Below are 72,089 nucleotides of genomic sequence, written 5' to 3'. Positions count from 1 at the left end.
CTTTTCTCAGTGAGGCTTTTTGAACAGCTACACATCCTTTCAGACCCATAGCGCTGAGTCGTCTTCTCACAGTGGAAGGATGGACAGAAACACCTGTGGATGTTTTCAGATCTGAAACAGCTTGATTTTCTCCTCTCTCTCAAAGATGAAAGCTTTAAGTGCTGTTTATCTGATGGGGGCAGTTTTGGTGTCCACCAGGTCTTCCAGGTGGTTGTTAGGAGTGTCATTTTCTCTGTAGCTTTCAATCAGTTTTTATACTCTGGTTTTGGAAACTTCTATCTTTTTCATTTCCTTTGATTTTCTCCTTCCTGAGCTGATCTCTTCAAAAATATCTCCTGAAAAGTGGATAACTGGCTCTGTTTTGGTGGTAAATCTGTTCTCTGATTTGTGCGCAGTGTTCCAGATGATATAATGTGCATAACGTGCTTATCTGAGTTTTAACATCTAAAATACACCCACGCATGTTCCACAAATGCTAATGCTAATCAGTCTGTTGGTTCGGAAGGTTCCTCAGCCGTTTTGGGTTATAAATAACACACCTATCATTAGTGCTCAGACACACACCCCCTACTGATGCGACAGCACTCTCGATCTATACTCTAATCCACACACACGCACACATGAGCTAATTACAGCGCTGAGCCCTGCTACGCAGTGACTCTGTTTGTGGTAATTGCGGTTGTCACCGTCACTTCATTTAAAACCCTGTTTGTAAGTGCATAGTGCTGTTACGCAGGTTAGCCTCCTCCGCTAATACAGACAGAGAGCTTACAAGTGTGTTTGCCACACTTTTAGCAGCATGCTAACCAACAAACACAGAAACCATGCTGCTTAATAATTGTAGGTAGTAAGACAGTAGCAGCTAAAAGCAAGCTGTTAGCGTATACTTGCTAATGTAGATCAACAGCTTGCACCACAGAAATGATTTTTTCCTGTAATGACATTCTCATCATAGTAATTTTACTTATACTTAAGATTCTTCAGTTAATGCAAGTTTAATTAACTTGTCCATTAGCGTTTTATAACACAAACACCAAACAATGGATGCAGCTAACTGTCTAACTAGGCTTCATTTTAATTTCTACATTAGCCATTTATAATTCAACTTAACTGAGCACGAAGCTAACTGATTTATTAGTCTTCATTTTACCTTTTAAGTTAGCTTTTTACAACTTAACTACCTAACTGAGCACAGAGCTCACTGGCTAACTAGTCTTCACTTTAACTTTAAGTTAGCCTTTTACAACTTAACTACCTAACTGAGCACGGAGCTAACTGGCTAACTAGTCTTCACTTTAACGTTTAAGTTAGCTTTTTACAAATTAACTACTTAACTGAGCACGTAGCTAACTGGCTAACTAGTCTTCACTTTAATTTTTAAGTTAGCTTTTTATAACTCAACCACCAAACCAAGGATTCAGCTAACTGGCCAACTGGTCTTTATTTTCACTTCTACATTAGCTTTTTACAACTCAACTACCAAACCCAGGATGCAGCTAACTGGTTAAGTACTCTTCATTTTAATTTCTACAGTAGCCTTTTGCAACTCAACCTAAGTGCGCATGAAGCTAACTAGACTTCATTTTACCTTTTAGTTTAGTTTTTTTACAATTTCCAAACTTAGAATGCAGCTAAGTGGATAACTAGTCTTCATTTTAACTTTTACATTAGCTTTTTACAACTCAACTACCGAACTAAGGATGTAGCTAACTGGTCTTCATAGCCACTGTTGAAATGCTATGCTAGTTTTTGTTTGATGTTGAAAACCCAAGTAAAAATGGAGATTGTATAGTGTAAAACTATGCAAAATGGCATTAGAATGGCATTGCATTTATCTTAATATATCTGTCTTTTCCTCATTTGAAGAAACATAAAAATATGTCTAGATCATTTTTCAAATGCAATTTTATGTGTTTTGTGTGTTTTGGGGTCAAATATGTTGATACAGTATGTCAGAGTGAATACATTTTCAGGTCAGGTATGTTACCAAACTTTGGCATGGTAAACATCTTTAACATGGTGTATATAAAGGATTATATATAAAGGAATATATATAAAGAAATGAAGGATTATTATAGATACATGTTAAAAGGCTACAAACTGTATTAACAGTTAAGGAGAAGGAGAAGTTCTCATTTCTCTTTCCAGCCCAGATGTGAACACTATCCACCTTCAAAGAAGTGCTGCTCAGCTCTGATTGGCTAAAAAGCCAAACCTGGTTCCACCTGGCTCAGGTGAGGTTTTCCACCTGTGTGTATGCTGCAGGTGTGCAGTGTGAGGGAAAACATCTCCCCTGTCTCACAGATCAACACAAACAAACAGAAAACCTCTTCTGAACCTCGACATTACATAAAGAGCATTATATAATAACCGCAGTCGGCTAAAAATACTGTCTCCTACAGAACAGGCGGTATATATCAGCGGGGAACCCTCAAGGCCTTCTAGATCTTCAGAGAAGGATTAAAGATTTCTGGGAATTAAAAATTACATCTGTAATTTTTAGTTCATTTCTTTTTAATGGAATCATACTCTTAATTCATTGGCAAGTTTTGGTTGGAAACAAAAGAGGTAAAATCTTAAAAAGTCCAACAATCAACTGTCCAATCAGGATTGTTCTCTCTGTGGTATCTAGGTAGATTCAGCTGAGCTGCTCTCCCATTGGTTAGGACTTCAGGAGCTGAAGGCCTTACACATTAGATTAACTACCAGCATCATTAGGAAGTTTCAGGTAGTTGTTAGGAATGTAAAGCAGCAACAAAATGACTCCATCATCAAACCATAAAAACTGATAAAGACAAGCTCAGATATACAATAATGTCTATAATACAAGCTTTAAATGTTTGTTTCTAACCTAGAACTGACAAAAAATGCAATCTTTATGTGTACTAGCATCAGCTTAGTGCTAACATACACTCTTTAAAAAGATATTTAGTAAAGGTAATGGTTCTATGTAGAACCATGAACAATCAAAGAGCCACTTAATGCTTAAATGTTTCTTTTTCATGGTGAAATGGTTCTTGATGCAGAATACGGTTCTATATAGAACCAAAAAGGGTTATTCTATTCTATTCTATTCCCATCTAAGCATGCAAAGGGTTTTCTGAATGTTCATGGTTCTATAAGATATAAATTGTATTCAAAGAATGTCCCAAGGTTCTTTAGTAAAGACAGTGGTTCCCAAGTGGTACCTCATATCTCCAAAATGGTAACTTTACAGGAGAAGGAAAAACATACTCAACTTTTAATGTAAGTCAATAGACTCAGATATTTTGTAATTTTAGTTTCTTTTGGTCCATTCATCACTTTACACACAACATAAAAGGTAACAGGTATTTTCATATTATGTCAAAATCTTAAATATGACAAAAATGGAGATACAAGGTTTTGTTCCAACAATATAGATATAGATGAAAAATCTATATCAAAAATCTTTATATCTACTGTATTAATCTGTATTCCTGAAGAAATTTGCACACGGTAATGAGTGAGGGCAGCTGGCATTTTAAAATAAAAAATAGTTATATATATAAATTCTGATGAATTATTCAGCAGGAAGAAAGGCTGACAGAAAAAGAAACATGTTTATGTAACGACAGTGGGCATTCAGTTCAGGACAAACTCCTACTGTGCTCCTGTGCAGCTGTAAGTGTAGTCTCTCTCTCTCTCTCTCTCTCTCTCTCTCTCTCTCTCTCTCTTCTCTCTCTTTCTGTCTCTTTCTCTCTCTCTCCCTTTGCTCTTTCTCTCTCTTTCTTCTTCTTTCCCCACTCATTCTTTCTTTCCATGGTCTCTCTCTCTCTCTCTCTGTCTCTCTCTCCTTTTTCTCCACTCATTCTCTCGCTCTCTCCCCTCTCTATCTCTCTCTCTCTCTCTCTCTCCCTTTGCTCTTTCTCTCTCTTTCTTCTTTTTTCCCCACTCATTCTCTCTCTCTCTCCTTATTTCCCTGCTCATTCTCTCTCTCACTCCTACTTTCCCCACTCATTCTCTCTCTCTCACTCCTTATTTCTCCACTCATTCTCTCTCTCACTCCTTCTTTCCCCACTCATTCTCTCTCTCACTCCTTCTTTCCCCACTCATTCTTTTTCTCTCTTTCTCTCTTTTTTACCCACTCATTCTCTGTCTCTCTTCCCCCTGTTCTTTCCCTCTTTCTCTTTTCATCCCCTCTCGCTCTCTCTACTCATTCTTTTTATCTCTTTAATTCTCTTGTTCTCACTCCCTCTTTTTCTTCCCTACTCTCTCTCTCTCTCTCTCTCTCTCTGTCACCCTCTCTCTCTCTCTCTCTCTCTCTCTCTCTCTGTCTTTCTCTCTCTCACCTCTCTCGCTTTCTCTCTCTCTTTTCCCCACTCATTCTCTCTCTTTCTAATGAAGGCTTTAAAGTGTAAGCAGTGAGTGTCCTCTCTGGTTTGGTGGGCTCTCTGTGTTGGTGGTATTATTCTGGTGATCTCTGTATCTCAAACACACACAGAGCTCAGGAGACCCCACCACACATTCCGTCCTCTGCTGATCACACTGCATATTAACATCAGTGTGTGTAGCTGAGGGCCCTCAGGGGCCACACTGTCCCCCCACTCCAATTAGAGAGAAGCTACAGAGCATCCAGTGGGTTATTAACAGCACAGAGGGTCAGTGTGAGGCCCGGAGGGTGAAAAGCTGCCGCCCAGCCATGCCCAGAGCCAGCGGTGGACACAAACAAAGCAAATGCAATTCCTTACTGGACTCAGGCACTTTTAAAGTGTCTGTATAAAATTAAAGAGCGCATATCACATAAAACTAAACTTTTTTTACAAATATAAATTAAAAAATAATATTTTATAACAGTCATTCTGACACTGTAATACACTACAGGAAGTATAGGGGGTAATATGGCTTATGGATTATTTAAATTCACACATTCATGAAGCATTGCAGCCACATTATTGGCTGTTATAAACAAATTATTATTCATTCAGTAGTCTCCAACTGACTGTGGTCTCTGAGTCTGTCTGACTGTTTTCCATAAACTGTTAGCATGCTAGATGTGTTAGTGATACAAGTGAGTCATTTTATTCTGGAGAATGAAGTTGCTGTAGAGACATGTTAAAGCAAAATATACGGCCTACTTCCTGGTACATGCTGAATGAAACCACACATGCTGGATTTCCTCAATTCTTTTGGGAAATCACCTCATCCAGATTTCAGTGATCAAGTCCTAACAGGCTGGATCTTTCAGACTAATTTCCAAAAAACTGCAGAATTGTGAAATTCTCAGGTAGAGTAAAGGATGGATAACACTGAGATAATGGGTTAACCCGTTATTAAGGCTTAAAACCTGGTTATAAAGCATTTGTACATGTACCAATGTAAAAACAAGTTTATAATTATACACTTTGTAAAAAATAGCCTCGTCCTCTAAAGTGTTATAAAGCCATAGTTAGATGGTGTTGATCTGCTTATAAAGAACTTGTACACTGTTTATAAAGAATTAGTAGATTAGAAACCATTTGTACAGTATTTGTAAAGAATTACAAACTTGTTTACAAACAGGTTTATAAACTTCTTAATAACAGCCGTACATCATAATGTGTTATTGTACAGTGTGCAAACCATTTATTAATGCTGGTTATAAGCTATTTGTGCTGAAAAGTGTTCATAAGCCATTAATAGATTATGTGGTAACCTGGTTACAAACCAGTTCTTCACAAATGGAAACAAATTAGCAATGAATATATTTAGAAATGTGGACTTACAATAACTTCACCTTATAAATGTTTATAAGTCATATTTAAATAACAAAGTAATTTCTCCTTTATTAATGCTTAACACTTGTAAACCAGAGTTAAATAATTAAGTAGAAATATGTTTGTAAATATAGACTTTTTTAATAACCTCACTGTACAGCATGTTCACGAATCCTAATGTAAACCCAATTCCAAAAAAATTGGGACAGTAGATAAAATGTAAATAACAACAAAAGCAGCAATTTATTATTCCAGCTTGATATGTATTTAAACAAAAACAGCATAAAGATTTGTAATGTTTAATCTACAGTCCATTAGACCTCATTCACCAAGCGTTCATAAGCAACCACCTGGAATACCACACCAACTGCCTAGCAACACCCTAGCAACCACCTAGGACACCATAGCAACCACCTAGCAACCACCTGTGATAACATAGCAACTACTTAGCAACACCATGGTAACTGTCAGAAGTACCACAGCAACTGCCTAGCAACAACCTAGCAAACACCTGGAACACCATACCAACCACCTAGCAACACCCTAGCAATCATCTAGGACACCATAGCAACCACCTGGGATACCATGCTAGCAACCACTTGGAATACCATAGCGACCACCTAGCAACACCATAGCAACTGTCAGGAGGACCATACCAACTGCCTGACAACAACCTAGCAAACACCTGGAACACCATAGCACCCACCAAGTAACACCCTAGCAACCACCGTGGACACCATAGCAGTTGCTTAGCCACACCCTAGCAAACGTCTGGGACACCCTAACAACCACAGAGCAACACTTTAGTAACCACCTAGGATACCATAGTAATCACCAAGTAACATCTTTCACTCTGTATCATCACTCAATCACTCAATTTTGATCTTTCACATCAATCACTCTGCATTTTCATCAGGAAATGCACTTCTACTTATAATCATTAATAAATGGTCAACGATTAAATCATGTAATAACAGCTCATAAACACTTTAAAGATTCACTGTTTATAAATCTGTTCACGTGTGAGTTGGCAATTTATCACCAATAGCGTACCAATATTAGTAACTAAGTTGTGTAAGCATTATAGAGCACAATGAATAAATCAGTAATGCTTTATAAACTCTTTATAAAGTTACACTATTAGTGTAGATTTTCTCTGCAGTCCAGAGGGAGAACCTGCACCGCACATCTACATCTACAGCTGTTTTATATTTTCTCTCATAAAACGTTTGAATGTAATCCTAAAAGTAATCACTAACCTTCCCTCTCCAAAGGTGGCTGTAATCCGATTATTTGTTTGTTTTTTCCAGACTATAATGGATTACAGTTAGTTGTTTTTTATTTTTTGTATATTAAGTCCATAATCCTGTTATATGTATAGCACTACTGCTCAGCTTCACTCAGTCAGAACTGTATTCCTAATAAAGGAGCTTTGAAAGGCATAAACAGGTGAGTGAGTGTGTGTGTGTGTGTGTGTGTGTGTGTGTGTGTGTGTGTGTGTATGTGTGCTGAATGAGCTGTTATTAATGTTATTATCTTATAATTCATGTTAAACTTCATTAATAGCAGTTTAGTGTCTGAACTGTGATTATTTAGCTATGATGTTTTTTCTTCTTTCTTTTTTTCTTTCTTTTTCTTTCGTTCTTTCTTTCTTTCCTTTGATTGATCCCATGAGAGAGTTGAAATGTTTTATCATGGGACAACACCCCCCCCCATCAGCTCATACACACATCACTCCCACACACTACTGCTGAGGGTGAATGAGTCAGAGAGTGAGAGAGAGAGAGAGAGAGAGAGAGAGAGAGAGAGAGAGAGAGAGAGAGAGGGAGAGAGAAACAGAGAGATAAAGAGAGAGAGATGAGAGAAAGAGAAAAAGAGAGAGCAAGGGAGAGAAAAACAGAGTTAAAGAGAGAGAGGAGAGACAAAGAAAGAGAGACACAAACAGAGAGAAAGAGATACAGAAAGTTATAGAGAGAGAGAGGGAAAGAAATATAGAGAGTTACTGAGAGAGAGAAGAAAGGCAAAGAGAGAGAGAGGAATAAACAGAGAGATATAGAGAGAGGATAGAGAGCGCAATGGAGAGAGATACAGAGAGAGTTAGAGAGAGAGACAAGAAAGACAAAGAAAGAGAGATAAATATAAAGAGAGAGATAGAGGGGGATAGAGAGAGTGAGGGAGAGAGATACAGAGAGAGAGAGGAGAAAGAGAGGAAGGAGAGAAAGACAGAGAAAGAGATAGAAAGGCAAAGAGAGAGAGTCAAAGAGGGAGGGAGGAGAGAAAGTAATGAAAAGAAAGAGAGAGAAAGAGAAAGACAGAGGGAGGGAGTGAGGGAGGGGAGAGAGCGTGAGAAGGTTTAATTTTAGATCTGGATGTATTTTTGTCTGATACATGTGTGTTTGGGTCTGTAATTACACGCTCATTACACACACACACACACACACACACACACACACCAGATGTGAGCTGTTGTGAGTTTTTAGTCTGTTAGAACTTTCAGTATCAGCTCCAGAGCAAAGTTTGTGTTTAACCACATCACTCACAGCTCATCTCTCCAGGCTCCGCCCCCTAATGTGTTCTCTCAAATTCTTAAAACAGTTCTTTAAGAGTTCTATAGTAAAGAAAATGGAACACTACAGCAACACATCAAATACAATCAAGGCAGTGCATTCAAATAAATCAGTTACTAGCACCCTGTCCCAAACCGCATACAAGCTCACTAAATAGTGTGTAAAAATAGTACACATCCCATTAGAAGTGCACACATTATTGTAGTAGGTGAAGTACAGAAGTGTGTGGTTTGGGATGCGGCATAAGATCAGCCAGTGAGACGCGTTCAACAGCTGCTCTGCTGTGCTGCTCGTTAGCTGCTCATTAAATACCTCCAAGAGAAAGTTGAGGGGTTTGTTGATTAAGGAGCATTTATTGAGGTAAAGTAATACATTCATTGAGGTAAATTAATACATTTATTGAGCTAAATTAATATATTTATTGAGGTAAGTTGATGTTGCTTCATTTTCACCAACTTTCATAATTCATTCTGCGTTTAAGGCGCCTCAGTGTAACGGCAGCTCCATTTAAGGTGGAACAGAAAATTCAAATGAGAAGCTGGTGAAAAAGAAGCTACTTCAGCTTCATATCTAAGTATGAGTTAATTATTTAAGTTTTGGTGGCCACTTTCATTAGTTTTTATAAAATATCACACACTGCACTGACCTGAACTCTGGAGATGGGCAGGTTATACAGATCCACCAATCTAGCTGATCTTCTCCTCGTGGTGTTTTCTGGAGACATATCTAAAGCGTTCACATATCTTTTCATGTTTTTGTGGTCATTCTGGTCTGTTTTGTTAGTGTTTATTCACCTGCAGGGCTGTATCTGCAGTAACGGTAATGAGACCAACATGGAGATGTGGTCTTCTTAATATCTTCCCCAGTTATTAGCTTCCAGTACTATGAATTGTGTTATTCTGACAGGTACTCTTATTGTGAAAGCAGAGTTAGCCAGTTCACTATGTTTATGCCCATACATATACATACCTAGATGCCACGCTGTTCACAATTCTGTATCTGAGGCGATATGTCTACGCGTCTGCCATGTTGGAGCAGTCAAGATCCGCTCGTGAGCAAATTCACTTGTATTGAGAGGTGATGAGTTCTCAGGGTTAAATCGGCCACAACTTCCTTACTCAACCGATTTTCACCAAATTTGTTTTGTTATAATCCTCAGACATAGATTAATCTAGGTTGGACAGACGGCTCTCGGTAGCTTGTATTTCTTTAATAACCGATCGTGCTAATTAGCCACGACGTTAACCTGACATTAAAAACCAAGTTTAGCGCGAGAAACGCAACGACACACACATCAGCAAATCCATCAATGTGTGAATCACTTCTAATCTTAATACACATAAAAATAAAATAAACCCCCCAAAACACAGTAAGAAGGACAAAGCAAAAGTTGGCTTCTTATTCGCCAGCTTCTTGTTCGAGTTTCCCGTTCCACCTTAAATGGTGCAGCAGTCGGATAAGAAACTGGCTGATGCACCAATTAAGGTAGAACGGGAAAAATCTGAACGAGAAACTGGTAAATAAGAAATTAACTTCAGCTTTGTATAAGAAGGTGCTAATCTATTATGAATATCTACACAGATTAAAGAAAGCTATAACTTACCGAGCTACAAAGCTTTAACCATTATTGTAAATAAATAACTGCCACATAAAGTTAAGATCTTCTGAACAGACTATTACATGAAATAAGCTTAATATAAAACCAGAGGAAAAACAATCATATCAAAAGGTTCTTTGTGCATCACCAACTACACGGCCATATCTACACATAAACATGAGCGTGGATCACTGCGTTCCCTCGTTATATAATCCTATCCTGCTTTCTGAGATGCAATATTCTTGAAATAGTATAATTTTGGACAGTATCTTTCTTAAACTGCCGCTCTGTAATGGTACTGAATGCAGTTCAGTAGCGATGTTGACCGGCCCATCATCACCGTTAACATGCCTGGCTGGACCCAAAGTGGCATCTATGTATGTATATCTATAAGAATTAATACAGTATGAGTTGTGCAGTAAGCTGTGTGCCTTTTTAATAGCGGTGAATGCTACAATATTTTGGATCCTGTTTTTGATCTTTTCCTGAAGGTTTCTCAGGAATCTGGTCCCGGGTTAGCTTCACTGACGCTGCAGTGTTCACGTAGAACTTTAGAATTTGGCACACCGTTTCTAACACAGATCAGGCTGGAAGTGAGGGGGGCGGTGGAGGTAGTGGGCGGAGGGGTGGACGGAGGGGGCAGCAGGGGGGTTAGACTCTTTAGAGCGAGAGCAAACAGTCTATAAAGTGCCCACAGCCCTCTGTTCACATGCTAATCACAGACACTTTGTTTATGGGGGTTAAAAAACTCTCAGGGGTCCGAACAGCGTCCATTTAAACCCACAATACAGACAATACTGCCTACAACCTTCTGATCTCTCTCTCTCTCTCTCTCTCTCTCTCCCTCTCTCTCTCTCTCTCTCTCTCTCTCTCACTCTCTCTCTGTATGTGTGTGTATATATATATATATATATATATATGTGTGTGTGTGTGTGTGTGTGTGTACATATATATATATATATATATATATATGTGCATATATATATACATTCTCTATATAAACATATACGTATATATGTATATGTATACATGTGTATGTATGTGTTTAAATATATAAATATATGCTCTCCACATATACACTCCCTTACACTCTCACTCTCTTTCCATATATATATCTTTGTTTCTCTCTTGTGCTTTTTCTCTCTCAATCTTTTTCTGTCTTGTTCACTCTTTCTCTCTCTTTATATCTCTCTCTTTTGTCACTGTTTGATTCTCGTTCTTTCTCTTCCATTTGTTTATGTCTCTCTGTCTTTCTCTGTCTCTCTTGGTCTCTCTCTCGGTCTCTCGGTCTCTCTCTCTCTCTCTCTCTCTCTCTCTCTCTGATAGAGTCTTCTGTGTGTAGATGTCAGGGTGTCAGTGTGTGTTAGGCGACCGAACAGAAAGGGCGGGCAAGTAAGAGAAAGAGAGAGAGAGAAAAGAGCACAATCCCCCCTCTCTCTCTCTCTCTCTGTCTCTATTCATGTCCCACACTCTGAGGGAGCAGCGTGGGTTACGCCTGCTGTTCATGCACAAAACACACACACACACACACACACACACACACACACAACATGTTTGACATTTCCTCAAAACACAATCGTTCAATTCTTCCGCCGTTCAATAACAAAGGCAGCATCAGAGCAGCAGCATTAGCACAGCAGCTGATTCAGACGTTCAGTTTATTTAGTTAATCCTATATGAAGACTCTGCTGATTTAACTGTGCACAGACCCGACTGCACAAAGTTACCCCTCTGTGGTCTGACGTCATTCTCTCGATTTGTTCATATCTCCTTAAACTTTCCTTTAAAGGCTCTTCATATGATATGATTCTCATATGTTTCATATCGAAATGCTCCGTTATCTTCATCACTACTTTCCAAAACTGCTGCAGCAACTTCAGCAGCTGTAAACTCTGCACGCCATTTCACATGTGTCTCTGATGTGGACTGAATGAAGAATGAAGGGTTTTTCTGCGCTGGATTATCAAAAAGAGAGAGAAATACATATATGGAACAGTTGAATTTGTTGCGCGGGCACGTGAATTTCACAGAAATCCAGTTCAAACAGTTCCTGAATCTGTAGAGTCGTCCTTTCTATTCCATCTCATCACAAGATTGTACGTGACTCACATCCAGAGTTATGAGGCTATGAAGAGGGGCTAAGATACACGTCATCTGCCTCTCACCACGTGGAACTGGTGGATTCGTGTCTCCGTCTACATTCTGTGTAAAACTGACAAACAGACACTCAGAAAATCACTAAGGACTGACCATCACAGCGGAAACCCTTCATTCTTCATTCAGTCCACATTGGAGACACATGTGAAATGGTGTGTAGAGAGTTTACAGCTGCTGAAGTTGCTGCAGTGGTTTTGGAAAGTAGTGATGAAGAGAACATTTATCTACTATTTTATTCATACATTCCTCTACTTTTGTGAACACATTTCAAGCACCAAAACAATTCCACACAAGTAAAGCTGTGTTTTCCCAAGGGATACTGATCATTTCTAAAACCAGATTTCATTTTTTCAGCTTACGGCTGAATTATCTCTTTACACAGTGCTCTGTTATTCAGGTCTTTATGGCCCCATTATAAAGAGGGCTGAGATTGTTCTGATCATTTTTATATATAATATGTGTTGAATTTAAGAATATATGCAAAAATCATTGTTGTTATCTAAACTAATAACTAAATTTTTATGTTAGAGAAATGTAAACATATTTGTTCAACTCATAAAGTCAAATTATTTTAAGTTTTTGAGTTAATCAAGCCTAAAACCTTAATTTAACTATATGTTTTATTAGCTAATAAAGTTTTTTTTTCTGATTAAGTGTTTTTGACCACTTTTTGACCATTTTTTTTTCTCAGCAGCAGAGAGGATTATAACTCACCCTTTTAGCAGACAACACAAAATCAGCTGATATGATAGCGTATATGAAAAGAACACACCTGAGGAAAGACAGTCTGGAAGGGATGGAAACTGATGGTGAGAAAAACAAATGGAAAGAAACACCTAATATGCAAATAGATGGAACCAGGAGCCAATGGGAAAGAGGTTTCACCCAACAAGATCGTGTTAACAAAATAAAAGTCACTGCATTTCACTTAAACAGCAGCTCACTGAGCTTCACTCAGTTACACACATTTGTCTAGTAACTGTAATGAGAGAGAAACGATTAAAACCAGCCACAGCGCAGTTTGAGGTTTTGAACGTGGGGCTTTCAAAGCTGCCAACAGACAAAACTAAACTGCAATAAGCTGATTCAACTCAAAAATGCCATTCCAGTATGAAATCAACAAAAAACGTCCCCTTAACTTAAAATAGTTGAGCAATATGTGGGATATATTCAGTTTTATGTACTACAGACTTAATTTGAGTTAAAACAAAATGTCTGATTACAGTGTACAGACTAGAGCCGCCGAGCGCAGACTCAGCCAGACTGAGAATCAGAGCTGAAATCAGGCTGAAAGTTGTGTAGGCTTAGCTGTGCTGGGTAAAAGCAGGTTTGGACAGTTTTCTGTTCCAAACTGCTGTTGAAAGCTCGTACTGAGATTCTTCTGGCCCGAAGGAGGTTTAAACACCTGAAAGGTTTGAGTGCTGATGAACATTGACACCACAAACAAGGGCAGAAAAAGGATGTGGCCTTTTGGCTTTATTCCCAAATTAGCACTGTCACTAATACTGGCACAAATCAGTGGCGTGTGATTTTGTTTTCCTCTAAAAAAAGTTTTTTAAAGAAGTGTTCAGCCACCATGGAGCATCTGGGTTAAAGGTCATATTTCACTTAATCCCACACAGATGTGCACACACACACACAGGTGCATGCTGTAAAGTGCATGTGTGTGTGTGTGTGTGTGTGTGTGTGTGTGTGCGTGTATGTGTGTGTGTGCGTGTGTGTGTGTGTGTGTTACTTGTCTGGGCACAAGAGAACTTAATTTCCTTATGAAGCAGTTTGAACTATTCCCACACCAGAGAGAGAGAGAGAGAGAGAGAGAGAGAGAGAGAGAGAGAGAGAGACAGAGAGAGAGAGAGAGAGAGAGAGAGAGAGAGAGAAGAAAGAGAGAAAAAAAGAAAGAAGAAAGAAATAGGTTACACTTCTATGTATGAAGCAGGGAAAGAAAAAGGGATGAAAACCAATAAAGGAGAAAGAGCGGAGAGAGAGAGAGAGAGAGACAGAGAGAGAGAGAGAGAGAGAGTAGGAAAAGTCTGGTGTGTCTCCTCATATTAAAGCTGTGTAGTGACTCTGCCTGACCACTACTGACCGCCCACAAACCAGAGTGACTCACACACACACACACACACACGCACACACACCCACACATGCATACACACTCACATTCGAGAAAAACGAGTGATGTTTCTTGGTGATGGTGTCAGCATAAACACTAACAAACATCAACAATAAACAATCAGAGACATCAAACCCAACACAGCTAAATATTATAGTGCCCCCTTACTGCGGCCCGTAACCATCACTGTGGCCTGTAACCATCACTGCAGCCTGTAACTATCACTGCGGCCTGTAACTATCGCTGCGGCCCGTAACTATCACTGCAGCCTGTAACTATCACTGCAGCCTGTAACTATCGCTGCGGCCCGTGACTATCACTGCAGCCCGTAACTATCACTGCGGCCCGTAACTATCGCTACGGCCTGTAACTATCGCTGTGGCCTGTAACTATCGCTGTGGCCTGTGACTATCACTGCAGCCTGTAACTATCGCTGCGGCCTGTAACTATCACTGCGGCCTGTAACTATCACTGCAGCCTGTAACTATCACTGCGGCCTGTAACTATCGCTGCAGCCTGTAACTATCGCTGCAGCCTGTAACTATCACTGCAGCCTGTAACTATCACTGCGGCCTGTAACTATCACTGCAGCCTGTAACTATCGCTGCGGCCTGTAACTATCACTGCGGCCTGTAACTATCACTGCAGTCTGTAACCATCACTGCAGCCTGTAACTATCACTGCGGCCCGTAACTATCGCTGCGGCCTGTAACTATCGCTGTGGCCTGTAACTATCACTGCAGCCTGTAACCATCACTGCAGCCTGTAACTATCACTGCGGCCTGTAACTATCACTGCAGCCTGTAACTATCGCTGCGGCCTGTAACTATCACTGCGGCCTGTAACTATCACTGCAGCCTGTAACTACCACTGCAGCCTGTAACCATCACTGCAGCCTGTAACTATCACTGCGGACTGTAACTATCACTGCAGCCTGTAACTATCGCTGCGTCCTGTAACTATCACTGCGGCTCACCAGCATACTGTGTATAATCTGTAGTGTAGTATACACAGACATACAGTGCCTGTAAAACGGTGATTTACTGTATACTCTCTTAACACTGTAACTACACCTGCATGTGTATTTTACTGAACGTGTAAGGCCTTCAGTCCAGCTCCTGAAGTCCTAACCAACTGGAGAACTCGAGCTGTATCTGTATCTGCATAGATACGATTTTCTGTTGGTTGTTTCAAGATTTTAACACATTTGTTTCCAAACAAAACTAAACAGTGAAATATTTACAATAGATTAAATATAACAAATATGATGACTGTATTAAGTAAAAATGATGTTTTAGGTGAAATAACCATGTTATTCATGGGGTCATAAACACCTTGAAAGTCATTAATAATTAATTCTAACATAAGAAAGGCCAACAGTTAGCTGTTATTTGTGATGAATATGTGAGGCTAACAGATTTAATGCTAACTGTTGCTTGTTAATGATTTTCAAACTGTTAATGACCTTATAATTAACCATTAAACTCATTTTTAAAGTCGTAGCTTGTTTGTTTACAGATACATGTAAAAGTGTTATTCTCATTAGTTCAATGTTATGCTACTCTTCTAAAATGAAGGTTCCCCAAGGGTTCTTTAGTAAAGACATTGGTTCTATATAAAACCACGAACACTCAAAAAACCCTTTGCATGGTGAAATGGTTCTTCAGACTGATGGATATTGTGTTTTATAGGGTTCTATATAGAACCTTTTTGAAAATGGTTCTGTACAGCGCCACAAAGGGTTCTTCTATTTTACAAGCGTGACACTATAACTATAGCAGAACCTTTTTTGGTGCCATATAGAACGATTTTTGCATGATTACAGGGTTCTTTAGATCGACGGAGAATGTGTTGTGTTTGATTCTGTGTTGAACCAGAAAGGGTTCTGCTATTGTTATGATGCCAGGCTTGTAGACAATAGAAGAACCCTCAAAAAGCCATGAACCATATTTAATACATTCTCCAATAATCTGAAGCACCATTTCACCATGCAAAGAACCATTTAAGCATGTAAAGTGTTCCTTAAGTGTTCATGGTTCTATATAGAACCATTGTCTTTAATAAAGAATGCTCGAAGAACCATCTTTTTTGTTTTGAGTGCTAAATATACATATACACACACACACACACACACACACATATATATATATATATATATATATATATATATATACATATATACATGTACATATATGTATGTTTTATATATATATATATATATATATATATATATAGAGAGAGAGAGAGAGAGAGAGAGTTATAATTAGATTTAAATATAGCATTAATGTGAGTGCAGAAATGCTTCAGAAGTTCATCAGGTTGCTCTTTAATGGGGGTCAGAGGGGTGGAGGGGCCTCCATCTGGACACGGCTATAACCTCCTATTCACACACACACACTGACACACACTGACACAAAAGGCACTGAGCTTTACACACACACAGAGAGACACACACACACACAGGGTCAGTATAAAGGGTCCTTTCAGCCTTTAACAAAACTGACCGGCGCCCCAACTGAAAAAAAGTTGAAAAACGTAAAAATAAATGTATTTATCTGGACAGCAGACTGTGGAATCTCCAGGGCTGGACCATCCGAGGCTTCAGTCACTCCATTCAGTACAACGGTGTGAATCACACAGCAGGAAAACACACACACACACACACACATGGACGGAGAAGCTCCCAGCAGATTCATGGTCATCTAAACAATAGGCCGACTTTGCGCAAACACTTTTTCCTGTGTTTCCGAGTCTCTGCAAAGGTTACGCAGCGACTTTCCCAGAGCCGGGAATAAAACTGCAGCCGTTCTTTCATTAAGGCTAAAAAAGCTGCTTAAACAGCGGCCGGCTGGAGAAAGTGCCCTGCGCAGGGGGATTAGAGTTAAGCCATGTTAATGTGGCTCCGCTGTGGGGGGGCTGAGGACGGATCAGAGGGAGAAAACATACATTGGAGTTTGGAGGCGGAGTTTAGAGCTGAGAATGGAGTTTGTGTAGTTTGTGTAGTCTGTAGTCATAGCAGCGAAAACCTGGAAGAAGGCCTAATGATTTCATGGAACTAAGAAAATACATGCCTGTAACTTTTAGTTTGTTTTCTTTTATATCAGCGAACTTGGAAGATTTCCTCGCTGTCCAAAGAAAAACATGTATCTACAAAATAGTAACTTTACAGGAGAGGGCAACAATGTTCTATACTTCTAATCTGAGTCAATGGAAAGAGAAATTTTTCTATGCAATTTTGGTGCATTTTTTTTGGTCCATTCATCGTGAAATTCTCATACAATGTACAGAACAGCTGCCGTGCTCAAACAATGTACAAAAGCGAAGATCGCAAAAAGATGAAGATACGTGAAGATGTGCCGACAGTGACGATATGCTTGATATGTAACACAACCTGACACAAAGTTCATCCTCCACATTCCTAACCAATAGCTGTGGTGTCCACTCCCTATCGTAAAAAAACAGAGTAATGCACAGTGCCTCCTCCTCCTCCCTCTTCATGCCTCCCCCCTTCTTACCTGTCTAGAAGAAATGTTGCGAGTTCAGCATCAAACTTCAACTTTCTTGACAGCAGAGAGTTTTGGGCCGATTCTGGCTTTCCTATGTGAGTGTTGGTTAATTACCAGGTAGGTGTTAGACATGTTGGCCAGAATAGGGCCAGCTCTGCAGCTTCATACCCTTTTTCTTTTTGTCTACATTTGGGGAACAATTCTGACGTGAGTGTTGTGGACCAACAAGGTAGTTGGGCCACATTGGGGCCAGATTTGGGCCATATCCTTTAGTTCTACACACTTTACAGTGTGTGAGCCAGATCTGGGTCAATTACCCAGCCATATACTGGGCCAGAACAAACCAAGGATGTGGCCCACAAGTGGGCTAGACAAATTTTGCTAACTGGATCCAGTGGTAGAAAGCAGCACCAATGCTAACTCTTTAACTCTCGTTCTGCTTTTATTTATGTAATTTCTTTTCTTTGCTGCTGAATGTGGTTTCTTGCCAGGAGCGGGCAGCTGCAGTGGTGATAACAGTTGCTCTCTAAGAGCTTCAGCTATTGTTGCGTTTACTGCTCTTTTTATTGCTTACCTGTCCTTAAAAGGTGTAACCGGGGGCGGGACCTTCAACATGATTGACAGGAGGTTAGAACACGTCCTCAGGGCAGCGCTACCTCTTCATTCTCTCCTGTTGGGCTAATGGCAGACTCGACACTACAGTTACTCACTATCGCCTCTTGAGGTACAAAGTGGTATTACGAGACCAGAGAGGTCAGGACTAGCTGTTAGCATGCTAACTTCAGTAGAGCAGCGCCAATAGTTAGCCTTTTTCAGCTCTGCCTCCAGGATAATTCTCTGTGATCACTTTAAGATAAGTTGGTTATCCGGCTGGTGTACCTCCAAACATTTTGGTTTACATGGTTTTCATAAAGAGGCTGCCAGTCTAATGACGCCAATTCAGAGCACAGTAGCATTAGCGAAGATTCAGACTCTTTAACAACCTTGTAATTCAGAGGATCCAGTGATATTTGAGAGAAAAACTGTTCATGGGACAAAACATATCAGCAGTTTACGAAAACTCCATTCATGTTTCTCATAGAGAAATTCCTTTTAGAACCGGAGTTCCTTATTTGGGTATAAGAGCACCGACTACAGAATGATGACACAACTTCAGTGTCCTATTGGGGGCTAAAGTACAATGGGCCTCATTCACCAACCATTCTTAAGAAGTTTTTTATGAAGATTCTGACATTCACCAATGTTTTCTTATTTGGAATTTGTTCTTAGGTAAGAACAGAATCTACACACACTCAAGAACACAAAGGTGAGAACAGTTCTGTGCTTTGAGAACACAACACAAATCTGACGTAGGCTATTTCTTAGGCCTTTCTCAAGAACACATTTAAGAACGAACCTAGGAAGATATTGGAGAAAGAGGCACTATGTTCAAATACAAAGATTTCAAATCAGGTTTTAATATATTGTATAATATTACTCTATATTTGGGAGTAAATAGTTTTAAAATACCCATTTCAAAAGGAAATAACCACTACAGGTAGTGTTCTTATGTCTATTCCCATTCAAGAGAATGGGCTTACTCACGTTCAGTCAACTGCATAGTATTTATGCAATTTACTTCTTATTTTTATTATTTTTATTTAGTATATTTTATTATCTATCTATCTATCTATCTATCTATCAGTTCAACTGAGGCTTAAGGCCTGCAGTTTGTGTATAAATTTCAGGTACCGCTACCTGTTGAGGGCTCTAGGGTCTACAGGTGCTCCAATCCTGAACAATAACCACCTTTAACAAACTCTCCTCCTTGACAAAACAAGGAAGCTAATTAAGTCGAGTGTTTCTGGCTGCAGATGGCTCACACCACAAAGGAAACAGAGAAAGGAAGTGCAGTCTGGACTTTCTGAGATGTTGAGGAATGTATTGACTCGCAATACTGTTCGCTCATCACACTTAAGCCATTCTTCAGTACCAACCTCCTGCAAAGTGATCTCAGTACTTCTGTCAATATTGAGTTTCTCCACTGTCCATAAAACTCAGTTCAATTCAGCCAAACCAATATGAATGATTAAAACCCCCATCAGTGTTAAACCTGCCAATTTCCAGCACTCAGGAAATAAATTAGCTATTTGATTCAGCTACAGGACTGTGAAACAAGCAAAACAATAGTCATATCGCCCCCTACACTTCCTGTATTGTATTACAGTCTGTCAGAATGACTGTGTGGATCATACAAACATTATAGATCATTATAGAGCCCTTTTTTCAGTTCTTTACTCTCCTTTTTCTGTCTCCCTCTTTCCTTCTCCCTGCTCTCTCTTTCTTTTCCTCTCTTTCCTTCTTCTCTCTTTCTTTCTCACCTTTCTCTCCCCCTCTCCTTTTCTCTCTTTCCTTCTCTCTCCTCTCTTTCTTGCTCTCCTTCTTTCTTTCTCACTCCCCCACTCTTTCTTTCTCCTCTCTTTCCTCCTCTTTCTCTCTCTTTTTTCACCTCTCCCCTCTCTCTTCATTCTCTATTCTCCTTCTCTTTCCCCTTCTTTCTCCCCCCTCTCTCTCTCTCTCTCTCTCTCTCTCTCTCTCTCTCTCTCTCTCTCTCTCTCTCTCTCCCCCTTTCTGAATAAAAAACAATAGTGAACGGACAACATAATTACAGTTTAGCGTGGGTTACAATATTCTCCTTCCCTTTCTTTTCACTCGCTCATACGCGGTTGCACAAAAAAGACACACACACACACACACACACACACACACACACAGAGCAAATGTGTGACATATGCCACTGTCTGCCAGCCAGGCTGAAACTTCCTGCCGCTTTTGGATGCAGCATTTGTCAGGGTCAAGCTGAGTGTGTGTGTGTGTGTTGGGAGGGTCTATAAGTGTGTATTTCTACCGAGGCAATATTGAGCATGTGTGTGTGTGTGTGTGTGCATGATGAAAGTAATATTGAGTGGGTGATTCTGTGCGAGTGTGGATTCTTCATTGCTCCTCTGGTGGTTGTTGCCATGCAGGAGCTCAATCCTTCACTACAAACAGCTTTGGGCTTTATTCCTGGAGCGTGTGTGTGTGTGTGTGTGTGTGTGTGTGTGTGTGTGTGTCAGGCACACAGTTGTGCCGAATACGAATGAGGAGCATATCCAGGTCAGTGTGTGTGTGTGTGTGTGAGACTGTGTGTGCTCCTGAGTGTGACCACTAATCACCAGCCTCATCCTCAGAGGGCCACAAACAGGAGAACCTCACAGAACTAACCAAGACGGAGACCAACAGATTAAACGAGTTAAGTCAGGTGAGCTCCTGCTTGTTTGGACTGAGTACCTGCAGCCACACGAGCCCTTTCTGAATGAGATTGGTGACCCAGGCTCTAACAGATCGTCTATTAAAAGCCTTTCAGGGAAGCTGCCGGAGCTCTTCACCCTTCTGCCACTGCAGTAACACACTGTCCACCTCGTTACTGACCCGCTGGAGTGGTCTGTCACTGTATGTGTGTGTGTCTTTTCCCTGTTGGATTGTGTTAATTGGGGGGAGCGGTAATGAGGGGCCCTGCCTGGGAATTTACCAGCCATGAGGAGCTTCATCAGTACAGTTAGAAACCTACACATACACACATGTAGATGTGTCCACTCAAGAAATTAGAACGTGCTGATGGGTAAAAATCTATCTTTTTACCACTTTCAATCTATCGTTTTACCACTGAAATATGGGCTTCTTATTGTTGTGCTACACTCATTTCAATGGTTTGGTTTGCTGCACCTGTTTCCATGGCTGCACTACACCCATTTCCATGATTTTGCTACACCCGTATTTTCACGGTCACCCCTTTTATATTTTCATGGTTACTTATTTTCAAGATTACATTACATTCATTACATCCATTTCCATTTTTTTATGTTACATCAATTTATATTGCTTACATTATACCCATTTCCATGGTTACACTACACAATTCCCATGATTACACTAAACTATTTCCATGGTTACACTATACCATTTTCATGTTTACACTACACCATTTCCATGATTAAACTACACCATTTCCATGGTTACACTACACCATTTCCATGATTAAACCACACCATTTCCATGGTTACACTACACCATTTCCATGATTAAACTACACCGTTTCCATGGTTACACTACACCATTTCCATGATTAAACCACACCATTTCCATGGTTACACTACACCATTTCCATGATTAAACTACACAATTCCCATGGTTACACTACACCATTTCCATGGTTACACTACACCCATTCCCATGGTAACACTACATCCATTCCCATGGTTACTCTACATCATTTCCATGGTTACACTACACCCATTCCCATGGTTACTCTACACCCATTCCCATGGTTACTCTACACCCATTCCCATGGTTACTCTACATCATTTCCATGGTTACACTACACCCATTCCCATGGTTACTCTATACCCATTCCCATGGTTACTGTACATCATTTCCATGAATAATCCACTCTGTCAGCACTAACTTTAATACCCTTACAGTGTTTAGCTCTGCATTTTGACTTAGTTAAACCTCATTACGCAGAGATGTTAGATTATTCCACACTGAACTTCAAACTGAGACTTAAAAAAGGAGAGAGAGAGACAGAGAGAGAGAGAGAGAGAGACAGAGAGAGAGGGAGAGAGAGGAAATATAGAGAGAGAGAGAGACAGAGAGAGAGAGAGAGAGAGAGAGAGAGAGAGAGAGACATAGGAAATAGAGAGAGAGTGTGTAGGCGCTGACAGTGAACTCCACAGCTGTCGCAGTGTGTGTCTGGTGGTCCAGTCTGAGAATGTGGGGGAAAACCTCACACACACACAGCTGTAGGACAGAGTCAGCATGTCTTAATACACACCTGCGTGTGTGTGTCCATCTCTGTGTACCCGTGTAATTCTCATGAAGTGTGTGTGTGTGTGTGTGTGTGAGGCCCTGACACAGTGATACACTCTCACACACCAGTGGGCCCCACTGATATAAAAAAGCATACACAGACACACTCACATTTTTCCTGTCTGTAATGAGTGTGTGCGCTGCAATTCATGGGATATGAGAAAAGTCTGAGAGTGTAGAAATAATACATTCATAATAAAAGACTAATTATATTTACCTGCTTAAACTCTTAAACGCTTTATGTGGACAACTGTGTCACTATATCAATACATTATATACAAATAAATATGAATACAGTAAAACTGTTTTTTAGAATTTTAGAGGTTGTGAGCTGGTCAGAGGAACACAAGTTCAGTTCCAGACTTGGACCAGCATCCATCACATGGATTTGTGCAAAAGTTATGGCACATTTTATATTATTTACCTATATGTTAAATTCAGCAAAGACACTGAAATTATGCACTAAAATCTGCATAAAGTGCCACACTCAAGTGTGTTTCTGTAGGGAATATGTTCCCTTATTTACACTTAGAAAATCAACAACAACATTGAATTTGGCCAGAGTGATCAAACATTTGCGTATGAGCGTATGTGGTCATTTCTCAGGGGAAGAAATATACTTTGTGCATTAACAGTGTGTGTTAATGTAACAGTACAGTGGTGCTTGAAAGCTGGATCATTTTCCTCAACAAATTAAATGATCAAGTCTAATATTTTTGTATCATTTGTTTAATTTGATTCTCTTCATCTACTTTTAGCACTTGTGTGAAAATCTGATGAAGTTTTAAGTCAAATTTATGCAGAAATCTAGAAAAAAAGGGTTCACAAACTTTCAAGCACCACTTTATATTGTTCCAAGTAATTTGCCATGAAAATAAGTAAAAAAAAAACAACAAAATAATAGTAATAATAATAATAATAATTGAAAATTGAAAAAAACTTAATTTACAAGAAAATGAAATTACAAGAATAGTAGGGTGACTACATATAAATATATATCTCTACTTCACTTTACTATATTTATTAATTAACTACTAAGAGTTATTATTTTATTATTATTTAATATTATTTATTTAGTAATATGTTTATGCATAAAGAGGAAAATTTTGATAGTATAGACAACAGAAACACAGAACGGTGCAATATATATATATATATATATATATGTATAGTAGAAACACTCAGAGTGGTGCAGTGTTCACAAACACAGGACTCTACAAATAAGCCACATACAGACGTGTGAAATAAATACATATAGGTTTACTTAATATAGCGCTGTAGTAAAACTGCATATGTATGGCTAAATAAGTGATGAAGTGAAGTATAATTTCCTGTGTGCAGATGGGTGTCAGGCTGCAGTCACATCTGGGTGGAAATTGCCTGAGGCTGCAGCTATGAATGCTATTATATCTATCTGTTCCTCAGCCATAGCTGGGGGAAATTCATAATTAATGTGAGTGTCAACAACAATCTTCAGTTGGTACAGTGTGGTATAAACACAACCACGCACCAACTATCTGTGGTGTCCTTTTGGGACGTAAACATTGGCTCTGAAAGATCAGTGAATTAGCTCACATTAGAAGAACAGAGGAAACTCGGCCTCCTTTTTAGCGCTGCTCAGCTCCATAAGCACTTTTAAAGGGTAACTCCACTGATTTCTCAAAATTGTTCCATAATTGAGTGTGTGAGATGTAAACCGAGTGATTCAGAGTGGTTTGGTGTGAAATGGTTCAGATTTCTTTACAGTGGTGGTGATAGGAACCAGGGGTCACCATGACTACAACACAAATATAGATATTTTATTTACTATCCAAACCACCAGTGAACCTACACGTGTCTTCTGGGATTTATATGGAATGTTGATGATGGGAAAATAGTGGAAAATCTGAAATAATAAGTTTTCTTTGGGGACTATTTTGCCTCACAGCGCCCTGCATACTATGTATCCCTCCACCATGAAAGGATTTTAATCCCAAATTCTTCTCAAATTTATCATAAAACAGCTTTTTCTAAAAGGGAGAATTTCACATATATTAATAATATATAATATTAGTACATTAATAGCAGTATATTAATACCTGTAAATAATACCAATAATAGTAACAGTAATAGCCATAGTAATTTAGTAGTTGTAAGAATAGCAATAGAAAAAGTACTACTAATATAGTAATATAGTAAAATGAATAAACTTAAAAGGAAAACATCAGTAGTAATAGCAATAGAAATGTAAAAGTAGTAGGAATAGCTACAATGATAGAGTTCCTGTAAATATGTAAGTAGTAATAGTACTATAGTAAAACTGAAAGAATCAATAGTACTAGCAAGAGTATTTTAGTAATATTAATAGTGATAGTAATAGCGATAGTAAGAGCAATAGTATTGATGGTAATACCATTAGTCATATTATGGTAGGTGTGAAAATAGCAATATTAATACAGTTATATGGCAATAACAGTTATATTAAAAGGAACAGTATTATTGTAGTTGTAAGAATAGCAATAGTAATGCAGTAAGAGCAACAATAGTGATAGTAATAGATGGTAATAGCAACAGTAATATAGTAGTAATAATACAGTAATGTTACTGATAGTAATAATAAAAACAACAGTAATATGGTGTAAAAATAACATTACCACTTTAGGAATTTAGTAAAATAGTGACAGTAATATTATTGTAGTGATAATGGTGATAGTAATAGCAATAGCAATATAATATTTGTCAGATTGGCAATAGTAATATAGTAATATAGGAATATAATAATAGTAGGAGTAATAGCAATAGTAACGTAGTAGCTGTAAGAATTGCAAGAATGGTGAGAGTAATAGCAATAGTAATGGAGTGGTTGTAAGAACAGCAACAGTGACACAGTAACAGTAATAATAGTAATAAGTAGTAGTAATATTAATAATAATGTACAATTGGTAATAGTGACATAGTAATAGTAAAAATAGTGATATGGTAAAAATAGAATAGTGCTAATTTAATAAGAGTAACAATAGAAAAAATTAGTGAAAGTGAGAGAGTAATAGTGAGAGAAGCTCGTGTATGAGTGTGAGCGTGTTTACTGCTGCTGTGTTTGAACTTGTCAGTGAAATTGCGTGCGCTGAGGGTGTGAGACACACCTGCGTGTGAGAGATTATGATTCAGCGGTTTTAATGCTGTTTGTTGAGAGCAGGAGAAAAGCTGCCAGGTTAGGACATGCCTGCAGCTATCCGCTAACAGCTCCATCACAAAATCATTTAATACCTCTTCCCACTCACTCCTGACTCACAAGCCCAACGCTCCTCATCTCTGCTCCATTCCTCTGATCACCAGCTCTGAGCCTTTATGGGGCGCGCTAAAGACACTGTTCAACCAACAAATCAAACTTACAGCACTTTCACCCAGCAGAGTCCATCAGCCGAGACACCATTTTGAAGTGCTTCTTTAGGTTTAGCACTGCGGGGCGAACATACGAGTGTGTGATGATTTAGACGATGATAGCATCATGCTAATTGGGTTTAAAGCTTACACTACTTGTTACCCACATTAGCCTCGTAGCTGCAGTGCTAAAATCGAAGAAGCAAACTTCAGACCCCAAACATGTCTTGGCTACATATATGTCCGTGTGCTATATACAGACCTCTGGTCACCTGGGTCTTGTGGGGGCGATGCAGCCGGACACACTGACTCCAGACAAAAATACACACACACACACACTGTGAGTGGTGGTCTCCTGATTGATTAAGAGTGTGTGTGCAGTATGCTGCACGCCTGGGTTCCATTTGTCACACACACTGTATTACCCTCTCTCTACCTCTCTCTCTCATTTCCCCCTCTCTCTCTCTCTCCATGCCTCTACTTCTCTCTATCTTTTTTCTTTTCCCTCTATGTATCTCTCTCCTTTCCCTCTCTATCTCTCTCTCTCCTTTCCTTCTTTCTCTATCTCTCTCTTTCCCTCTCTCTCTCTCTCTACTTCTCCTTCTCTCTTTTCCTTTTATCTCTCTCTCTTCTTTCTCTCTCTATCTCTCTTCCCTTTCATTCTCTCTATCCTTCTCTTTCTTTCTCCATTCCCTATTTTTTCCTTCCATTTCCTCCTCTCTTTCTCTTTCTCTCATTTTGTCTCTCTTTTGCTCTCTTTCCTATTTCATTAACTCTTCCTCACTACCTTCTCTATCTTTTATTCTCTTTATCCCTTAACCTCTCCTTCCCCATTTTTCTTTTCCTCTTTTTCTCTACTCTTCTTCTCTACTCTTCTTTTCTTTCCTTCTCTCTCTCTCTCACTCTCATTCCTCTATTCTTCCCCTTACTCTTTCTACTATTCCTTCTTTTCCTTCTCTGTTTCTCTCTCTCCCTGTCTTTTCTCTTTCTTTCATCTCTCTTTCCCTATCTCTCTCTGACTGACCCGCCCCCCCAGCCCCCCTTTGCCCCCTGTAGGGGTCAGTCTGTTGCCTCTTTACCCCCTGCAGTGCACCAAGAGCCCACGAGTGCCCACTCTGCCCTTCTGCCGTCCATCACAGTCAGAGCACACACAGCTGTGATACTTCCTTAAAGGAAAACTTTAGCAATTTAACCTCATATCTGCTGTGTCTCTGATACAGATCTGATCACAACAGACCATAATTTCACCATAACTGAACTTAGAAAAGAACAGAAAATCATCTGACTCAGAGTTTAGAGTGGTTTAGACTGAAACGCTCCATTCTAGAGAAACTTACTGAGTCAGAATTGTTCACAATGGTGGTGATAGGAATCAGACATCCACCTCTAAAAGCTCCCTCACAGAAACTTATTACATGACATGATTATGAATACTCTGCCTGATGCCTGACACAAGTTTTGAAAACTTTTAGAAATTAATTCATGGTGGAGGGATAAATCCAGGGTGCTGTGAGGCAAAATAGTCCCCAAAGAAAACTGATTATTTCAGATTTTCCACTATTTTCCCATCATCAACATTCCATATACAACTCAGAAGACACATGTAGGTTCTCTGGTGGTTTTGGATAGTAAATAAAATGTCTATATTTGTGTTGTAGTCATGGTGACCCCTGGTTCCTATCACCACCATGGTAAAGAAATCTGAACCACTTAACACCAAACCACTCAGAATCACTCGGTTTACATCTCACACACTGAATTATAGGTGCATTTTTGAAAATTTGGTGGAATTCCCCTTTAAACCGTCTGATATTGTACTGTATTGTTCCTTTATCATTATGTAACATTATGCAAGTGGCAGTTTGGACAGTTTTCTACTAGACAATGAATGGATGAGTGATTGGCTTCTAAATAAGCTTCCACATCTGTCCATCTGCAGAAGCTCGCGCACCTCCACAGCTCCATCCCGTCTTTAGCTCTTATCACACCTCATCATCATTCTGAGGAGGATAATAGCTCTCCATTCACACTCACACACTTATCAGCACACTTCCTCCTGCAGCAACAATGGCACACAATACAGCGCAGTAGCAGGTAGTTCAGCTTCAGCCGCTTCGTCCTGCTGCCGGATTCACATGCTAATTCTGACTGAGAGATTTAGCACGCCGCATTAGTAATCAGTGTGTGTGTGTGTGTGTGTGTGTGTGTGCGTGTGTGTGCGTGTGTGTGTGTGTGTGTGTGTTGGGGGCTGTCTGTAAAGGCATGTGGCCTGAAATGAACAGATGCCATTACACAGCATCTGCCCTCTGAGCCTCTATAGGGCAGATCAATCTAATGCAAAAGCAGATGAAACAGTCAATACTCCGGCTGTGTTCCAATTCAAGCACTTACGCTATGTGATCTATTATTATACTGTACACTATGCACTTTATTCTTACTCTATACATCTTATTTCTAACTATGCACTATATTCTTACAAAATATATTATATTTATACACTATACACTGTCATCTGTTTCTTCTCGACACACTATATTCATACACTATACACTATACTTTTACACTGGGTACTACACACTATATTATACATATATATGACACTATGCACTGTATTTGTACAATGTACAAATATATGTGCTATATTCTTACAATATATGATAGATTTATACACTATACACCATGCCATCTGTTCTTTCACTCTGCAATATATTCGTACACTATGCACTATATTTGTACACTATACATTATGCATTATTCTTGCAATATATAATATATTTATACACCATACACTATGTCATCTGTTCTCTCATTACGCACTATATTCGTAATGATTCCCCCAAAGGCCAGGAGTGTTCTATTGTGTATGTGTGCAATGTCATAGCAAGTCCTGCTTCTTTCTTGGATTTTCAGGTCAGCCGGCCTCTCGTAGTGCCCGATGTGAGTGGTGGTGAACTGAGGCTGTACTAGGCCTTCAGATTGGCCCATACAAGGAAATAAAACACCTCATTTCTGTTAGCGCCCCTGGCATTTACTATGAATAGAGTGTTTATGTAAAATGAGCATTTAAATGATCACAAAACACATCAAATGTCTGTATCCACCTTTAATATGGCGATTGTTTGCTGTCCCACCTCTCTGACGTTGAGCTTCTCTATGAAATATAATGATTAAAATCCAGTAGCACCATCATCACAATATAGTTCATTCTTAAGCAATTTAATATTATAAGAACTATTTTTCCCCAATAATTTATTTATTTTAACAAAATAAGTCATTAATTAGTCATTTTAACCTGTGTCCCACCACCCTGTCAGCCAAACCTATTCCCCTCATAAAAAAGGAATGTTCCATTTATTATTTACTGTAATGTAAATGTAACGTAATGTCATTTGTTCTCTCATTATACACTATATTCGTACACTATATGCTATATTCTAAATTCTTTCAATACACATTATTTTCAGGCTTTGTATTTTACACTATGTACTATACACTACATTTGTATACCGTGCACTACTTTGTACACTATACTCTATGCACTATATTCTTACATTATACACCATGTTCATACACTATACACTATGTACTCTATTCCTAGACTATACATGATATTCATGCACTATACACTATGCACTTTTTTCTTACGTTCTTTGCTATATTCTTAAGATATGTTAAGGTATGTACACTATGCATTCACATAGTGTTTTTGTAGTATTATATCAAAACAAACTAAACATGTAGTTTAAACTTTATGCTGGTCTATGATGGTTTATGCTGGTTCTGGTGCTGGTTCAGTTGGTCACCCACTGGTTGACCAGCATACCAGCATCCAAAGCACGCTAGCGCTAGTCTATGCTGTTATGCTAGTCTATGCTGTTTTTTCTAGCAGAGTAATGTTACCTAGCTAACATTAGCTATAACGAGCTATATGAGCTATATAACATTCACATAAGTGTTTATAAATGTTGCAAATAGCCTAGCGCAAAAGCAAAACAGCGTCTTAAAAACAGCTAACTCACATTTGAAAGTGGCTCCTCCCGTTTCCCTTAGCCATGTTCCACACTTCAGATGTTTGTGTGATTGTTTATTGTATGTAGCCACAACACTCAGGCTAGGCTAGCTACACTCACCATCATGGATACACACATGTCATAAAAATATTCACTCAGAACACTGACATTAACATTAATGGCTCTCCAATATAAGAGCTAGTCTGCATAGCTAAGCTAAGCTAAGCTAAGTTCTTTTTCACTGTTCTGCATAATATGCAGTTTGTGCATTTATTTCTAAAGCACCTTCAGTGAATCTGTTCTAAAATTAGTACATTAACAGTACACTACTTCCTGTTTTATTTACCAGTGTGAACACGCTACTAAAAGTAGCTAGCATGCTATAGAAGTGCTCGATTTGAGACACAGCTTGTGGCTGGTGTTTTTAATTTTTTATTTTATTAACCATTCTCCCTCTCAGTTAAACCCATGTCGAGTTCACTCAGACGCCTAATGAGTAATGTAATTGCTTTGACCCATATGCCGTCCTTCATTAATTTAATTGCATAATATACACACGGTGGTGCGATCTACAGCCCGTTCAAATTAGGACGGCTCAAATGAGAGAAGCCAGTTGTTTTCCATAGGGCTTTTGAATAAGATCAGATTCTTTTTTGCACTATTTGCTTAACAAAAGCCACCGTCATTTGATTACTCGGGGTTCGGCTGCAGACGGAGAGGAGGATTTCCATTGGTGTGCGATTCTCCCCCCTGTTATATGCTCAGATGGGTCTCGGTGCTCTCACACACACAAATGCAAAAATGTGATTTGATTCTTCCTGGCAATCTGAACTGGGTTAATAGGCCTAATTGTAAAAATGATTCCCCCAAAGGCCAGGAGTGGTCTATTGTGTATGTGTGCAATGTCATAGCAAGTCCTGCTTCTTTCTTGGATTTTCGGGTCAGCTGGCCTCTCGTAGTGCCCGATGTGAGCGGTGGTGAAATGAGACTGTACTAGGCCTTCAGATCGGGCCATACAAGGAAATAAAATACCTCATTTCTGTTAGCGCCCCTGGCACTTTCCATGAACAGAGTGTATGTTGCATTGCCTGTTTGTTTTACCTCTGAGAAAAGTGAAGGGATCTGAATTTTAACTTAAAGTAAAATGATTAAAATGAGCATTTAAATGATCACAATCCTTTAATATGGCCATTTTAATGTTACAAGAGCTATGTTTCCCCATTAATTTATTTGTTTTAACAAAATATGTCATTAATAAGTCATTTTAACCTGTCCCACCACCCTGTTTGCCACCCCTGTTCCCCTCATAAAAAAGGAATGTTCCATTTATTATTGATTATAATGCAAACAGGAATTTGCTTCATCTTGTTGTTTTCTGAAGATTGACCGTAAGACAAATGTTTGTGACATCACAAAAGCAAGGAACTCAAAACAGCCTGTTTTAGTAGTTTCCTCTCCATTTGTGGAGCATTTGGACTGAAGAGTGAACGTTTAACAGTGTTTACAAACGACATCAAAGACTGATTTCAAAGATGTGAGGGAAGTTCAGTTCACTGTGATATGACCCTTTAAGGTTTGGGGTTAGACAGAGCACAGAGGTGTTTAAAACACTCACACACACGCACACACACACGCACACACACACGCGTGCACACACGCACGCACACACACACCCACACACGCACACACACACACGCGCGCACACACACACCAGCACAGCAGCATTTACACACACTCATACAGCAACGTTTAGCTGAGTGTAACTGTGTCTCCGAGTGAACTGGAGCAAAACTCTCTCTCTCTCGCTCTCTCTTTCTCAGCTCTGTGGAAAAGATTCAGCAGCTCTATGGTGGGGGGTGGTGGGGGATGGGGGGACGGAGCAGGTCAAGCAGGAGAAACCTCAAAATCCCTCTCGCCACTCTCTGTGTTTTCTTCTGTATCTGTTACTCTCTCTTTTTTCACTTTGTTTCTTTTTCTTTCATTAGTTTTTTACTCTCTCTCTCATTTTTTTCCTCTCTTCCTGCATTTCCTGTAGCCGTTTTTCCTCTCTCTCTCTCTTTCTTTACCTCTCTCTATACTCTTCCTTTTCTCCTGTTTCTCCCTTTCTCTCATTGTTTTTCCTCTCTCTCTTCTTATTTCTCTTAAACCATTTCTTACCTCCCTCTATTTTCTGTTTCTCTCCTGTTGTAGTTCTCTCTCTCTCTCATTTCCTTTTCTTTACCTCATTTTCTCTTTCTCTCTGGACGTGTTTCAGTCTTTCTCTACCTCTCTCTCATTTCTTCTCTCTTTTCTCGTTCTCTCTCTCTCTCTCTCTCTCTCTCTCTCTCCTTTATTTCTTTTCCTCTCTGTTTTTCTTTTCTCCCCTTCCCCTGCCCCCCTCTCTCTCCCTCTCTTAAAGAAAAGGGGAGGGGGGGAGCAAACCAGAAGGAAAAGCAGCCAAAATCCACATTTTGGGAAGAGTAGAGTGAGCGAGTGAGCAAGTGAGTGGGTGAGAGAGAGAGAGAGAGAGAGAGAGAGAGAGAGAGAGAGAGAGAGAGAGAGAGATTATTGAGTATAGGAGTGTAGAGAGGGGGAGTGGGGAAAGTGGGAGGAGCTTGACTTGTGTCAGAGCGGAACCTGATTGGCTGCCTGCGCTGCTGGCTCGGGTTTCTCTCTCTCTCTCTCTCTCTCTCTCTCTCTCTCTCTTTCTCTGTAGTCAGTAGTTTGTTTTTCTCCGGGCTGGAAGTTGCAGCTCAGTTCAGTTTGGTTCCACACGCGCGGACACCGATGAGGTGAGTTGAGCGCTCGAGAGCAGGAAGAAGAGGGGTAGTCCAGCCTTTAACACGCACACACACGCACGCACAGGGGCTCAGGTTTCTAGTCTTGTGCTCGCGCTCTCCACTTTAAAGCGCATTAGCTTATTTCTGGTGCGTAATAAAGGCGGCTGAGAGCGCGCGCGTTGTTGGTGGGGTGTTGGGGGCAGGTAAACGGGGGGCAGGGTGTCCGTGTTAGTGCTCCTGATCTCGAGCGCGGACAGTTAAAGCCTCTCTCTCTCTCCGCCTCCTCTGGAATAACACACGCCGCAGCGCGCGGAGCTGGACGCTCCTGGATATTTACCCTCCGTACCTTCGCCATCTTCATCCTCCTCAGCCTGTCTGGACTCTACGGCGCTGTAGGACTCGGACTTCTGTGGATTAATATGAGAAGGAGCTGCGCGTGCCGCTCCGCGCTCGGTTCAGAAGCTCCAGGTAGGATCTGGGCTGTTCCTATTAAAGTTGTGTCGCGAGAGGACGTTTGGATTGTGTTGGGAATGTTGTTGGTTTTGGAAGCACTGGAGATACTGAAGGGTTTGGAGATGTTGGGATCTTTAAAGAAAGAGATGGAGTACCGTTTTAAAGTTTGAAGAAACTACACACAATGAGAAGGTTCCACAACAATGAAAGTTTTCCCCTAGAACTGTACTTCCAAGAACCTTTTAGGAAGCTTTATTTTAAGGTTGCCGTATTAGCGGTGTTGGGTTGTTATTGGCTGTTAGGAGAGTTGGCTGTGGGGGTGTTTGGTGTTGGGTTTCTTGGGAGGTTAAGGTTATTGGAAGAGCTGGAAATGTTGGCAATGTTGAAGATAGGCAGTGTTGTTCGTGTTGGGTAGTAGGGATATTAGGGTTGTTGGGAGTATTGGTGGTGTTAGGACTGTAGTAGGGATTGTGCTATTGGGGGTATTAGGATTGTTAGGAATAATACTAACGTGTAGTTATCTGGAATGTTAGGAATATTGGAAGATTTGGGTTGTTTCTAATGTTAGAGTGCTGGGAGTGTTAGAAACGCTGAATGTTGGGGTAATTGGAGGTGTTGAGAATAGTCAAAGTGCTCTGAGTGATAATATTGGAATACACTGGGCATATTGGAAGTGTTGGATATTCAAAATGTTGGGAATGTTAGGAATATTGAAGGTGTTTTGGGGATGTCAGGGATATTGGAAGCGTTGAAGATTTTTGAAGTGTTCGAAATATTAGCAAAATTGAAAGTGTTCAGAATGTTGGGGATCTCAGAAATAGTGGGAATGTTAGAAATATTGAAGGTGTTTTGGGAATGTTGGGGATATTGAAAGTGTTGAGGATATTACATGCGTTCAGTTTATTGGTTATACTGGAAGTGTTGGGGATGAGAATTGTTGAGATCGTTAGGAATATTATAGGTGGTTTGGGAATGGGGAAATGGAAGTGTTGGGGATATTATAAGTGTTCGGAATATTAGTCATGTTAGAAGTGTTGGGAATTGGGATATGAAAAGTGTTGGGGATATTATAGATGTTCGGAATATGAGTCATATTAGAAGTGTTGGAAATGTTGGATGTATTGTATCGAAAGTGTTAGTAATGTTGGAGAATTGGGAGGTTTTGGGAATATTGGCAATATTGGAAGTGTTATGAATGTTGTGAATATCGAGAGTGTTTTCTGATCTTGTGATTTGGTCGCCTCTGCTAAAGATTTGAGCTGACTATGAGAGTAAGCCTTAAGATGCTGTCTCCTTATGTTATCTACAATCCGACTCCAAGCTCTTTATCAGCTACGTGTATCCATGAATGCTAATAAGGCTTAAGACAAAGGAATAATCCAGCAGGGTTTCCGCATGGTTCTAAAACAGCGCACAGTGCTCAGTGCTTTAGCAGGGGGGAAATGTCATAGAAAGCAGCTCTGAAACTCGGCCAAGCTACCCCTGGACTGTATTGATTATTGATCAGGTTTTCTAGTAAAGTGAAGGGCGGAGCCTCTTCTGTCCTCATGGGGTTTTATGAGGCCGAGCCCAAAGAGGACGTGCAGCCTGCTGCTGCAATAAACCCGCCTAACCTTCGTCCTACGTGTTGGAAGTCACTTGGAGAGCGGAGCTGGCTTCATGAGAATATTTATGAGAGTTTATCGACCGTGCTGAATGGGGTTGGGGAACGTTCCGGGCCGAGGGCGCCCTTGGTGGTGGTGGCGGAGTGTTTCAGAGCTCCGAAAACCCTGCAGCAGGCACACATTAGCGGAATCAATTTAGCAGCTCAAGCCATTACAGGCTGTCACTCTCAGAGCTTTTGTTCTCCTGTTTTTTTGTGTGTGCACTCTCTGCAAGTCAAAAGGCTTCACCACGGGTTGATTGTTGGGCTCACTTCTATTCCTCTTGGAGAGGAAGTCCACCAAAATTCTGCATAATGCAGTGGTTGAGAGATTTCAAATTAATTCAGTGAAGTGGTTCTCACTGACGCAGTGCTGGTGATAGAAACCAGGAGTGGCCATGTACACAACACAAATATAGACTACACACACATATATATATATATATATATATATATATATATATATATATATATAATTTTTTTTTTTAATCAAAACCACCTAGTGAACCTACAGGTGGGCGATATGACAAAAATAAAATATTGCAATGCTTCAAGAAATTTTTACCATACACTATACAGTCTCTGCATCTGATCATTTGGAACAGACCTACATTTTAAAATATACTATCAAAACTGTGAACACAGTGATTTTTATTCAGTATTTGGCTCTAAATCCAGTTAAACAGGGCTAATTTTCGTGCTCAGAAAAGCATAGTGTGACATAATATATCATGATATCCGTATGTATTGTCATATTGCCCAAATTTAATAAACCTACATGTGTCTTCTCACTTTTATATGGAATGTTGATAATGGTAAAATAGTGGAAAATCAGAAAAAAATAGTTTTCTTTGGGGCCTATTTTGTATCTACATGTATCCCTCCACGATGAATGGATTTTAAACATGTTTTAGGCCCAAAACCTCTATAAACTATCGTGAAAGGCAGTGTATTCATTACCATTTCATTTAAAAACTTTCTTTGAGGGAGCTTTTAGAGGTGGATGTCTGGGTTCTGTCACCACCACTGTGAACAATTCTGACTTGGTAAGTTTCTCTAGAACGCAGAACCACTCTGAATGGCTCTGTTTATATCTTGACCGCTTAGTTATGCAGAAATTTTGAGAAATGGGTGGGATTCCTCTTCAGGCGTTTCCCAGTAGAAGTTTATTATTATGATTATCATTATTATCATGTATAATCTCCTTATTGGAGAAACTTTTGACAATGTTTTTAAGGTGCCATTGTTACGAGTCATGGAACCTTTTTCATATCACTCTATAGAGCCCTGTTTTGTTAGGAGTGCGTGGGGAGGATCCCAAATCCGTTTCCGAAAGGAGACGTGCTGTTTTTTCTGTTCTTTTCTCCCTCTTTGACTGTGATTTATGCTCAGTGCAGCAGATCGCAGTGCTGTGGTGAAGTGACTGACAGCCATGTTAATGCTCCATCAGCACAATGAATGGACATAGCGCGCATTGGCTAAATCCGGAATAAAGCAGCTGTTTTCCCCCGGGGGGCACTCCTTGGGGGGGGCAGGAGGGCAGGGTGATCCTTCTATCCTTCCTTTTAATCGTTTCTCACGAGCAGAACTAATTTTCAATTGTTCACGTTTAAATATTCACTTCATTTAGATTCTCTCTGGCGGTAACAAAGTCACGCTGTATGTTTATGTGCATTATTTCTGATTTGTAGTTCACTGCAAGAAGTGAAGAAACTGTGTGGAAAGTGCAGATTATAAACTTTCAGTACAGACACATTAGTGTTTGTACTGAGGAGAAGAGATATTTTATTATGATTTGAATGTGGAGACTCATACTGAATGTAAAATGTGGTTCATAACAATATCAATGTAAACAGTATAGTTACAGTAATAACTCTAGACATATAAGGGTTAATACAGATGAACCTGATCTCAGGTCTGAGCACAGATGCAGTGAGTCAGGCTGAAAAAGGGCAGCATGTATTCAGAGGGAAGGTGAAAATGTAAAGAACTGACTCATTATAAAGAGTCTGACGTCAAACTGAGCTGATTAGCCTTCAAACTCCAAACACCTGCAAGCTGCTTCTCTTAACTAATTATTCAGCTCATAACTTAATAATAACTCCACTGTTTTACATTGTGCTGCTGTAGTAAATGATTAATAAGCCTGTGATTAATGAGCATGTGGACATGATTAACTTTTTAAAACCAATCTCATTAATTATTTTTATTTTAGATATTATTTTATCTGGATGTAAAATAATAATTAAAATTATTATGATTACTATTATTTAATTCTGGAGGTAAAATTATTAGAAGTTTATTTCTGGGTGTTCATTTTATTAGAACTTTATTCTGATACTAATTTTATTCAAACTTCATTCTGGATGTTAATTAGAAATCAGAATGAAATTTTAATAAAATTACTATCTAGAACAAAGTTCCAATAAAATTAACTTCCAAAATGAAGCTCTAATAAAATTAATATCCAGAATTGAGTTCTAATAAAATTAACATCCAGAATGAAGTTCTAATAACAATGATATCCAGAATGAAGTTCTAATAAAATTAACTAGATATTATATTTTTTAAGAATTTCATTCTGGATGTTCGTTGGATTAGATCTTTGTTCTGGATGTTTTACAGCTTCCTCTGTCGTCTTGAAATCGCCTTTATTTTTAATTGACATCCTCTACTAATTATTTGAAAGCTGCAGTTGTGACTGTAGTTATTTGACTCATATTTGAATCATTTTAGACATTTTTCTTTAATCAAACTGGTTTATTATGAGTGAAAATGTGGACTCCAGACGTTGTACTGGTGAACAGAGAGCAGCAGGTCAGTGATCAGGAGAGAGAAGCTGAAGTGTCTCCAGGCTGAGCTCGAACTCTCAGCTGATTAATGACTCTATAGCGCCCCCTCACTCTGCTGCTCTGCTGGACGGATGTGTTTGAGTCATCACCTGTGTGTGTGTGTGTGGAGCTGATCACGTAAGAATGTACAGAATATACATATTCACTAAGATTCTGCATTGTCTTCTCTCTCTCTCATCTCGTTTCCTCTTTCCTCCCCTCTGTTTCCTCTTTTACTCCGTTCTCCTTTTCCCTCTTCTCTTTCACCCTGTTTTCCTCTTTTCTCCTCTTTCCCTTGTTTGTCCTCTTTTTTCTCCTCTTTCCCTTATTTCGTTTCATTTTTTTATCCTTTTAGCCCCTTTACTTTCCACTCTGTTCTTTTCCTCTTTTCTCCTCTTTTCCTCCTCTTCTCTTTCACCCTGTTTTCCTCTCGTCTCCTCTTTCCCTTTTCTTCTCCTTTCTTCTCTTTTCTCCTCTTTCCCTTATTTCTTTTCTTCTCTTTCATCCTTTAACCCCTTTCCTTTCATCTCTCTCCTCTTTTCCTCTCTTTTCCTCTTTCCTTTCCTTGCTATCTCCTCTTTTCCACTTTCCTTCTCTTTTCTCTTCTCCTCTTTTACTCTCTCCTTTTTCCCTCTCTCTTTGCTTACTTTCCTTTTTCTCTCTACTTACCTCTTTTCCACCTTCTCCTCTTTTCCTTCACTCTCTTCACTTCTCTCTCTTTGTTGTGGTTTAGGTTTTGGTCAGTTCTAAGTTAACCTCTGAAGTGTTGAGGTCTGACCTCAAGCAGCCCAGGGCTTCGGGAGAGAGAGAGAGAGAGAGAGAGAGAGAGAGAGCGCACTCCTCTCGTGTTTCACTCTTTACCCCAGGACGGTGGTGGGCGGGGCAGGGTGTAGTCTGGGACCCGTGCCAGCAGGACGCAAGTCCAAACTCCTCTGTATACATAACATGCCAACACTGACTGATCCAGTAAGATGTGGTCAATATGATGATATTTTATCGTTATTGTGATAAATGATGTCACAATACATAAATATAAGCATATTGTAGATATCATCAGTACTAAAGAACTCTGATTAACACATTTCATTAGTTTAGTTTCAAAGTTTAACTGGAATTAGTGCAGTTTGGAAAACAGTGAATATATATTTTTTTGTAGTTTCAGGTTTTTTATTATTGTTATTATTATAATTGTTGTTATTATCATTATTATTATTATTATTATTATTATTATTATTACAGCATTTTCATGAAACACTACAGATTCTAATTTGTCTGTTCCAACTTGTAAATTTTCAGAAAAACTAAATATCGTGATGCATATCATGTATTGTGGAAATGTCTTGACATATCGTGATATATTCTTCAATATCACCCACCCCTCCTTCAAAATCATCTGTCCCAAAGTCTGTAGACTCCAGCGTTTCTTCTGAAATGAAGGTGTTAATTGTGAGTTTGTGCTGCAGTAACAGCCTCTACTCTTCTAGGAAGGCTTTACTCTAGAAGTTGAACATTGCTGTGAGGATCTGATTGAGCCTTAGTGAGGTCAGGTACTGATGTTGGATGGTCAGTTCCCGGATCACTCCAACTCATCCCAAATCTACTGGATGTAGCTTTATCACTCCAGAGATCACAGTTCCACTGCTCCACAGCCCAGTGCTGGGGGGCTTTATACCCCTCTAGCCCACGCTTGGCATTAGGCATTAGGATCATGTGCAGCTGCTCCAGAGCGTCCCATTATATTGGTCAGTGCTTTTCTATGGAGATTATAGCTGTGAGTGCAGAAATGAACGCCTGCATCAGCAATGAGTGACCTCAAAGTATCACCACACTGATGCGGATGGTGAAGATCAATGTTTGACCAATGGAAGTCTAAAGTTATAATTGTTTTTGCTGAAGATAATTAATTATACAGTTACATTGCGTACTGCTGTAGTCTTAATTAATGAATGACAGAATAATGAGTGTGTAGTTTAAAGGGTTAAAGCATCTGAGTGAGTGTGGGAGAGAGAGAGAGAGAGAGAGAGAGAGAGAGAGAGAGAGAGGGAGTGATGATGAGAGTCTCTGTGGAGAGATGAGTAATCTCCTGCTGCTGATTCTCTGTGGAGTAATGCTGAGACAGACACAGTGGATACATTCAATTACACTCACCCCCCCCTCTCAGTTCTGTAGCTGTTACTGTACGCGGGTGACTTTTGCCCCACCAGCCTCATTGATTACCCCTATATCACCCCAATCACACCACCAGCAGATCAGAGAGAGAGAGAGAGAGAGATAGAGGGCAAACAAAACATGGAAAGAGAGTGAGAAGAGGGGGAAGGGAAGGATGCAGAGAGAAAGAGGGAAAAAGGGAAAAATAAAAAGAGGGAAGGAAAGAAAAATGAGAGATGAGAAAGGAAGAGAAGAAAAAAGAAGCAAAGAGCGAGAGAGGGAAAGAGAGGGAGGGAGAAGTACAGCAAAAAAGAAAAGAGCATAAGACAGAGGAGAGGAGGAAGGAGAACGAGAGAGAGAAAATGAGAAAAATAGAACGAAAAAGAACAAGTGCGAGAGAAAAAGAGATGAGAGTTGGAAGGAGACAGAGAGAAGAAAAAGTAGAAAGAAGAAGAAAGAAAGAGTGAGAAAGGAGAGAGAGAGAGAATGAGGGGGAAGGAAGGAGAGAAAGAAAGAAAAGTAGAAAAAAGAAAAAGGAAAGAACAAGAAAGAAGGGAGGAAAAGTAGAAATTAGAAAAAGTAGAAAAGCGAGAAAGAAGAGAGAGAATTACAGAGGGGGGAGAAGAGAAAACTACAAAGAAAAAGAAGTGAGAGAGAGGGTGAGAAAGAGAAAAGTAGACAGAAGAAAAAGGAAAGGAGGGTAAAGAGGGAGAGGAGAGAGAAAGAGAAAAATGTAAGGAAGATGAAGGAAAGAGCAAGAGACAGGGGAGAGAGAGAGAGAGTGGGTGATCGAGGCCCAGACAGAAAAGGCCTGGAATAAATCGATGTAGCGTGTTGTTTGTAGCTTGAGGAGCATGTTGCAGGAGTAGCATGTTGTGTGAGCAGCGAGTAGCGAGTAACGTGTTGCATGAGCAGCAAGTAGCGTATTGCGTGAGTAGAGTGCTGCATGAGTAGCATGTTGCGTGAGCAGCAAATAGCGTGTTGCATGAGTAGCATGTTGTGTGAGTAGCGTGTTTTGTGAGTGGCGTGCTGTGTGAGTAGTATGTTGCGTGAGCAGCGAGTAGTGTGTTGCATGAGTAGTGTGTTGCGTGAGCAGCGAGTAGCGTGTTGCGTGAGCAGCGTTCTGCTCACTGCAGGGCAGGAATCAGAAACCGAGCTGTGCTGCTCAATAGAAAACACGCTACTCTGCCTGTAGATTGAACAGTAATCTTAGACGGCTGACCTTTGGATGTCCTTTTGTTTCTGTTTTGCATTAGGTTTCTTTTCTCTTTCTCTCCCTCTCCTTCCTTCTGACTTATTACACTTTCCCTCCCTCCTTCTCTCCCTCCTTCCCTTCCTCCTTCTCTCCCTCCTTCTCCCTCCTCTTCTCCCTCCTCGCGTGTGCCGGCTGCTGTACTGCAGCCCTGCTGTTTGTGTGAATAATAACCCGACAGAGTCTCGTTTCAGTCGTGCTGTATGTCTTTAAAAAGATGGTTCTTTAAGGGTTCTTTAGCAAAGACAATGCTTCTATAAAGAACCATGGAACACTGAAGGACCATTTGCATGCTTAAATGATTCTTTGCATGGTGAAATGTTCTTCAGATTGATGGAGAATGTGTTGTGCATGGTTCTATATAGAACCAGAAAGGGTCATGTCAAGTTTGTTACAACAGAAGAACCCCTTTGTGGTGCCATATAGACCCCTTTTCTAAAAGGTTAGGCTATATAGACCCATATAGAACACTTTCTCCATCAATCCGAAGAACGTTTTCACCATGCAAAGAACCATTGAAGTATGGAAATGGTCCTTCAGTGTTGATGGTTCTATATAGAACTATTTTCTTTACTAAAGAACCCTTGAAGAAGGGAGAGAGAGAGAGAGATAGAGAGAGAGAGTGAAGGAGAGAGACAGAAATGAGAGAGAAAGAGAAAGGAGAGAGAGAGAATAAGAGTGAAGGAGAGAAAGACACAAAGGAGAGAGAGAAAGAGACAGAAGGCAGAAAGGACAGAGAGAGAGAGAATAGAGAGAGAGGGAGAGAAAGGAGAGAGAGAGATGGAGTGAGCGAAGGACAGAAAAGAGAGAGAGAGTGAGAGTAAGAGAGAGAGAGAGAGCGAGCAGTGCTGACGTCTGCAGGTCAGTAAAGATCAAAGAGTCAGTGGAAACAAAAGATTAATTTGTAACCTCGTTAGAATAATGACGTCGTTGTGGCGCCATCGACCCCTCTGAACCCGCCGTGCACAGCACTGGCCGTCAGCTCCGCTCTCACTGCATCACTCAGAGCGCTGACCGCTCTATCTGGCCACTCTGATCCACCACTCTGCTGAATATAATCCCTCACTGTCCCCCAGCCAGGTGTCCCAATCACCCTCATTGATCAGGCAGAGTCACTGATCAGTTATCATGATCACACATGAGGCACAATAAAGGCGCGATCAGATTAGGCCGCTGTGGGGCTGGACCAGTGTGGATGTTCTGTGGCTGAAGTGATACCGATTTCAAACAGTCACCAGGGGGTTTGTTGGCTTCTGCTGTTCAGCCCTTATTCTCCTTATAGAACCCTTAAAGAACCATCTTTTAAAGAGAGTGTATACGGTACGTACATGTTTGGATTACTTCAGAAAATGATCAACCAACTTCTAAGACTGAACTTTGGAGGTGTGTCTGAAACTGAAAGTGAGTCTCTTAAACAGAATGGAAGCTGGAATAAAGGTGAAAAGTGACACACTGAACACTCAAACGGCTGAGTTGTTGAGGCTTCTGGGTAATTTTCAGTTAAATTTGTAATTTTTCCAACACTGAAAATGAATAATAATGGACTTTATGGTTGTTTTGACTGGACATTAAGTAAACAAAGGGTCTCTGACTTTTGCACAGGCTGGATGACCTTAAAACACAGAGACACATGTAAGTGAGGTTCTCTGAAGGTTGAGCAGGTTGAGCCCTTCACTCTGATCAATACACTGCAGATCAATCATTCACTGATCAATAAGAGCAGATCAGATATTGACAGATTCTAATCACAAGGCAGAGGGAGCAGGTGTGTGAGTGTGTGTCAGAGCTAATCAGTGAAACTGTTGATACTGCAGTGTGTGTAAAAGTATTCACTCTCTGGACTCTCTCTCTCTTTTCTTTATTTTCTCTTTTCTCTCTTTCGGTTTCATTCTTTCTCACTTTCTTCCTGTCTGTTTCTCTATATCTTTCTTTTATTCCTTCCCTTTTTTCTTTACATCTCTCTCTCTGTTATTCTTTCTGCGATTTCCTTCTCTTTTCTATCCCTTTCTCTTTTCCTCTCTCTCTTCCTTACTTCCTTTCTTATTTGCCTTTTTCTTTTCTACGTCTCTTTCTCTCTTTTCAAGATGAAGCTCAATCTAGCTTTGTCGGCATGGCTGTGTGAGGTAGTTTTATTAAAGCATTAGTACAATAACCAAGTTTACTTGGCCTGATGATCCGTAAATAATCTGACTTATAGCTCAATTGGAACAGAGCATGTCCATATAAACATCTCACTCGGAATAGTCTAGTCTGATTGAGGCCATTCGGAATACAGTTTCTGTTTCATTGAACAAGGTGGGTAATCCTATAAATAATCTGTTAAACAGAAGAATAATAACCGTGCAAACGTCTGTATTTGATTACATTCCCAATCAGAAAGTTTTAGGAGCAGAAACTGGTCTGCAGAGGAGACAAAGGTTAAAGGACTTAAAACTCATCAGCCGGACAGACGACCACAAAGCTCACGATAACGAGCTGATCAGACAAGAACATGAGCAAATCAACGAGACGAACTCACTGCTGCTCATCTCACTCTGACTGGACTCACGTGATGCTGGTTGTCACGGTAGCGTCTACCCTAAGCAGTTCTCTGCACACGCATAATTTTCGATCAGATTACTTGTAGTGAGCATGTAAACAGTGATGACAGTCACAATAACACAATGAATGTATAGCAAATAGTAACTGATAACATTAATGACTATATTTATAAAAAAACTATCATTATAACCATTATAATTATACAAATTAAACTAAGAAAAATAAGTAAACTAATATATTCGTCATTTTTATACATGTATGTAGTGTTGGGGGGTCAGTAGGGTGGGGACATGGGGGTCTCTCAGGTAGTGACATGACATGTTGCAGTGAGGAGGGGGCGGGGGGCCCTCTCTGAGAATGATTCCTAATTTTCAACTTGTGTACATTTTTCAAAATTTGAGATCAGCTTTCTAAAATTATTTGTGTATATTTCCCATGTTGGTTTAAATTTTTTACAGTGAAATTTTCTGTCTTTTTCTTTTTCTCCCTGTCTTTTCTCTCTCTCTCTCTCTCTCCCTCTCTCTCTGAATTGTTTATATCCATTCTGGCTCTGTCCACATCAATCATTTGTCGGCCTCATTAATATTTAACTGTACATTAAGCTCATTAATGTGGACATACATGAATGTGTGTAAGCGCTGTCACTGAAGAACACACACAAACACACACACACTGGGAGGATGTCCCGTCAGGACATTCTGAGGAAACAACTGCGTCCAAACAACACATCAAACAACCACGCATCAAAGCTCTGTGCGTCTTTCCTGCTGCCGCTGCATTAAAGAAACAGTTCAGCCAAAGTCATTCAAAAAAACAAGAACATTTTCTGCTGTTTTTCTACAAATCTGGAGCAGCAGAATGCTGAGGTCTGATTGGTGGTCATTACTGCTACTGAGTGCTGATTGGTTCGCATTACTGGTACTAAGCACTGATTGGTTAGCATTACTGCTACTGAGCACTGATTGGTAAGCATTGGCTTAGTGCTGATTGGTTATTACTTCTACTGAGTGCTGATTGGTTAGCATTACTGCTACTGAGCACTGATTTGTTAGCATTGGCTTAGTGCTGATTGGTTATTACTTCTACTGCGTGCTGATTGGTTAGCATTACTGCTGCTGAGCACTGATTTGTTAGCTTTACTGCTACCGAGTGCTGATTGGTTAGCATTACTGCTACTGAGTACTGACTGTTTAGCATTGGCTTAGTGCTGATTAGTTGTCATAACTCCTACTTGTTCTATAGGTTAGCATTACTGTGCTGAGTGTTACTGTGCTGAGCATTACTGTGCTGAGTAGTTAGCATTATTGCTACTGAGTGCTGATTGGTTAGTATTACTGCTAATGAGCAATAATTGGTTAGCATTACTGCTGTTGAGTGCTGATTGGTTAGCATTACTGGTACTAAGCACTGATTGGTTAGCATTGCTGCTGTTGAGTGCTGATTGGTTAGCATTACTGGTACTGAGCACTGATTTGTTAGTATTGCTGCTGTTGAGTGCTGATTGGTTATCATTACTGGTACTAAGCACTGATTGGTTAGCATTGGCTTAGTGCTGATTGGTTGTCATAACTGCTACTGAGCGCTGAGTGGTTAGCATTATTGCTACTGAGTGCTGATTGGTTAGCATTACTGTGACTTGAGTGCTGAGTGGTTAGCATTACTGCTAGTGAGTGCTGATTGCTGCACTGATTGGTTAGCATTACTGCTACTGAGTGCTGATTGGTTAGCATTACTGGTACTAAGCACTGATTGGTTAGCATTGGCTTAGTGCTGATTGGTTGTCATAACTGCTACTGAGTGCTGAGTGGTTAGCATTACTGCTACTGAGCACTGATTTGTTAGCATTACTGCTACTGAGTGCTGACTGGTTAGCATTACTGTGACTTGAGTGCTGAGTGGTTAGCATTACTGCTAGTGAGTGCTGATTGGTTGTTATTACTTCTACAGAGTACTGATTAGATAGTGTTACTGCTACTGAGCATATATATGATGTATAAAAAAACGGAAGCGAACACTTTGACGTAAGTGTGCCGTTCCCAGTACACGGATCTAGAAAAGGTTCATTTTTATTAAGAAATGATTAATCTATCAGTCCTAGTGTCAGCTCATTAGCTCATCTGAAAAGGCAGCTTTCTTTACTCATACTTTACTCAAAGTTTTCCCTCAGCTGAATAACGTTTTCAGTGCTTAGCCTACAGCTGTATGTTTTTTTGTTCCCTGAACTGTCCTAATAAAGGTGCCATTCATACTGTTCATGCTGTTGATACTCGAATATCAAATTTAGCTGAAATGCACATCCCAGGTTTGTGTGTGGTAACTGTGGAGGTCAAACAGAACACCGAGACTGTTTCCTTAAATAACCCTCGACATATGTGATGATGTCTGACTGTGTGTTTCGCGCAGCAGTGACAGTGTGTATGTGTATCTGTTATGTAACTGCGTTTGTGTGTGTGTGTCTTGTGCAGGTAACAGCCCCGTTCGTGCGGTAGCGGCAGTGTGTATCCTGCAGAGGGAGATGTGTTGGAGGAGCGAATCCGTTCTCGGCCTGCTGCTGCTGCTGCTGCCGGTTCACCATGCTGTCAGTTTCCCCGAGGACGCCGTCCCCGTGGACACCGTGGACAGACACTGTGAGACATGTGCAAACACAAACGAGAACAGAATGACATGCAATCATAATCAAAATTAAAACATTAAAACATCTAAAGTCAATTAACTTTGAGCTACTGAGTTCGGAATGGTTAGCAGTACTGCTACTTAGTGCTTATTGGTTAGCATTACTGCTACTGAATACTAATTGGTTAGCATTACAGCTACTGAGTGCTGACTGGTTAGCATTACTGCTACTGAGAGCTGATTGGTTAGCATTACTGCTAATGAGCACTGATTGGTTCGCATTATTGCTTCTTCGCACTGATTGGTTGGCATTACTGCTACTGAGCGCTGATGGAGTGACATTATGGCTACTGAATGCTGATTGATTAGCATCACTGCTACTGGGTGCTGATTGGTTGACATTACTGCTACTGAGTGCTGATTGGTTGGCATAACTGCTACTGAGTGCTGATTGGTTGGCACTAATGCTACTAACAGTTAAAGCTAATTAACTTCCTGCTATCCATTAGATTCCTGAAAACTTCAATTAAATGCTAGTAAACTGCACCCATTGTGAGTTTTCACACACATGGAAAGTACCTTTAGCCATAAAACAGTAGCTAGCAGTGTATGCTAAGACATTACTTAGCTACTCAGCTGACTTAGCTACTGGGTATGTAAATAGCTGGTGAATTCTGCTGTCAATTAAGTATTTATTCCTAAAAACCTCAACTACACAACAAAACGGTATGCCTGATCTGTCCAAATAGTGTGACAATTCACACATATGCAAAAATATATGATTTTAAATTAAAAACACTAAATGTTGGTATATTAATGAACACTGAGCTGGTCATTTCTCATTAGACTGAATAAGGGTTCTGTAAAGCTTTTGGGTGCATAGCATGAATAGGTCAGTTCAGCTTTATTGTCATTATATCAGTGCAGCATAACAAAAGCTTTCTCACTCGCACAACAAGCATGACAAGACACAATAATAGAGAAAGTGCAGGACAGAGCAGTGTGGACAAGTTCAAAAGTGCAACACGGTGACAAACACTACACTGTGCATAGTGCAGCACTGGACGGAGCGTACAATAGGAACACTAGTACAAAGATCATTACACCAACTGTATATAAATATTTAAAATGGCAGTACAGTTGTGGCCAACAGACTATGCATGAACAAGTGCCTGAACACAGTTTAATTCCCCAAACACTTTTCAGTGGTTAAAAGAATCAAAGGGTTTATTTAACCTCACTGCTAACATGGCTAAGTATGAATGGATGCTAGCAGGGAAAGCCAGCTATGAGCATTTTTGGCCAAATCTCCCTGTAAGCCGAGTCCCAGATTAACAGGCAGGATTTTGGATGGAGAATCCACTCAGGCGGTGTAAACTAGGCTTAATCTGTGTCCACAAATCTGTGGAAAGTCTCGGAAATGTTAGCTGTCCGCTAGTCCCAGGCTGGAGTCTGCATAGGTTCTCTCAATCATCCAGTCATTTTCAGAATTCTCAGAAACCTAGCTCATCTGTGTTACCATCCATTTTGCAAACCAGTTTAGAAACTCAAACTCAAGCTGACCAATTGATATATCATTTTTTAGGAAGATGACTCGTGCACAGGTGCACTTATTACATGCTGACTGCATTATCTCTGATTCTACAGGCAGTCTGCTGATGCTGCACCCATTTATTGGCGCTAGCTTCCACCGCAAAGATCTTCTCTACATGCTGCTAGTCAACACCCTGCAGCAGAAATACACCTAGTCACTCAATATATTGCAAAACAAACATAGCTAATAGTGCAACGCCATGCAATGCAAATGCAGCTAATGACCCAATATCCTGCAGAACTAATCAGTCAATACCCCGCAGTAAAGACACAGTTAATCATTCAGTGCCTTGCAACTCAGATGTGGCTAATCAATACCCTGCGGCACAAAAGTGGCTAATCAATACAGATATGGATTATCCAAGTCTTTTAGCATAGGTCAGGTCACCACTTTGTCACTGTGTAGCCTGAGGAATTCCATGTTCTTTCCAAATGTAGATTCCCGGCAGTATCCGGTGTTCCGGGGCCGGCCGTCGGGAAACGAATCACAGCACCGGCTGGACTTCCAGCTGATGACGAAGATCCAGGACACGCTCTTTATCGCCGGCAGGTAAAAACCGTCTTCAACACTAACTCACATAGAAAACACTTGTTGTAAGACTGCTAGCATAGAATACTAACAATGTTAGCATTAGTTTCCTAGTAACATTATCAAAGATTTTATTGAGACTGGCATGAATTCAATGCTAGTTTATGCTGGTTTGTGCTGGTCGGGTGCTGACTTAGCTGGTCACCCAGTTTTGGTCATTGGTCATTGTGTCCAAAACACAACACAGACCGGCTTTGCTGGCGACCAGCTGGTCTGTGCTGTTTTTCTAGCAGGGAGCTAGGTAGCTAATGCTAACGTTACCTAATCACTTTTTACAAAGTGACTGTTATATGAAAAACAGCGATTGCTACATCAACATACTGCACGTGATAATGATGCAATAGGGCTTAGTGGCTTTGTCCTCACATGAAAAAGTAAAGAATTTGCTAAATTTGATATAAAATAAACATCAAATAAACAACTGTCACTCACTGCTGCCCTCTAAAGGCTTCATTACACCGATTACAAAGTACAAGTTTGGTTGTTTTATAGGAATCTCAGTGTATCTCAAAGCATTCTTTTATTATTTATATTTACGCCTTATAATAGGGGGGATGAAATTGCTTCTTTTCAACAGTGCGGGGGTGCATCACTCCGACCTTCTCCCACTTAAGTTATTGGGAAATAAATTACCAAATTCTTGGATCGCTACTCCTGCTGCAAGAAGGTTGATGAAGAGAGAAAGGACAATGTGACCTGCATTGGTAGCCAAGCTGGGCAGACTGACAAACTTAGCTCAGTGCACTGCTACTCTTCTCTCTCTCTCGCTCTCTCGCTCGCTCTCTTTCAATCTCATTCTGTCTTTCTTGGCAGTGACTCTAATTTGTTTTCCCTCCCTCGTTAACAGGGACCAGGTCTATTTAGTGAGTCTGAGGGAGTCTTACAGGAACGAGATCATTCCCTACAGGGTGAGTTCATCCTGCTAATCTCCTCGGTAGCCGGAAATGGCCTACAAACTGAATAAAACCATAAAAATGGAAAAGTTTAAAGGAATAGTTTGGTGAAAAGTTTGTTTTATACAGGTTTTTCTCCCTTATCTCACATGTAGTTGATCAGCCATGACATGTTTTTGGCAAAATGTTGACAAAATTCAGGCTTTAGGTTGGCTGTTTTTAGTTATGCCAATGTCCTTTAGTCCATGTTTTTAGATAACTGTGTTTCATATAGTATCAGAAACCACATAATTAAGTCTATAAGCGATACTGAACACCTCCACACTGTTTGAGATGAGTGGGTGATAATCAGGCACCATGGTAATCACTGATGCTAATAGGCTTCTAATAATTGTTAGCTGTATTAGCCTTGTAGCTCCAGTGCTAAAACAAATCAAGCAAACTTCAGACATGTCTTGGCCAATCGGCTATATTTAGTGAAAGAGAGGAAACTGGATACATTTGATATTTTGTCAAACTATTGCTTTAAGATGCCTGAATAGAGTGAGTGGAAATGCAGCATTGTGGGTAATGCGGTTCTGAAATTACAGAAACTAACGTGGAGGTCGGGCCAGGCGGACAGAGAGACGTGTGCCATGAAGGGAAAACACAGAGTGAGTGATTCTCCTCAGGCTTTTAGCGGAAATGAGACCACAACTTTCCACACGTTATTTACACTACTGCAGCGCCATAAATCTCTCTCTCTCTCTCTCTCTCTCTCTCTCTCAGGATGAGTGCCATAACTTTATTAAGGTCCTGGTTCCCAGAAATGATGATCTAGTGTTCATCTGCGGCACTAACGGCTTCAACCCCATGTGCCGTTACTACAGGGTATGTTTACACACACACACACAAACACACCACACACACACAAACACACACCACACACACAGATCCGTTCCAGTTCAGTGAACTTTATTGTAATAACCAATTCAGTAAAAGATGAGAAACAAGATAACAGCAATAATAAAACATGCAGAACCAACAGCAACAGTAAACAAACGACAGTGAACCAAACATATAAACGCAGATATACACAGCAGCATGTGGGTGTGTGCCTGGTTCCAGTGACTTACATTGAAATTAAAGCAGGTTTTTTCCTTCTCCTGTAAAGTTATCATTTTGGAGATATGAGGTTTTGTTCTGACAGCAGCAATATATATATATATATATATATATATATATATATATATATATATATATATATATTTAAAGAGAGAGAGAGAGCTATGTGTACATATATACAGTCAAAAAGTGTATATATCATATATACAGCCAGTAAGTGCATATCATATATACAGTGAATGGTTCAACTCGGAAATGGAATTTGTCACTTGCCAATGCATTACTGTAGATATATATATGGCTCTAAGTATATATTGCAAAAATACTATTGAAATATTCCATAATACAATGTCATGTATTTTCTTATTACATGCATTAAGTACTTACCCTTTCTCTGTCTATCTCGGTCTCTCTCTCTCTCTCCCCCTCCCTCTCTTTCTCTCTCTCTCTCTCTCTCAGCTGGATAACCTGGAGTTTGATGGTGAGGAGATCAGTGGGTTGGCACGATGCCCATTTGATGCCAAGCAGACCAACGTTGCCCTGTTTGCAGGTCAGTGAGTGAGTGTGCGAGTGATGAATGACTCTCTTAGGATCTGTGGGAGTTTTTTGGGGGGAAATATTAAAGCCAGCTTTCATCTCGCACATAAATCACCACCAACAACACACACAAACACCGCCTCCCGTCACCCAGCGCAGTGCGGATGCCTAAAAACGCTGAATTAGTTCAGAGTGGCCGTAGAGAGGGTGTGGGGAGGGTGATTCCGGGACTGGGCTGCCATTTGTGTCATACTGATGTTACTTTTACACATAAGTATGTAAAGCAAAGATAAAATACATTTTAAATGCAGGTAAAGTGTCTTTACCAACAACATATGAGCATGCTGATAGGTAATGAATTATGACATTAAGAAAACCAACATTTACTGCACATTTTTGCCTGTCACAGCCCACTGTTACCATTGAACCCAAAACATAAACAATTTCACTTACATACAGTATCCTTCAGAGCTTTGAGGCTGAAGTTTTAGCATTAGCTAGATATGTCACTAAGTTAGCTTGGCTAGCTATAGTAGCCTTAAATGCCAATTAAAGCAGCATGCCTTTAGGCTAGACACAGCAGAGAAGTTTTATTTTGTACCAGATATTAGATAAAAATCATGTAGGATTATAAACATTAGTAAAATAGGCTAATAGACCTCAGCAACAAAGGCTAACAACACTATGTTACTATGTTACCAACAAAGTTGGTAATGTTGAAGGCCACAAATATGACTGAGCTGACTTTATCATATTTAAGTATGATGGTCAACATTACTTATTTGCAAGAACCGAGAAACTTCCATAGCAGCCACTGCTAATGCTAAAGGTTGAGTTGAAGGTTTAGGAATATGGCAACAGCTAATTTGGCCATATTTGGATGCTGAGCCAGTTAGGCTTTCTCAGCTAGGTGATGTTGATTACCTAACTAACTTATCTGTAAAGTAGCTAGCTACCCTAACAAAATCATACTTATCACAGTATTATTATTATTAGTGAATGGTGAAAAATGAATATGAATTGATTTACGATGTGAGTGTCTAATGTATTTGTATATGTTTATAGACGGTAAACTGTACTCGGCTACAGTAGCAGACTTCCTGGCCAGTGATGCGGTGATTTACCGCAGCATGGGGGATGGATCTGCACTCAGAACCATCAAATATGACTCTAAATGGTTAAAAGGTAAAAAATGCACACATACACAAACATACATACACTCCGTTCGACAATCCAGGTCACCACTCAGACCAAAAAAGACTACATGAAAAATTCACATCAGGTCAACACTGATAATACTCTCTTTCTCTCTCGCCCTCTTTTCCCAGAGCCGCACTTTCTGCATGCAGTGGATTATGGGAACCATGTTTATTTTTTCCTACGAGAGATCGCAACAGAACACAACAACCTGGGGAAGGTATGTCTCACAACCACAAACTCATTAAAGCTCAGAGATTGATTTCCTCAACCAGGCTTTGTCCACAAATGTGCTCTAACAGACACTGGTTGATGGGCCCTGCTAGAAACGCCTACACAGACTAAATCAAATCTTTCTGCATTATTTTTCATTAAAAGTAGGGATGTGTTTTGGATGGGTGTCATGGTTATGCTAAGTGACCAGATAAACTAGCTCAGTATAGATTCCATGCTGGTCCGTGCTGCGTTTTTTAGCAGTGGTGCTAAGTAGAAACTTCAGTACAAGAGGGAAAATCTTGTCTGTAAATTTCTTTGAGTAACTTCAGCCCTGTACAGTTGCAGGGTAAGCCATGATGCTAACTTAGCCAGTTAGCATTCTGTGAACATTCTGCTTAGCATATCAGTCAGATGTTTACCTAATTAAATGGCAAAAAAACACACCTCTTCCATCCTAACAGTGTGGCCATTCATACAGAAATGAATATATTGTAAATACTGTAATTTAAACTGTAAATGGAGTTTGTGGGCGAAGCATGGAAAGGTCAGCTGGTTCTGACCGCTACAAACCCGTAAATACATTTTCATTTTAAAACATGTATTAGCATGGTGTGTTTCACAGAAATCACAGATTTGTGTGTGTTTGGTTGAAACTCTGTGTCCTGTGAATGTATCAGCACCCTGCCACAGACCTGCTAATGCTAATGAATATTTCAGTTTGCTAATCGCAGCAGTCTGCACCTGCGCCTGGGTGATGATTTGTGCAGCTGAATTATTAAAGCACTTACACATGGCTAATTCCATCACTCCAGCCACTTACAGAGCTACTCTTTATCAATGAGAGCGATTTAATTGTTATCTCTTGTTGCTAATGATTTATTTTATTCTAGATTTATATCACAATATATTCCAATCTCTCTCTCTGTTTAGGTGGTGTACTCTAGAGTAGCTCGTATCTGTAAGAACGACGTTGGAGGTTCTCAGCGTGTTTTGGAGAAGCACTGGACGTCGTTCGTTAAAGCACGGCTAAACTGCTCCGTACCCGGAGAGTCCTTCTTCTACTTCGACGTGCTTCAGTCCGTCACTGACATCATCAACATTAATGGCGTGCCGTCTGTCGTGGGAGTGTTTACAACACAGCTAAACAGGTAAACACACCTTTACACATACGTTTTTCCTTATTAGGCTTGTTTATGATGGCTAATCTGACTTATTAGTGAAGAAAGTTGGGAACGTTAAAGGTCTGAGTTGGATGTGTAGGAATGTGATAAGTGACCAGCTAAGCTGGTCATATTTAGGTGCTTTAATATGGAGGCTGACATGACTTGCCAACAACTCGCTACCCTGCAGAAAAAAAAACAGCACAGAACAGCAAGCATTTCATGCTGGTCTAAGATGGTCTGTGCTGGTTTATGTTGGTCCAGTTCTGGTTTAGCTGGTCACCCCAGCATGGTCATGCTGGTTGACCAGAGTACCAGCATCAAAACATAACATATGCTGGTTTTGCTGGTGACCAGTCATGCTGGCCTATGCTGTTTTTTTAGCCGGGTAGCAGCCACACTGCTAATGCTAAAGGTTGATTTGAAAGTTTAAGAATACGACAGCCGCTTATTTAGTCATATTTGGATTAGGGCTGGGCAATATGACAATATTTACTGTTATTATGATAAATTACATAACAACATGGTTTTCTGAGTATATTGTGGATATCGTCAGCACTTACCAACTTCATGTTTGATTTAAAAAGTGAGCATAATTCGTCCTGTTTAATTTTATGTTGTGCAGCACAGTGTGTAAAATGCTAAATTTAAATAATTAGATTCATAGTTTTTGACAGTGTTTTTAATATGTTGGCTTATTTTATCTGACTTTCTAGATGTCAGAAAAAATAAATATCATGACATATCATGCATTGTAAAAATTCTTGAAGTATCGTGATATGACATTTTGCTATATCACCCACCTTTAATTTTGATACTTAGCTGGCTAAGCTTTTGAGCCCAGTCACTGAAGATTATTGATAATCGACTACTGTTTGTTGTTTAGTATCCCAGGCTCGGCCGTCTGTGCTTTCTCTATGCCGGACATCGAGAAGGCTTTCCGTGGACGCTTTAAGGAACAGAAAACCCCGGATTCCGTCTGGACGCCGTTCCCCGAGGAGAAGCTGCCCAAGCCCAGGTGAGCTACACCTGCCACACCTGCGGATAACCACCTAATCGCTCAGGGCTAAATAATTAATCAGGGATAATTAGACACACTGCATATTTTATGCGATTCGTGCAGCGGCCATATGTGTGCGGGTGTAAGTTTACAGGTGTGTGACACTGTTTTGTCTTTTGCGGGGGGGTGTTTTTGTGTGTTTTATGCGGTTCCTGCCGAGCATGACGGAGTGTGTGTGTGTGTGTGTGTGTGTGTGTGTGTGTGTGCAGGCCAGGCTGCTGTGCGGGTCACGGATCAGCAGAGTCTTACAAAAGCTCCATCGAGTTTCCGGACGAGACGCTGCAGTTCATTAAGTCTCACCCGCTGATGGACGCCGCCGTGCCGTCTATAGGAGATGAGCCGTGGTTCACCAAAACCAGAGTCAGGTCAGATCCGGAAATGTACTGACCCTATAATAGCTCTCCAAATCAGCACTGTTGGACCTACTGATCTTACCGTAAATAAGTCACCTGACTGAGAAGGCAGAAATAGTGCAGCTTTATCGCTAGCCAGGCTGACTGCTTCAGCTGATGTTAGCTAGATCCAGAAACAGTCAAAAAATATATATTTCTCTGACAAACTAACATGTTGGCATATCATCCACTGTGGAGAAAAGACTTGTGTAGAAGTCGGCGAGTCCTCATCAACATCCAATGTTGTTCTGGTTAGCTCACACGTGGTTTTGAGGCGAGGCATGCAGTTAGCATCATGCTAATTGGTGGAGTATAAGGGCGCTTTCACACTATAGCTTGTTTCTGGACCCAGAGCTGCTTGCTCTGCGAGTTCGGTACATTTGGTCAAGTGTGAGGCTGTTTTCGAGCCCAGGAGCGGAACAGAGAACTGGTCTTTGGTCCCTCTGAAATCAGTGTTCTGGGTTTCACACACAAGTTTGAAAACACCGTTAGCTTTCATTACTTGTTAGCTACATTAGCCTCATAGCTCCGGTGCTAAAAATAAAGAAGCAAACTTCAGACACCAAACATGTCTTGTATTCTCTGGTGTGCAGATACAGACTGACTGCTCTGGCGGTGGACAACGCTGCCGGTCCCTTTAACAATTACACAGTGGTTTTTATCGGCTCTGAGGGTGGGATAGTTCTGAAGGTTCTGGCCAAGACGACAGCGCTGTCGCTCAATGAGAGCGTCCTGCTGGAGGAGATCGACGTCTTCAACCAGGCCAAGTACGACCATCTCAATAATTACACTTTTACTCTCCGTATTCTTTATTGTTCATTTACATAAGCATATTTCACCAAGACGAATTCTCATATCAAATTCTGACTCTCTGTTTTTTACTTATATGTTTTTAAAAACTATTTTTAGTGCTATGTATCTTTTAGTCCCATCATTCTGAGCCAAATCTGGTGTGTAAAAGGTATAAATTAACATTCTTATCTCTTTGATACCTTAGCATTGCTAGTGCCATGCTTTTCCATCTGAGCTTCAGGAATATATCCATAGGTTTATCATTTTTTTCAGAATTTCTGCCACTGTCCTGATTAGGACAGAAAAGCAAAATGAGGAAAATTGTATTTTTTGTATTGAAAATAAAAATGCTCTGTGTCGCAGTGCGGTTGATTTAAGCCTGAATAGTGCTGAGTGACAGAACAATCTAATAACACGTCATTAACTCCTCTCTCTATCTTTCTGTCTCTCCTTCCCTCTCTCTGTGCAGATGTTTGTCCACTAATGAGGACGATCGGCGTATTCTGTCCTTCCACCTGGACAAAGACTCACAAACTCTGTTTGTGGCGTTTTCCAGCTGTGTGGTGCGGATTCCGCTGAGCCGCTGTGAGAGACACCGAACCTGCCATAAGTGAGTGCTCCACACAAACGCTGCATGCTCTTGGTATTCTGGCATGTTTTCATGACACCTTAAACATCTTTTGTTGCTTTCCCACCTCTCTATTTAATTTTTTTAATGCAATACACGTTTTGAGCCTTGCATAAAATTCTGAAATATACTGTGTTTTCAGTTAACTCTAATACCTTTTTTTTTAGCAGCTAACTAGCTTGCAGTGATCGCTAAAGGTTTAACTGCAGGCTAGCAGTGTAACTATACAGATTATATGAAGCTAGTTATCTTCATTTGAAGAAATGCTGTTCTGCTGTGTGTTACAGGTCGTGTATTGCCTCCAGAGATCCGTACTGTGGCTGGATGCCTCATGGAGCCTGTGAGAGAATTCCAGCAGGAGTGCAGTAAGTTAGAGCACACAGACAGTCCTGCACCGTCCCACACTGTCCCACACTGTCCTGCATTCTCCCAGACTGTCCCACACAGTTCTACACAGTCCTACACAGTTCCACACTCCCCTACACTGTCCCAGACAGGCCCACATTATCCCACATTGTCCCATTCAATCCCACACTGTCCCTTAGAGTCCAACACTGTTACACGCAGTCCCACACAGTCCCTCAGAGTCCCACACTGTCCCACACAGGTCTTGCACTGCTACACGCAGTCCTTCACTGTCCCTCACATTCCCACACTGTCCCAAACAGATACTGCACTGTCCCACACTGTTCCAGACATTCCTACACTCTCCCAGACAGTTCCCACTGCGCTCAGTGCTGTGTTACTGATGAATGAATGTGTTTACTGTTTCACAGCTTTATTCTTAATCAGTACACAGAGGTCAATGTGCAGTGGACTCACTCTCTCTCTTTCCTCTTTTTTTATCTCCCCTTTTCCCCTCTACATTTTTTTCCTTTTCTCTTTCTCCCCCACTTGTTCTTTCCCCTCCCTCACTCTCTACCCTGTACTTCCTTTCTCTCCCCGTCAATCTCCTATTTTCTCTCTCTCTCCCTGCTGCTCTCTTTCTCCCCACATCCATCTCTCTTCTCTTGTACACTTTATTTTTTCTCTCTTCCCTACACTTTATCTCTTTCTCTCTCTCCTTCCTCAATCTCTACACCCTGCCCTCTCTCTCTCTCTCTCTCTCTCTCTCTCAGGTCAGGTTTTGAGCAGGATGTTGAATTTGGAAACACGGCACGACTCGGAGACTGTCACGGTGAGATTTGTGTTTTCATCGTCATGCAGAAAGCTCACACGCTTCACACTACTAACACACACACTCACACACACACGCACACATACACAGTTACTGTCACATGCTACTAATGCTAAACATTCGGCATCTCAGCCCAGCCGGCTCAAGAGAAGCAGAACTGGAGAATAACTGCATAAAATTTATTTTTGTGAACGTTAAAACGTCTATCCTAGCTCTAGGGCCTTTATCTTTTGAGTTTAGAGTTTTTATTTTCCTTATTTTATGCTGATTTCTTGTTCCTTTAATTCCTTTAGAGTTTTTGACTACTGCTTCAGCGCCAGATTTCAAATCATATGGCGACCCAACTTCTGGTTAGTTTCCTTTACTCCAATGATTTCTTTCCTTGAGTTCAGCATTCTCTCAGTCTCTCGCACTTCATCCTCCACCGCTGCCATTTAACCCTTTTACCACACGGCTTCTTCATCTTCATCTTCATCAGCATCTGCATCTTCATCTACATCTCCAGGGCTTTGGTTCTTTGGCCTAGACATCTGTCATCTGTATCGCTATTTCATCAGTCTTTCTTCACTTTTCTGTTCCTCTTCTATCTTTCATCTGCATGATCTATAGCCATGTGGCCTCTCTTCCACACCTTCCCCAGTCCTCCTTTTTCCTGTTTTCTGGAGACTATTCAATCCTTCTCCCCCTTTCAGCCGGTATTGTGTCTCATAGATGCTTATTCTGCTGGAACATGATCAGGCTTTCAGGTTTTAAATCAGTTAAAAGCATTAGCTTAGCATCATAAGCAGCTTCTGCTGTTGCTTAAAAAGAACAAACTGATGGAAACTTCAGTTGAAGTGATAGTTCTGTGAAACATTGTTTACCGTTTACTCTAAATGTCAATCAGCCAAGACATGTTTGGTATGCAAAGTTTGCTAACACTACAGGCTAATGTATCTACGAAGTAGCAGTGGCTAAAAACAGTACTAAAACCATTTGTAAAGATAACAGTCAGAAACCATAAAAGTTTCATGCATGCAGTTAGCACTATGCTTGTTGGGGTGTAAGCTAACATTAGCTTCCTTGGCCTCATAGCTCCAGTGCTTAAACTAAACAAGCAGACTTCAGCCACCAAACATGTCTTGGCTAAACGTTGACATTTGGGGAAAAACGATGGAGATCTGATTTCTGATTTTTCGCCAAACTATCGCTTTAATGGAGCCAGTGTTGTGGCCCTAAGCTGGGGTCCGCTAACCCAACGAACGCTCTGCTGTCCCTGCCGCCTGTTCCGTTTGTGAATATTGTGTTTGTCGCCACAGACATGGAGTTACCAGCACCGTCAGTCACGCCGTCCGCCGCCTCAGGCCCCGTAGAATCACCCCAAACTGTTCCCTCTCTGCCTCCCACACTCTTTGGCTCACGGAAATTCGTTCTCCGAGATGACCCAGACACTTCCCAATCATTCCCGGGGGTGCTGGAGGGTAAGGCCTTAAACGGGAGCAATGCTGCGCAGCTGCACAGAAATCTGGGTAATACACTGCCTGTCAAAAGTTTGTTGATACCCAGCTTTTCGAAATGTTTTCACCACAAATGAGCATGTTTTGTGTCAGTGTGTAAAAAGTTAACATATTAAAGACTGAGCAGGTCTATTAAGACGACAACAGTATCAAACACGTTTGTGACAGTAGTTAAAAAATCTGTCCGTTCATAAAAAACTATTTTTTTACAAGAGATATTGTTTTACAAGAGATATTGTTTTTTGTCATCATAAGTGGGGTAGTTTTTAATATGTTAAGTGATTACTGACACAAAAACAATGCTAATTTATTAAAATAACGTCTTTTTGAAAAGCTTGGTGCCCCCAAATGTTCACCTGGCAGTGTAGTTGCTGCTAGCAGTCATCTGAAAGAGGGTACAAGTCACAGAAGTGACTGAGACTGATTATCAGTCATGTTGCATTAGCTAAGCAAAGCTAACTGTATGTGCTGGTTGACAGCTTTTTACAAAGCTTAGCAGGATGATGCTAACAGCAGTGCTCAGATCCTGTCAGCTCACATGGCAGTTTGTTTCTTCTTTCAGTTCTTTCAGTTCTTTCAATTTTGTTGTTGTTTATTCTTCATCAAACGACTTTGGTTTACATGTGCTTTATTTACCATTAATCTCTGCAAGACATTTCTTTTCTATTTGCTTATACAGACCTTCTTTTTAAGATCTGAATATTGCTTTCTGTTTTGGTTCCCTTTTCTCTACTTCTTTCCTATGTAGTTTTCTTTGGTTTCTTCTTTTGCTTCTCTGGTTTTAAGAAGTCCTCCCGAAGGCCTTGCCACTGACCACCACTGTTGTAGCGTTTCACTTCAACGCACAATTAACACTCTCGAATGCCTACAGTTACTAACAGACCTTGAACGAACTCTTCTTCTCAAAACGATCTCGGTTATCTGGGGTAGAAGGGAAAACTTTCCACCCAATCCAACAAAACACTAACCTCCTTTATTCCTTTATAGGCATGCCACAAAAAATTTAAACATAAAACTTTTTAGCGGCTGACTAGACAGCATCTTCACTAATATAATCTTGGGTAGCTTTTAGCCACTAGCTGATCCATTTCTCTGATGTCCTGTGTATGTATAATGGGTCTTCTTCATACGATTCAATAACCTAAAAATTCTTCAATAGCCGTGTAAAATGCTCAGATTACCGGGCAAATCTTGTCAAATGTGAAATTTCACTTAATGACAAAATACCTACGGGGGAAAGGGGGAGCAGACTCTACCTTTCTGCTGGAATCTCAGTGGGAAGAGTAGGGCAGATCAGAGTGTTGTGCTTACAAGAATTAACATGTCATTGGGCTGTATATGTGTTTCAGGTGTGTGGGAGATCCAGTCGGGTGATTCCAACCAGATGGTACACATGAACATCCTCATTACGTGCGTTTTTGGCGCCTTCCTCCTGGGGGCGCTAATCGCCGGGATGATCGTCTACTGTTACCGCGATGCCTTCCTGCGCAAACCACGCAAGATCCACAAGGATCAAGAGTCGGCGCAGTCTTGCACGGATTCCACGGGAAGCTTCGCCAAGCTCAACGGCCTCTTTGAAAGCCCAGTAAAGGAGTACCCGCATCCGATGGACACGCCCAAGCTCTATTCCAGCCTGCTCAGTGGGGGGAAAGAGGTGCCACCATCACCAGACACCAAGACCATGATCCTCAGTGGGCAGAATCCAGACCTGACTGCTCTGCCTACTCCCGAATCCACACCAGTGCTTCAGCAGAAGACCATGCAGCCTGTCAAAAACCAGTGGGAGAGGGCACAGGGGAAGCTTGGGCGCAAGGAAGGTCCGCCCAAGAGTCCCCAGTACCTTCCATCCAACTCTCCTACACACCCAGCTATCGGGAACCATCAGATCCCAAGTGCCGTAGTGCTTCCCAATGCCACACACGAGCATCGGGCATCTAGTCCTGAGGGTTCCCGACCAGAGAAGAAGGTCCAAAACAGCGAACATCATGGCTCCAAATCAGGCCGCAAGGAACACCGACGCTCAGTGGATGCAAGAAACACGCTAAACGACCTTCTGAAGCACCTGAATGAGAATAACAGTGGTCCTAACCCCAACAAGGGCATCATGGTCGAGGTACCACGTCCTCGGCAACACCTGATGCTGGAACCCTTGGGCAACGTAGCGGAAATCCCGCCCAAGGTACCAAGCAGGGAAGCATCTCTCTACTCTCCGTCCTCTTCACTGCCCAGAAACAGCCCGACCAAGCGGGTGGATGTGCCCTCCACACCCACTTCGCCCACCGGGCAACCAGGTGGTACGCTGGAGAGGCAAAGGTACCACCGAGGATCCTCTCAGCGCCATTCAATCTCCTCTCCACCCAAAGGGTTACACTCACCCAATGGGGTGATGGTGACCCGACAGCCTAGTTTCAGCAGGGGCGGGTACGTGCCGCCCACGCCACCCTCTAGACTGGACTCCCATGGGGTGCCAATGGCCATGACACCCTCAGTGTCCCGGCAGAGCAGCTACAGTGGGCACGGCTCTCTGCCTCGGACCAGCGTCAAACGGACAGCTTCATTAAAACCTGACGTGCCGCCCAAACCTAATGGCTTTGTGCCGCAGACTGCTCAGATGAGGGTTGTGAACAAGTACAGCTACTGATGGGGCTCGTTTTTTGCGGGCCGGTGAATAAAGTGAACAGGACACTGGATGTCAACATAAATGAGCTGTAGAGGGTCCAAACATGATGTCCTCGTGCCGAATGCCTTTGCAAAGGGCCAGTGAACAGGACACTGGAAGTAAAAAAAAAATATGCTCATTTGCCCTGCGGAGGGTCCGAACCTGGATGTCCTCTTGCTGGGGAAAGCATGGCAGAGACGCAGAAATCCTTCCGCAGGCTCTTGCTAACTTTATTTCACGCCATGTTAAAATCTGATTGACAGGTGATGATGGCCTCTGACCTTCAAGGCGGCAGGGTCGTCTGAGGTCTGAGGTCTCGGGTGCAGCGGCAGTGAACTCTACGCTGTGGGAATACTTGAAGAAAGCCTCTTGTTCCTCCGTGCCACCCCGCAGCGATGCAAACCCAGCAGAAATGAGGGCGGTGGACGGAGGAACGTGTGCATTAGGCAAAAACTTGCTGTTTTAAAGACGACAAAACTGCAGAGCACGTCCGTGTGAGAGAACATGTTTTATGCTTTTAGCAGCATCCAAGGGAGGGACAGAGACTCTTTATTTTCAGAGGAGTAGCCTCTGGGGTTAACCAGTCTGCATTCAGCGCTCACACAAAAGGATGCACTTACAGCTGGCTTGTCTCCAGCTGCAGTCATTACTGTCATAAAACTAAAAAGCCCATTTCAGGGTAAGTTAACATCACACGTGTGTGTGTGGTGCCGTAGAGGCAGATATTAATCAAGCGTTTCTGTGTGCAGAGGAAATGTCCAGGGTGCCTACTTGGACGATGTTTTTTTGTTTTTTTAACTCACTGAGGACTTACTTTTTGCTGCTATTGGGTTAGATGAAAAGTTGTTGTGCATTTTTGGTGCCTGTGCATTGATCGGCTCAGCCTGAGCCCTTGCGCTTGCAGGTTTGTGTTCGATCTCGCTGATCTGGTACGGCATTTTGTCTCTTCCCAATTGGGCCTATGGAGACACAGTGAAGCCTGTAGACTCATACAGCACTTCATAAACCGTGAATTATACCCACTTTCTCTCTCTTTCACTTCACAAACCGGATTTCTGGTTTTCCCCCAAATACCAAGTGCTGGAGCCGTGCTTCTCTGAATTAGACTATTGAAACCTTTACGAAATAAAGGCAGCCTTTATGACCAAAAGAATCCCCCCTAGGAGTCAAATAAGGTAACCTCATCCTGTTCTATCTTATGCTATCCTAAACGTGAACATATTTTTTCCCCCTTACGAAATTTGGTCTAGTGTAGAAACATTTCATCTTACTGTATTAGCCATTATATTTAACTAATATTAAACCACAGATGGCACATTCAGCAGGCAAGGTGCAATGTGTCCACATCGCTCAGTACAGGCCAAATTCACTGTCTGGGTCCGTAAAGCTCCTGGAAAACCACGCCTCAGCCATTAAATTGATTATCACAATGAATCGTCGTAACATCTACCAATGTGTCCTACAGAGTCATGCCGGTAATGACGTTATTGTAAATATATAAATATATGAATATGGATATTTCAGAGGCAAGTGTACCGGGGTTTGTGTATTCTGTGCCTTATTAAAAGACTCAACGTTTTTGATTTGGTTCAGGCATCGTGTTGCAACCACTGCGCGCATTTTGACCACAGATTGGGAAGAAAAGTAAACTGAAGTGAGAACAATAAAACTTTATGCATTTGCCATTTATTACAAAGGTGTTTTTCTTTCTCTTTTTCCTCTTTCTGGTCATCGAAGGGTATCATTAGAGCCGGTTGGAGAACGCACTCAGACACTGGAATGTAGACACACTTTCATTCTGCAAAACTACGCTCGCTCTTTTCACGACACGGAAAGAGCAGGTTCAAACGTAACGAGGGAAACGAGACTTGCTTTTTTCTTGAAATACTTTTGAATAAAAGAAAAACCAACGTCTTGTCCGTTCTCCAGCCGGCTGTCAAGATCCGACACTGCGGTTTCGTTTACACGCGATGATTGTATTTAAGTAACTGCCTGTGCGCTGAGCTGCTGGACGCCTGACCTGACTGCTCCACTGCCTTGTATATTGCAATATGAACTTGTTTTTTCTGTTGCAATTTGAAACAAAGCCTTCACATTTCAGCCAACTGTTCCGTGTGCAAACGTAAAACCGACTGCCCTACCTGCATCGTGTTTTTTTTCTTTTTTAATTTTGTTTTTATTTTTTTACTGTGCAAAACTGGGACTCATTTGCTTTTTTTTTGTTTTCCAGAGTATTTTAACGTGTAGATATGTTGCAAAAACTGTACTGTGAACATGTAAATAATACCGTCATTGTTAAGGATATTTTTGTTGATTTTTTTTAACACGGCATGTATAGTTGAAATAAAATATTACTGCACATATCAGTTCGTGTTCTTTTATTATTGGTATTTATTCGCTCTTTTTGTAAACAGAAGATTTTACACGTGTTCTGTGAATTGGAGCAAGATTAACCCTTTATATATCCACACTGAATCACATCAGATCTTTGGTATTTGTTACTTATATCAACACTCATTACATTCCCCTTTACCAGCTAGATATTTGTTATAGTAATAAAGGTTTCTGATTTATGAGCCATTACAAATTAAGAGAACCCCATACCTACATCACCTACATCTCAACTGCATATTGCTTGCACCTCACAATGCTTTAGTTCCTTAAATACACAAAGTACAAACATTTCAAGCATCAATAGTTCAAATGTCATGACTTATCAAAGTCCTCTGAACTTATTTTAAGGTGTAAATTAAGGTCCTGGCCACTTTTTAAAGCCTCTGTGCCTCAAAGATGAATAAAGATGCAAGCCTAAAGTTTTGCACACAGTCTGTTGAGTAAAATAACATTAGTATTATATATATATATATATATATATATATATATATATATATATAAAATTTAAGCAAATCTGAGATTGTCAGATGGGAGGCTTTCAGGAATTTTAAATGGACTGACCTGGAAATGAGCCAAACCCAACCATAAGCGGCACTACATTAGGTCTTTCTTCAACTCTTTTGTGAAAAAAGTAGCTAATTTGAGGCCATGTTCTTGATAAATGTTGGTTTTTCATTTTTTATCAATAAGTGTTTATAATCCCCACGACCCAGAAGGATAAGCGGCTTAGAAAATGTGTGTGTGTGTGTGTGTGTGTGTGTATTTATAATGACAATGAATCACATTTACAGTTTAAAAACTTTGTCGCGCCTTCTGGCACAAATAGAACTGAAATATCAATAGTAATTTTAATTTTATTAATTTTGTCCCAATTTTTTTCCATTATTGCTGACCCTGGTTTTCCCTATATGTTAAATTCAGTAAATAAACAGTAGCTGTGCATTAAAATGTGCATAGGTTTGTTCTCTGTAGAGGAAATGTTCACTTATTTACACTTCGAAAATAAAGAAATACATGGAATTTGACCGGGGCGCACAAACTTTTGCACTCGACTATACCTCAAAGTTTTTTTCCAGTTCTAACAGTCTCGATCCAACATGGCCAAAGGAATGCAACAACTGTTATATATATCTATATAAATGTATGTATTGGTCCATGCTTCACACTCAAAAATGTCTTTTTAATTGAACTGTTCTACAACTTTTTAATAAAAGTGACATTATGCTGTTTACGCTGTTCTAATAAAAACACTAATAATTCATGCTTGAAAAGGTTAAATGACACACAAGCACAGCAGTGTACTGAGAAGGTACTGAGAAGCGCTGCTGTAGGTTACACTAAACTGCACTTTTCAGTCAGTCCAGTGGAGAAGTGTGGTGTAACGTACCGGGCAGAGGATGAGGGTCAGTCAGTGTAACTCACACGGCAGAAGATTTCTGTGCACTGTTTAAACAGCAGCTCTTCAGAAGGCACAGTCACACCAACTTCAAACACATTACAGAAGAAGAACCGGGACGCTGAGGTTTACCCCCCCACAAACACACACAGCTGGGGGGCTGAATGTGGATGTTATTTTTAGAGCGCTCTTGTTTTGACGTCGCGGCCCAACAGAGAATAAACCTCTCCAGATATCGGTGGGAAATTTTCCAGAGCATTTTGTAAGCCAAGCGGCCAACATCTGCTCCACCAGCTCACACACACCAGTCCCTCTCACACGCACACACGCTCTAGTGTGTGTGTGTGAATGCTGCTGTGCTAGTGTCTTTATCACTTTGTGAGGACCGAATGTTCTCATGATGAAAGAGCAGCATAACAGTTTTTTACAATTTTGCTGATCCTCACAAGAAAGCAATGAAAAGAGCCAACAGATTGCTGTTAGGTTACTGAGGATACTGTAAGGTCATGAGGTCATTACCTACAGTAATACAGAAGTCAGTGAAAGTCCTCACAAATATAGCAACACCAGTGTGTGTGTGTGTGTGTGTGTGTGTGTGTGTTTCTTGTGGAGAGCAGCCAAGTGTCCCCACAACCACAAAATGTTTTGATCAGACTCTGAGATCTGGTCCCCACAAAGAGATAAATACACAAACACAGAGCTGGTTGCTGATATGATCAGCTGTGTAAGACTGATTATACACAGTCAGACTGAACCACTAACAGACTGAGAACAGTAATGCTGCACACTGTGGAGCTCTACAGCTAAACACATTTACATTCAAACAGTTTAAAGATGCATAAAAGTTACAGCTGCAACATTTTCCGCACACAATAAGGCAACAATGTTTCCACAAGACTAAATCTGCTTCAAGTGACGAAAGAAAAAGCTAAAGCACTGCTACTGGCTCTGTGCAGTGGACCAATCACAGTCTAGGGCAGGGATCGGCAACTTGCGGCTCTTTTACTGCCCCCTTGTGGCTCCACAGTACAATAAGATTTTTAGGTAAAAATAGAAAAATCCTGCTTTACAGTAAAATAAAGATTTGCAGTAATATAAAGCTTTGCTCATCATTCTAAAACAGTTCTATCATAAAGTTTAACAATAAATTGTCTTAAACGCTTAAGTTAATGTATAACTGCTAATTCACCCTTTAACCCTGAAGGTCGGGGGTACAGACTGCTGGTCAAAGCACCAATCTAAGCCAGCTAGTAGCTAATGAAATGGCAAAGATGAGAAAGATTTAGGACAAACATCAAGAATTTAGAGTTGAATGGACAGACTCGGTTGCCTGATACATTTAATCTGCAACGAGAAGCTGCCAACATTGAGAGAAGTTTTACAAGAAACTTCTACTTTTGCAGAATAGCGTCCTGCTGGAGATGTGAGAAAAGCAGTTACAACAATATCCAAAGTTGCATGCAATGCATTTGGATTCCCCAAATTTTCAGTTCATCTTTTTTGATATATCGTATCTTTCAATCTGTATAAAGGGTAATCTACATATTCACAGCTTGTTGCAGCTGCAAATGTGTTGCAGGATACTTTACATTATATAACTTAAGCGTGGTCTAGTTTCATGTAGGTTTCAAAGAGTTTGCATGATTGTTTTACTGTGTAAAGCCAGTCTAGGGACTTTGGATAAGTTTTGATAGGCTGTTATATGAAACATGCTCAGTAAAGTTGAGATAGTTGCTGCTGTTGCGGCTGAGTTTCTGAGAAAGTAAGTTGATGAGTTGCTGTTCATGCAATACCCTTTATGAAAGTGAACATTGTGGAGTGTCAGTACTTCAGGCTAAAATGGGGCATTCTGGGAGTAGGTAGTAGATGTTGAGTTAAAAAATGATTACACTGTTCAGCGACAGAAAAGCTGAGTTTCAAATGAGTTGCAGGATGCTTTAGATTCTCAAGTGCAGTCTAGTTTCATGTAGGTTTGAAGCAAGGTGCATGAAAGTCCTGTTCTGTAAAGCCAGCCTAGCAACCTCCATCTGTTGTAGTTTACCCTTTCAACCGCCAATAAACCATCTTCTGTTTTATTTTCTTGTTCACTGATCAGGGAAAAGCCTGTCCTTTAGCGACATCGCATGATGCGTTATCAGCATTTTGATTAGCCGTTTCATGAAGCTTCATGCTACTGATATTGCTGCTGAGTTTCTGAGAAAGTGAGTTGAGTTGCAGGACGCTTTACATTATGCAACTCAAGTGCAGTCTAGTTTCATATAGTAGAAAGTATAATAGAAAGTTTACACTCTTTATGAACACTTTATGAAATCGAACATTGTGAAATTTTAGTACTTTAGGCAAATACAGGAGTGTGCTAGGAGCAGAATCTTGAGGTGAAGAGTAATTACACTGTTCATTGACAGAAAAGCTGAGTTTCTAATGAGTTGCAGGATGCTTTACATTATGCAACTCAAGTGCAATTTAGTTTCATGTAGGTTTCAAGCAAGTTGCTGTGTAAAGCCGGCCATGCAACAATGAGTCAGTTGTAGTTATCCCTTTTGACTGCCAATAAACTATCTTCTGTTTTATTTTCTTGTCCTCATGCAAAATCCAAAAGTGTGTCCTTCGACATGATCGCATGATGCATTATCATTATAGAGTTTTGATTGGCCGTTTCATGAAACTTTGTCAGAGAAGCTACTGATGTTGTGGCTGAGTTTCCAAGAAAGTGAGTTGAGTTGCAGGACGCTTTACATCATGCGGTCTAATTTAAAGTAGGTTTTGTTTTGAAGTTGCATGAAAGTTTACACCCTTTCTGAAAGTGAACATTGTAGAATTTTAGCATGTTAGGCTGAAACGGGAGTTCTAGGAGCAAAATGTTGAGGTAGAGTAATTACACTGTTCAGTGACATAGAAGCGTCCCGACACTCGTACAGACTCTCCTCAGGCTCACAGGCTGTGATTCATACAGTTGTCAGCGCAGCTGCAGACAGAACACAGAGTAATGGAGTTTAACTACACGCTACACACACACATTTCTCATTGCTAAACACACACACACACCCCAGTTTCTCAGTGTGTGTGGTGAGCAGGCGTTCGCGCACTCAGCAGTGTTTGAGTGTGAAGGCAGGCCGTGTTTTGCTGGTTTGTTTGGTCTTTGTTAGCACATGTGCAGTCTGTTTTGAATATAGCGAAGCACCGCACCCCCCCACCCTGCACCCTCAGTTCATGTTCCTGGTCATATTAATCATAATTCAACATATTTGAAGGATTAAGATATTCTTGTTTTCTGGTAATCTTCCATCTAAATGTAATGACTTTAGCCCCGCCCCTAAAACTCTTATATAAATCTGTCACTGTACAGAAAGAGAATCAGTTCTGATTTTAACCTGTGCTACTAGTTTACATCACACTTCATAAACCACTCTCTTCTCTTCTTTCCCTGTATCTCTTCTCCTTTACTCTCTTCTCCTCTCTATCTTTCTTCTCCTCCTCTTTTTTCCTCTATTCTATCTTCTCTTCCTTTTCCTGTTTCTCCTCTCTTCCTATCTCTTCTTTTCTCTCCCTATCTGCTATGTTCTCTTCTTATTTCTTCTCTTCTCCATTCTTTTCTTCTCCTTTCTCATCTCCTCTTTCATATCTCTTTCTTTCTTCTCCTTTCTTCTTTCTTCTCTCTCATCCTGTCTTCTCCTTCATTCTTTTTTCTCCTGTACTTTTCTCTTCTCTTTTCTTCTCTTCTCTTTTGCTCTCTTCTTTTTTGGTCTCTTCTCTTTTCCTCTCCTTTCTTCTCTTCTCGTATTCTCCTCTTAACTCTTTTTTGCTCTCTTCTCTTCTTTTCTTCCTCTCCTTTTATTTTTTCTTCTTCTCGCTTCTCTTCTTTTCTTCACTTCTCTTTTTTGCTCACATCTCTTCTCTTCTCTTCTCTTAACTCCTCTCCTCTCTCCTGTGTTCTGCACAGTCTCATGTTTGTGAAGGTGAGTTTAGAAGTGCAGGTTCAGGCTTGAGCAGGTAGAAATGCTTATTCGTCAGTTCTCACGCATATGTGAGTGTGTGTGTGTGTGTGTGTGTGTGTGTGTGTGGCAGGTTCCAGCAGGCCTCAGTGTGTGTGTGTATTTGTTGGGAAACCCCCCCCCGTCACAATGCCAGACCACTTCAGAGGAACACATACCGAGTCACTGTCTCCACATGCTCTGCCACCTCCAGAGATGTTCACAGGGTGTTCGAGTCTCTAAGCTCTGAGGTTCAAGCAAAAGTCGAGTCTCTTAAGTTTTAGTCTGAATCTCGAGTCTCTGGTGTTTCAACTCTCCGAGATGCAAGTCTAAGTCAAGCCTTAAGTCTCTGTGGTGCGAGTCTGAGATGCTAGTACGAGTCCAGTCTTGAGTCTCTGCAGTGTGAGTCCAAGGTGTGAGTCCAAGTCCAGTCTCGAGTCTCTGAGGTGCAAGACTGAGTTGAGTCTTTGAGTTTCTGAGGTGTGAGTCAAAGTCTAGTCTTGAGTCTCCGTGGTGTAAATCTGAGTCATATCTCTGAGGTGCAAGTCTCAGTCAAGTCTCAAGTCTCTGAGGTGCAAGTCTGAGGCAGCAGGCCAGGTTTAGGCTTCAATGACTTCTACTCTAGGCAGGCGAGACCAGGTGGGCTTCACACCGCGTTTTTCTCCCTGTTGCTAAGCGACAGCATTACTGTCACTGTCAGAACAAGGCCTCTGACAGGGTTGGGATAGCTACTGAAAAATTAGTATTTAGCTACTTTGTAGCTACTTTCCTAAAACTTGTAGCTAGATACAATTTAGCTACTTTTCCAGTTGCAAATATACAAAAAGATCACCAAAACGTGAGTTTAACTGTAACCAACAATGAAACTTACACAACCAAAGGCGTGAAATCCAACACAAATTTAGACTAAGTAAAGGCAAAGTCAATCATTCCAGGTTTTTCCTAACAAAAATCATCAAAAATAGCCGAATACAAACCAAACAATTTTGTGAAAAGCATTGTCAACTGCTGAAATAAAACTGCTCCAAATTAAACATTTCAGCAAGATGTACAGACATGACATTCAGAGTACTTTGTTAAACTTCAGCCTCAAAATTCTCATCAGTGACCCTGGCTTTGCGCAGTACTGTTAGTAATAGTCTATTAGGAAAATGTTTTTTCTGCTTTAGCTAAGCCAGGAGTCAGCAACATGTGGCTCTTTTACTGCCCTGATGCAGCGCCACAGCAGAACTAGATTTTTAGGTAAAATAACATAATACTTATTTGTAGTAAAATGAAGCTCTGCTGATCGTTATAACACACAGTTCTAACACAGTTTTAACAATAAACAGTCTTAAACGCTGGAGTTAATGTAGAACTGCTAATTCACCCTTTAACCCTGAAGATTAGTGCGCAGACTGCTGGTCACACAGCGACGCAGACAATCTCGTAGCTAACAAAATGACAAAGAGAAAGATTTAAGAAGAACATCGATAACTTGGAGACGAATGGACATATTACATTTATGAGCACTCAGCTGGTTTCATAGAAACGACAAAGCGCTTCCCATTCAGGAAAAAATAAAAGTAAGTCTCTTACTTGCAGCGTTCCTGAGAGTTATTCTTTTATGTTTGACATCCATTGATACATCATTGACCTGTGAGAGTTAATTAGCAAGTGTGGTGCTGCTAGTAAAAACAAGCTAAACTAAATAAAAAGCTACTTTTTATTAATGTCATGCTAATTTTCAGGGTACTCAGTGACTACAGTCATCACTGAAGACCTGCCTTCTTTTTGATATGATTGGTCAGCAGTGATAAACGCTCATGATGAAGGCTACAGACCCCTTTCGTGTTTAAACTTGGGGCATCCAGATTGCTCTGCTTAAAAACAGCCATGCAAAATGCACCTCTCAACAGAACCACAACAGAACGAAGACAGATCAGAAACGTATATCCCCCGCAACACCTGTGCTGAAGGTTGTTTACTGTAGGTGAGCACCTCAACAAAATGATCACGACTGCCAGATCAGATCAGACTAATTACAGAGCGAGTGAGGGAGGGAGTGAGTGAAGGAGAGAGGGAGTGAGGGAGTGAGAGTCACAGCTGCAGCCCAATAAAACCCAATGACAGTGTTGGAGTGGGGCAGTGAGTGAGTGTCTAGACGTACAGATTCTTTCGAAACCTATTACTAAGCAAAGACTTCACAATGGTTTTTATCTCACTGCACCGTAAGGACATTTAGAAATACAGGTACGCACACACACACACGCCCAGGGTGTGGAAGACGACAGTCATTAATACAGTAGGCTTGACTAGTTCAGCATGATTTCACTGCTGAGGCCTTTTACACAGTTAGCCCAGTAACAGCTGTAGTTGAAACAAGTAATAGTTGCTTGATTGAGTTACAGAAATACAACCCAATTCCAAAAAGTTGGGACGCTGTGTAAAATGTAAATAAATGTAAATAAAATCAGAGTACAATGATTTGCACATCTCATTTTTATTCACAATAGAACACAGAACACATATCAGATGATGAAAGTGAGACATTTTATCATTTCATGAAAAACATTAACTCGTTTAGAACTTTATGGCAGCAACACATCTCAAAAAAGTTGGGACAGGGCAAAAAAAAAAGCTTGAAAAATAAATGGTGGAGCTGGGGGAGTAATTTGCAACTAGCTCACATAGCTGGGTATAAAA

At 40.7% G+C, this 72,089-nt stretch overlaps 1 protein-coding gene across 5 annotated transcripts; it reads left to right on the top strand.

Annotated features, from left to right (window-relative positions):
• Positions 1-32,567: 32,567 nt before the first annotated feature.
• Positions 32,568-64,009, top strand: sema6dl (sema domain, transmembrane domain (TM), and cytoplasmic domain, (semaphorin) 6D, like). Of its 5 annotated transcripts, none has more exons than XM_036564532.1 (19): positions 32,569-33,138; positions 46,003-46,164; positions 48,182-48,293; positions 49,180-49,240; positions 49,816-49,878; positions 49,994-50,095; positions 50,789-50,879; positions 51,932-52,051; positions 52,195-52,283; positions 53,210-53,427; positions 54,326-54,457; positions 54,709-54,864; positions 55,485-55,658; positions 56,153-56,293; positions 56,599-56,676; positions 57,430-57,488; positions 57,782-57,838; positions 58,787-58,948; positions 60,334-64,009. In XM_036564532.1, exons 1-19 carry the CDS (start codon positions 33,090-33,092, stop codon positions 61,623-61,625), a joined length of 3,318 nt encoding a protein of 1,105 aa, XP_036420425.1. In that variant the 5' UTR covers positions 32,569-33,089; the 3' UTR covers positions 61,626-64,009. The 5 variants fall into 5 exon arrangements, with proteins under 5 accessions (XP_036420429.1, XP_036420425.1, XP_036420427.1 ...); XM_036564535.1 differs by having other exon boundaries at positions 32,572-32,682; XM_036564536.1 differs by lacking the exon at positions 58,787-58,948 and having other exon boundaries at positions 32,568-33,138.
• Positions 64,010-72,089: the final 8,080 nt, after the last annotated feature.

Source organism: Colossoma macropomum, unplaced genomic scaffold (assembly GCF_904425465.1).
Source record: "Colossoma macropomum unplaced genomic scaffold, Colossoma_macropomum, whole genome shotgun sequence".
Classification (NCBI taxonomy): Eukaryota; Metazoa; Chordata; class Actinopteri; order Characiformes; family Serrasalmidae; genus Colossoma; species Colossoma macropomum.
This window is presented reverse-complemented; position numbering and strand designations above follow the sequence as displayed.

Excerpts from the sequence above, each read along its gene's own strand:
- sema6dl (XM_036564532.1), top strand. The coding sequence starts at position 33,090 with ATGAGAAGGAGCTGCGCGTGCCGCTCCGCGCTCGGTTCAGAAGCTCCA. Across the intron at positions 48,294-49,179 it reads ACGCTCTTTATCGCCGGCAG|GGACCAGGTCTATTTAGTGA; the intron begins GTAAAAACCGTC and ends CCTCGTTAACAG. Across the intron at positions 57,489-57,781 it reads ACGACTCGGAGACTGTCACG|AGTTTTTGACTACTGCTTCA; the intron begins GTGAGATTTGTG and ends TAATTCCTTTAG.